General features: G+C 35.6%; 2 protein-coding genes across 2 annotated transcripts in view; both read right to left on the bottom strand.

Moving 5' to 3' along the window:
* Positions 1-3,432, bottom strand: part of LOC113229759 (beta-secretase 1-like) — a 25,389-nt gene extending 21,957 nt beyond the window's left edge. Inside the window, exons 1-3 of the mRNA XM_026463442.1 lie at positions 3,405-3,432; positions 1,592-1,820; positions 1,302-1,325 (exon numbers count right to left, since the gene is read on the bottom strand). Of these exons, the coding sequence (XP_026319227.1) occupies positions 1,302-1,325; positions 1,592-1,820; positions 3,405-3,432 (281 nt within the window). The remainder of the gene's footprint in view (positions 1-1,301; positions 1,326-1,591; positions 1,821-3,404) is intronic.
* Positions 3,433-26,223: 22,791 nt separating this feature from the next.
* Positions 26,224-37,823, bottom strand: LOC113229485 (juvenile hormone-binding protein-like). The gene is made up of 5 exons (XM_026463087.1): positions 37,717-37,823; positions 32,411-32,633; positions 30,993-31,117; positions 29,720-29,869; positions 26,224-28,541 (listed from the first exon to the last, which is right to left on the bottom strand). The coding sequence occupies exons 1-5, from the start codon at positions 37,769-37,771 to the stop codon at positions 28,378-28,380; spliced, it is 717 nt and encodes a 238-aa protein (XP_026318872.1). The 5' UTR covers positions 37,772-37,823; the 3' UTR covers positions 26,224-28,377.
* Between the last annotated feature and the right edge of the window lie 19,736 nt (positions 37,824-57,559).

The following is a 57,559-nucleotide window of genomic DNA, read 5'->3' as shown; positions in this document are numbered from 1 at the left end:
GATTTTTTGTAATTGTTTGATCTTTGTATTAATAATTACATAATATTGTTTCAAAATGTTGTATTATTCAATCAACTCACACGATAATGCTGAAAATTAATCAGTAAATCGTTTACCGATGTATTAATCAACGCTAGAGATATTAATGGCTAAAGTCAGTGATGGAGGGATGCTACGTTCCTTTTTAACAAATCTATAATTAATATGTAGCTCGTGTGGAGCCATTACGTTTGTGCCATAAATAATATTTATGGATTCTGCCCGAACAAACAAGTATTGCCGTTTCTTTCTAACTCCTGGTATCTCTGTCAATTTTCGACGAATCCAATGAATCGAATGGAGCCACAGGCAAAGCTAATATCAAATAACGTCACCAACTCTAAACACAAATCGAAGTAAATAGTCAGTGTGCCTCCTCATTCTACTTATTTCAACAACATTTCGGTACCTCAGGTACACATTGTGTAGATGTACCCAATATGTTCTCGTACTTAATTAGAATTTAGAGATATGACATAGTGGCACACCCTTACGTGACTTGAATCTTAACATTTCTCTTAGTATTCCGTCTTTGAAGCCTAATTAGACAAGTTGATATATTATATAAATCTCACGTCTGAAATAATTGGATACACAATCTTGGGGGTGTACAAATTAAGAGAATATTACTGGGCTTAGGTTAGGTTCTCAGGTTCCCTTTACGAGTTAAGAAGACGAATGATGTCAAATATCGTAGAGACGGGTGTATAAGTACCTGGTGATTAAAAGTGTTTTTGTTCCTAAACTACAAAGATACGTAATGTAATCAAACAGTACTAAATCATCTTCTGTAACTTACCTTAACAGTGAAGGAAAGCATTGTGAAACGATCTGAATGTCGGAGAATATACTCACTTTCTGATAAATTACCACTGGCGTCTATTAACAAAGGAGATTGAAGGAAAGTCCATTTATAGCGTATTGATTAAACATTACGTAGACAATAAAAGATAATACCCGACTTAATTAAGTACATCCAGCTAGGTTCCAATGGTCTCTGCCCACATCACTCATTTATGTTTGTGACTTTCTGACGTTCATAACCTATTATAAAAAAATGGCATAAAAATAGATCTAACCCAGAATGCTAATTGTTAGCCATTAAATAATATTAATAGTGGCTGTAGTGGTGTGCCACGCGGGCCCTATGCGGATTAGTAACTTTCCACGCATAATTTAACTGCTTAGTTTGTCATAAGTTTCTATGGGAAATGAAACTATTTTTCCGGATTTATGTTTCTATGTTAATGTTAAAAACTTACCTGGTGGAAAGTGTGGACCGCAGCCTATAGACAATTCCGTTACTAAAATTTTATACTTAATTATCGCATGTGTTGTCTCTGTAGGAGTTTGTTTTTGGTCTCAGTAGATAAACATCAACAGATTAAGTAAGTAAGATTAGAAAGATTGAGACATATCTTTACTACTATAGCGCTAGCGAGAAAATTGCTTCATCTCTTGTGAATTTTGTCTATTTGCGCTAATGCTGAGCCTCGTGAAGGAGTGGTCAAGTATCACAAAATAACGCATGAAACTAAAGTATCAAACCTACTTTCGATCAGCCAGTTTGGTCCATCTAGCGCCAGTAACGTTGACCCTCCGCATAAGCAGTGACATCTGTTCATTAGGCATTGAAACCGCAACGCTGTGTATAATGAACGGGTCTACAGGTGTCATGCCAAGGTAGCCAGAGTCCATGAGGTAGAAGAATGTCCTAAAACCTCTGCGGAGGCAGTCTATGTTATCCGCTCGGCATGGTGGAAACGGGAGGGGGGTTGTTGCTGAAATTGATAAGGAAATCTTTTATAAGTGGTAAATTTATATCATCTAGATCGGTGCTATAAGGATATTAAGGCGTATACACTTGTTTTTTCTCTGCTATAATGATGTACCATCATTTTACCCACACCAAACTATATATATTAGTAATTAGAGATGGGAAAAACTGCTTATTTTTATAAATGTTTAAACGTTGTAGCTTTTTAAAAAAAGTGTGCTTTTTAGATGCCTTTTAGTTTGAAACTTAAAAAATCGTTTAGAAAGACGTTTAAGCGCATAGACTTTTATGTTAAAAAAAGGCTTGTGACGTTGTGTTGATAACGAAAAGCAGGAGTAAAAAGTAAAAGTAACTGTAAAAAATGAAATTGTTGAGTATCGAATTTATTTTAAAAAGCAAACTTTTTATGTGCTTTTCGTTTAAACGCACACCACTATTTGCAACACTAATTACATTTTCATGCGTTAAATGAATTGTTTATTCTGTCCTTTCAAAAAATTATTAATAACAACATTTCCAACGTTTGTTGACAATAATATGACTATCATTAAAGTTTACGATGTATTATTACATAATGAAGTACAGTCTACAATACTTGGAAGAAAAAATGTTTTCAGCTAATACGTCAGAGCAATTCTCTGTACTATTAGGCCTCTTGAAAAATATGTCAAAGCGATTGAATCGGTCAGGGAGCCTAAATCAAATGACGAAATCCAATGTTTTCTGGGAATTGTAAATTACATGGGAAAATGGACCCCGAACTTGGCGACCATGATATCAATCATTTTCCAATTCGTGAATTTCTAAGATTTAAGCTTCCCAAACATGCCGACAGTGTTCAATATTAGAAAGATTAACAAGCAGCCGCGTGCAGAGTTAAAACAGAGCTTAAGTAACCTTCGCACATTAGATTTCTAAGGGTCGTAGTCCAGAACTCTACTCAATGCTCAAGTCAGGACTTGAGTATGATTTCAAGCACTGGAAATACGACCCTAATAGGAGCAAGGATTTGATTATGATTTCTAGTGCTTTGAATTAGACTCAAATCCTGACTTGAGCATTGAGTAGAGTTCTAGAATAGGACCCTCAGAGTCGTATTCCAGAACTCCACTCAGCAATTTCTAAATTAAAATGTATTCATCTATAGCCAGGGCTGGTAGCTGCAAAGGTATCTAACAGGGTGACGAAATACTTAAGATCTCTTATAGACGGCGCTACGGCGAAAAAGTCGTTGAAAAAACTTAATTCAAAGACACGACAACAAACACACAGAAAAACTCGTGAGGTCCCCTGGTTCGTTCCGTGGTTTAGTTGGTATAGCGTCTGGCACGGTATTGCGTCGGCGTCGGTTCGAATCCGGCCGGATCGAGGGAATTTTTTCTGAGTGTTCGATCTTTGTATTAATAATTATAACTAGTGGCGTAATTTCACATAAAAATAATTGAATATTAATTCAATAAAAATTTAAATGTACTCGCGCAAGTTTTCGCTCCTTTTCCTATTATTGTCACTATTGTTACTGTTTTGATTGATAGTGGTGCGTTGTTTTGTAATAAACTGTAAGCAAATTAACTTTGGTCTTACTTACACTTTGATAGCACCCACCTGAACTCCATTGGTACAGTCCGCTACACCTTCAGATACTATTCCAAGCCATAACCAAAACCATGCACGAACGAACGTTGGGTATTATACGATGGCAGGCATATAACTAATGGTTCATCACCCTGGTAGAAATAATATAGCCGATTCGCTGCTTACGCAAAATACGAAATTCCATCCATATGAGGACGAATACTATATTAATAAATAAGATTGTAGAAAATACTAGACCGTGGCCATGTCCATGGAGGATTACTAAATTTGAAAATGATGACGATATTCAATTAGTGAAGATGGGTCTTTTCCGAATTAATCGGACCCCCAAAATAAATAACTATAAACTTTATGAACATGCGCTCTGGGTGCATGACCAGCAGGTCGATTCAGAACCTTACGATGACTCTTTTGTCGACCGATTCGATTAGAAATCGTACGATTTCTTTTCATTTTTATTCACAATAACCGAATCGAACGTCAAACTGCAAACTGTCGTATTCGAAACCGAACCAAAATGACAGTGCACTCGTACGATTACTCGTACTTCCCGACCGGCAATGGATAACGTTTGTATCCTTATTAACTTACTCAGAACACAGTTATCGAATGAAAGTTACCGAACGTATTATTGTTTACAAAGCAAAAATGTAATATGGATTTTTATTGTTATTTTAAATAAAAACTGGATTTTGTTCAATTTTATTAATTTATTTTAATGCGAGACTAATGCGTTCCTATATTTTAAGCCTTTAAAGGCTTAAAAATGTATATAAAATGATTTCATTTTTCTTATAATCTATATTTGCCGACTAACTCCGTAAACGTTGTTGGATAATGATATCGTATTCGAATCCGAATTGAACGTTTTAACTCGGAATGTTCTGAATAGCTCGGAAAGCGTCTTTCGATTCAAGAACGATATCCAATCGAACGATTCGGTTAAGATATCGAAGAGTTCTGAATCGGGGTCCTGATCCCGCTACGGAGTAACAAAATAGTTATTTCTATCGAGTTGCTCCAACAAGTGCTCGCTTTGGCACATGAGGGCCATCTTTGGCATCGTTGCTATGAAGGGTAGACTGTATCAAAGTATGTATAATATGCGCGATTTAAATCCGGAACAAAATATTTTAGTTTGTGTTTATTAGACTATGATAATTAAAATATAATAATTATAAAAGTTAAGTAAAACATACATATTAAAATTTATTGCGAGAAAAAACTGTGGTGTACGTAGAGAAGAAAGGCGCTCTGCAGCCAGCCCGCTCTCGCCATAGATATCGGGGTGAATGGACGTATCATATGCGCACGTTAACACCAAACTCAGGTACCTATGTTGTTTTATTGAGTCATCCTTGTACAAAGTGGTGTAAACGTTAATTTCGACTCGTCCGTAGAACAAAGATATATTACTATTTGCAAAACTACTAGTTCTCAGGACATTAGTACATATTCGTTCGTTCTTCTTCGTCGTGGATGTCAGATCGACTGTTGTTTGATTTTATGTTTCCGAAACGAAATAGATACCTATCTATCTTTTCGCTATGTAATCACAACGGACTCTGTTCTTCGGATGAGTCGATATGTTTTGGGAATTTTAGTTGTTTACTATGATTAGTACGTGATTAGTAATGTACATTTTATATTTTACGTAGCACCTGAATGCCACTGACTTTTTTTTATGATATCAACCGACGACAACGGGATGAACAAGTCGTGCGACTGGCAGTATAGTGCCACTCAGAGCTTTAAACCACAAAGATTTGAAGAGCACTGTCACTGCGCTCGTCACCCTGCGACATAAAGTTAACTAGTTTCATGTGCCAGTAATTTCACCAGTACCCTTACAGTTCCAAACGGAAACGCAGTAACGCTTACATTACTGCTTGGAGGCATAAATAGGTAAGTTTAATTCTTTTACAAAAAGTTCTACTGTTACTACAGCACAAAATAACATACAAAATACATCAAGACAAAGGGATAAAACACAAAATAATTGTAACTTTTTTATAAAAAAACGGACCTCAAAAGTTTGTGGGATTACATGTATGTGCCAAGTTGTATTGAATACGGGAAAGTGCGCGAAACCGGCCACCCTTAGAGATGGGATATTTTCTTCAAATTTAAATGGGATTAATACTGCGGTACCATCTTTCCAACAAAAAAGGATCATCGAAATCGGTTCACAAAGTAATTGCGTAACATACCTACAAACAAACAAAATAACAGTCGAATGGAGAACCTCCTCCTTTTTTTGAAGCCGATTGTTTTATTATGTATTAGCAAATAACAACACTCCGTTTTAAAAAGCAGATTTACCTCTACAGAATTTGTTATAATAGGTACATCTCATTACTTATGCTGTGAAACGTGGTTGTCCTTTACGTATCGTTTGTTTTACATGCAACAATTGTTATACTGTTTTTTGGCTGCAATTTGCGCATTTCATTCAATATTAGCGCCAAAGTTAAGGGTTGATTATATTGACTCTATTTAGCAGAAAATAGACAGGCCTGCGTTTTAGTGGCATTGAAATTGGCCAGATTGTCATCTCCCCACGGAGAGACGAGACTTAAGGTCAAGTTCGTCCGCTCCAGCATGGCCTCTCTCAACGAACGGATAACTACTCTGCTGTCTTTGGCGCTGGACAGATATCTCTCCGTAACAGTGCTCTCATTTGCATATCCAACAATACCTGGGACTAGCAGGTCATTGATTTATAGCAGGAAAAGATTCGTAGAGAGGAACTCCGGCATCGATAGCCATCAAGTCAAATGAGCAGCCAGCAATGACAATAAATAAAAGGTACGTATTTGTGGCATACATTTACATTACAAAACTTGGTAAAGTTTTTTCTATTTTAATTTCGATACAGCATAATTATAACTTACATAATAATTAATAAAGGTACCTTAAAGTTCAATTATCGTGAAGCTATTTGGAGCTAAGGCTACATAAAAAATAGAATGAAAGTAACTTAATGAAAAAAATATACCTAGATAAGAAATATGTAAATTTATACATTATTATTATGGTTGAGTAGAAAAATGCTTTGACATTTCGAAAATTAAAGTTTCAGAGAAAATTATTTTGTTCGTGACATCTTAGGAAATTGATGGAATAAACTTGTTTGCCTCCTTTGTTTAAATACCAATTTCTTGCAGTACTTGCAAGAAATTTGTAAGTTTGTAAATTTGTAAGAAATGTATAATAATATAAATAAAATAATAAATGTATATATAATAAGTATAGTATAGTATTAGTAAGTATACTATACTTACTATTTTGGGGGTTGACGTTGCTCGCTTCCGTAGGTTTACCCTCGAGACCCCCGTGACCCCTGGGTGGTGCTAAAGAGCAACAACTACTGGTGGTAGGCTCCGGCCGTGGCTAGTTACCACCCTCCCGACGCAGTCGAGTCGCCAAATGGTTCTAACCGTGTTCCCACTCGTGTTCGGGAGTTGCCATTAGGAGGTCGGGTCTGAACAGTTGCCTTGCGTCTGACGACGAGTTGTAGCTGCTTATACTGCCACACTGAGCACTCGGTTCTGGAGGCTAGCGGGATTCGAAGCACGGTGCAGCGCTGGCCGACCGTGGGAAGTTGGGGGCCCAAGTTGGCCACCCGTGAAGGGGTGCCCCGCCACCCAACGAAAAATCCTGGAATGCTCCACTTTGACAGTTGGCGACCGGAAGGGAGGACCAGGTGGCTATCTCCTCGGGGGGGTTCGGGCGTCCCCGCGGTCTCCAAGCCGATTGTACCCTCGTGTGGCAGTGTGAGCATGCTGCTTGGTTGAACACGACGCAGTGCCTCGTTCAACTGCCTTCCTCCTGCCTATTCTTTTTTTTTAATAATAATAATTCATTTATTCGCTTCAAATAGGGTAGGGTACATTACACATGTTGATGGTGAAAATTAAATCAGAACTTAAACCTTTTCGGCCTTCTAAAATAAAAGCATGCAAATACAAAAATAATACATTGGTGGATTGAGATTCGATTTTAAGACAATAATTAGGCAACAAATTGATAAATTTAAGATAATTGATTTATTTGATATGTCAGAATCGTGTTTGTCATAATAATAATAATAATAATAATAATATTTTTTTTTAATGATGGGAAAAATGTATGCATCAATTAATTATTCTTTATGATTCATGAATTCGTCAATAGAGTAAAACAAATGATCAAAGAGCTACATGCGCAATTTCTTTTTAAAATTAGTTAATGGTAGAGGCTTAATGCGATCTGGTATACGATTAAAAATTTTTCCACACATTACATACGAGTTATTTAGAAAACGTTTCATTTTGGGTATTGCATTTAGTACGACTTTATTGGGCTTCCTTAGGCTTCTGAATGTTACGTCCTTCGCTATTAAGAATTTCGATAGATTTCGTTTCACGAATATACCAACTTCGAAAATGTACAGGCATGGGAGGGGCAATACTCTTAGTGTTTTAAAGTGAGGACGACATGAGACATACGGTGCTACATTGCTTATGGCACGTATACATCGCTTTTGAGCAATAAAAACCTTCGCAAAATCTGTTCCGTTGCCCCAAATTACGATACCGTATCTGAGTACAGACTCAACATACGCAAAATAGGCAGTCATGGCTGTGCATTTATTCGTTACTTTTGACAATTCGTAAAGAGCAAACGCAAACCTATTTATTTTAGCACATACTTTGTCCGCTTGATCCCTCCAATTCATATTTTTGTCTATAATTAATCCTAGCAATGTCACATTGGTTTCGTTTCGCAAGATTTGTCCTTTATAATCCATGTCAATTGTCTGTGTTCGTAAGTTATTAAAATTCATTATATTAGTTTTAGTTAAATTAATTTGAAGATTATGTTTTTGTAGGTAGTCAATTAGTGATGTCATTGTTTTTTTCAATTCGTTTTTATGATATTTTTTTTAATTATATGATATTCGTTTTTATGATTTATTCACTTCTCAAAACAACATGACAAGTCATAAGAAAGGAAAAAACTTTACACAACGGTTGCAGGTCCTCCCACTAAATGTGCACTTCACTAACATCAGAGGTCTGCACTGAAATCTCGATTCGGTCCACTGCCATCTTGAAACCGACAAACTGCAGCTGCTGTCCCTTACAGAGACGCAGATCAGATGTCCGACTGACGCAGCGTACCTCAGCTTCCCCGGGTATACTCTGGAGTACAGGTTCGTACCTCGTGCCGGAGTCTGTGTATACGTTCGCGATGACATCTGTATCAAGCGTCTCAAAAACCTTGAGGCACCGAGTTTTTCTGTTTTATGGCTTCTGGTTGATATAGGAGTTCCACAAATAGTGTACTGCAACGGACCCCAAGCTCGTCCATGGTTTAACGCCGATTGTAGTTGTGCTGAAGCACGTAAACAGTCCGCGTACCAAGCTTAGGCAGATACTCGTTTACGCAAAGCTTCGAGTACTCGAAATTTGAAGAAAGCTGTTAATAAGGCCGCCAAGAAGTGCAAAAGTTACGCAGGGCCAAGTTCGACCATGTGCGCCGTATAGGGGCCAAGCTTGCCTCTTATCCAGCAGGCAGCAAATCGTTTTGGTCCCTGGCCAAAGTGGTCGAATCTAATTTTTCGCCCATCTCTGCCACTTCTGCTGAGGCCGGATGGCTCGTTGGCTCATACTGCGGAAGAGAAGGCGAATGTTTTTGCCTCACTCTTTGCAGAGAGTTCGCGCCTGGATGCCGCAGAGAACCTAGCATCTACTTTACCTCAGGCTGGCTGCACTATGGCGCCAGTTCGCATACGCCAAAAAGAGGTACTTAGAACTCTGCGAAATCTAGACATGAAAAAAGCTAGCGGGCCTGATGGAATTCCAGAAACAGTCCTGCGTAACTGTGCGCCTGAGTTGTCTCCTGTTCTTACACGTCTGTACCGCCTCTCAATTGAGACTGGTTTAGTTCCCAGGGCGTGGAAGCTTGCAAACGTGCAACCTGTACCGAAAAAAGGAAGCAGAGCTGACTCTGTCAACTATAGACCTATCTCAGCCACTTCCATACTCTGCAAGAATATCCGCTCACACGATGCGCTCCTCCTACCGCAAAATGGCGGCTATTTGGTTTCGCAAATTAGAAAAGCATTCAGTTTAAATACAAGTTTTTATAAATAAAAATTATTATTCTGCATTGCTAAATAAATACCCTCCGTACTACCAACAAAAACATCTCTAATAAAATGCAGTAATACACCGCAAATCCTGCATTTAAAAAGCACTAATGAAATTTTTTTGGATAAATATGATAATATTCCGTTTGAGTGGTTCTAACTTTTACCATGAAATTACTCCTTAAAGAATAGTTTATAAACATTTATATTCATAGTAAACTTAAAAAACGCTACTTACGGTATGTTTTCAATAAATAAATACCGAAATCACCAGCCCAAACAATAACACACACGATTGTCGTGACGTATTTTTGAAGTTGTTTATTTTTTTAAATGACAGACCCAGGCATTAAAAACTTTATGGTTTGCTAGAGTAGTTACCGAAGTAGCGATTAATATTAGTTCTTTTACCTGTTATAACTTCGATATCCGATAAATCGGTATAAAATCATCACCGGCACCTCTAGGTGTGGTATGCGTCTACGGCTGCATGTATCGCGTGAGCGGGTAAGTAACACGTACTCAACAACCGTCTCCTGTCGTACCTTGAAGACAACGACCTTCTCAATGATCGCCAGTACGGATTCCGACGAGGGCGATCTACTGGGGATCTTCTTATGTATGCCTGTCACATATGGAGCGAGGCTATATAACAGCAAGGCGAAGCACTTGCAGTGTCTTTGGACATTTCTAAAACCTTTGACAGGGCCTGACACGCAAGCCTTTTAAGCTTCCCTCTTATGGGCTTCCCACTGACCTTTGCAATTGGATCTCGGATTTCTTGAGTGAACTTTCGATTGGAGTGGTCTTAGAAAGCTACACTTCCGAACATATGGCGATAGATAGCCGGAGTTCCTCAGGTCATATGAATGATATGTTAATTCCAGGTACCATTACGTATGCTGATGACAGCACAGTTGTAGATAGGTACTTGACCAATGCAAGGGTCAGTGGAGAGGAAATCCAGTCTTGTCGAGAGTCCATGGTTAGCCGTCTGGATGTGACACACCAGGCAGTCTACGATTGGGGCGATACCAATCTTGTCAAATTTAACGCTACCAAAACTAAGGCGTGTCTATTCTCCACAAAACGGAGTCCCTTCGAGCTGACTCCGACTTTTCGTGATATATCCATACCGATAGCCACTGCCTCCAGCTACTTGGAATGGACCTGAAGCAAGGAAGCTTGGCATCCTTTCCAGGGAGAGGCGTTATTTTACACCGGGACAGTTGCTTCAGCTGTACCAAGCACAAGTATGGAGTACTGCTGCCACCTTTGCGATGGCTCTGCTACATATCAACTGGCCACTATGGATTCAATTGACAATCGTGGCAAGATACTTATTGATGACTCGGAATTAGTGAAGGCGAAGCTGCAAAACCTTGAACACCGCCATAAAGTTGCCTGCTTGTCGGTATTTTACCGGATATATCACGGAGAGCGTGTGATAGAATTACACGAATTAATTCCGCCTTCCCCTTTCCATCACCGGGGGACTAGGCGTAGGCTTGGGTTCCACCCCTATGTTGCGGATATTACAAAGTTTCGCACGAAGCGTTACGCTTCCACGTTTATATGGCGAACGGCTATGGAGTGGAATTCCCTGCCTGCAGACTTCTTCCCTGAACGTTATAACTTGGGCCTTTTCAAGGCGAGAGTGGATAGGCATTATTTAGGTGTGCATGCTCCATTGTCGACCTCGTCGTCACTTTCCATCAGGTGAGATGGAGGTCAAATGTGCACTTATATTTTATAAAGAAATACTTTACTTTATAGTTTATGCTACTATTATGTACGTATATAGTCTTTTATTTATGATGTTACTATGAAGCTCTATGAACCAAAGAGCGGTTACACACGGTGACTTTTAGCAGCGATACCGCGATTTATAGGCGGTTGCGATGATGCAAACGCGCGACTAGATTATGTATGTTGAATCATCAAAAACGCGCATCGCGTTTGCATCGCGACCGTATCGTTGCTTAATCGACGCAACCTCAAATGGCTTTGGTAGATTCCGCATGACAGTGAATGTGTTGAATCAATCACATTGGAAAAAATATATAGTAAAATGAAGGATGTTATATGGTGTGAAAACACGATTCCTAAAAATTTTCACGAAGAGACAAACTTACGTCGGAATTTTATAAGAAAACCGATGTATTCAATAGGTACTTTACATATATCAATGGTTTTTTTAATATCAACTTAGCTAAATGGAACACGTATAGTATACTCGTATTTTTCAAATGGATTTAATTTCATTTTTTTTTTAAATCAATCTGAAATAAAGCCAGTGTTCCTGTCACTCGTTCCAAGCGAAATTACTGAGCTGAGACAGTCTCGATTCTTAAGTTGCGCGTGTGTGTAAATGTAAAGCATTAGCTACTGCATCGCCACTGAATCGCTGCACATGAGTTGCTAAAAGCTACCGTGCTCTAATGTACAGCATATTAGGTAAGAAGGGTTGTTTTTCGATAGTAGGCTTCTTAAATAGAAGGGAGTATTATAAGACATAAATAAAATGGTAGTTCCACTATAAATCACGTTTAATGAGAGTGAGAGTAAGGGTTAGATCCTATTTGTAAGCATGCGTAGATAATAAACTGAGTTTTGTTTGGGGTATAGTCAGGACATTGCATTATATAAAAAAGGCGATAGCCTATCAAACACATGTTTAATATGGACACGGGGCCAATGTATACTCATGGTCAAGTATATTTATACTTCTTTTATTTAAAATAGAAAAAAATGTAAACAAAATAGAACCAGTGACCGTAACCCCTTTTCTTTGATAAAAAATTAAGGTAAAAATATTATGACAATTGACTACAAACTCTAATAAATTTATTTATTGATCATTGGCTAGAACGCTATCAGCTAAAAATATAACAAAGAATGAAGAAACTGAAATTATGATTAATCTAATTTACATTAAATCGTGTCTTAAGTATGCCCACAAAAACCTGCCATTTTTTTAAATTTTTAAATTTTTTTTATTAAAGTCTCCTGTTTCTTTAAGTTTTTTTTGGTGCAAATCTTTGAAATAGATTAAGTACGTAATTTAAAAAAATCTAGAGAATATTACCAGTAAAAGAAAACGTAATAATTACGTAAAGTAGAATGTGATTGAGAATTTTGTTTTAAGATATTTAAAGAACGAACGATTTCCTAATATTGTCTATTTCTTACTAAAAATAGGAAAGAGATAACGCTATGTGAACTATGTAATGCCATCTCTTTCTTTTTTGACTTTTAATGTTTAAGTACTTAATGTTATTTACATTCAGAGAATTGTAACTGCCAAAAAAAAGAAAAGTGTGTAATAATGAAATCTATTATAATCTCAGTACAGAGTACTAAAAAAACCGACCTCAAAAGTATGTCGAATTACATCTATTTGCCAAGTTTTATTGGAATCGGTTACCGGAAAGTGCGCAAACCCGGATTCATCCCCTAGTTCGCCACTATGCGGAACTTGACACAGGAGATAATAAAAATCGGTTCTCTCTACTCAAAGTACATTGAGAGAGAAAAACGCCTTGAATTGGATAATAGCAAAATCAACCATTAAAATAATTGCTCCTTACAATGAAATTTAGGCGCTATTTATAAAAGTGAATCTTCATGCGTGAACAGCTACCCTTAGAGGTGGATGATTTTCTTCAAAATGAAATGGGACCACTATGGAGGTACCCTCTTTCCAACAAAAAAAAGAACCATCAAAATCGGTTCACAAATGCGTTATCGCGTAACACACATACAAAAAAACGTACAGTCGAATTGAGAACCTCCTCCTTTTTTTGAAGTCGGGTAAAAATTAAGTTGTTTTCAATTATTTCTCTTCATCTTCATGAAGAAAAATAAATAAAATAAGCTGAGTCTTGATTGTCACGTTGTGAATTCGGAATTATAGTCTAGTGTCAACTGTTGGTGTCGCCAAGGAGCATATAGATGTCGCTGTCATAATTTGACGAAATAAACATCGCGTATTTTTATTTAACGAGAAATTATTTACTATGTACTGTTAAATAAAAAAATAAACAAAATATCGAAGAGGTATATGTAAATAAATAAGTTCAACTAAACCTTTAATCATTACAAATCAATGATGAGACAATAAAACTGAAAATAATATTCTTTCCATTGCTCCGTGTGACTTTTTAAGATTGCTAAATTTGACATAAGAACAATATTAGTTTGATGTTAAAGTCGCGTCATAGTACGTAGTACGCGTAGTAATATATATATATATATGTATATATTGCAAATTTAATTTTTACCTAATTTTGTTTTAATTGACTGGAATATTTAATGAATCAGTGTTGTAAGGCCTATGGTTTAGCAGTACAGCTCCTTGTGAAAAAATTCGTCCAGGATGGCACTGCCACGTTACCTATTTCTGCTCCAATCAGTAAGCATTGCTGTATTCAGGTTTTGAAGGGGAATGGTGCTGGTGAAATTATAGGCACATGGGACTTGTCAAGTTATGTCTCAGGGTGACGGGCGCAGTGGCAGTGCCCCTGAGATCTTCGCGATTAAATGCTCGGAGTGACAGTGACAACTGTTATGGACAGGCGTGTAGCTTACTATCAGGCGCACGACAAAAAAATCACTAGGTTGATGCATGGGTGCAACGATAAAAACAATTTATTTTAATTTTGCGCGGTTTCCTTGCTGTCGGTCAATACGTGTCTGAATCATAGCTCCTGATGTAGTGAATCGTTTTCTATCTATGAAAGCTGCGTCATTCCACGTGATTTCATAGTAAACACTTCTCGTAACCGCTATTACCGCTTTAGGACCTTCAGTTCTCAACTCTACATATCTACGGAGTTTGAAATGACCCCAGTCGTGAAAATTTGATGATGTCCAGCACGGGATGATCCGGATGTAGAAACCACCAATTTGCACAGTTTTAATGAAATTAAAATTCAGTTAGAGATTTGTTTTCTTATTTTTGTCATTATTTAGCCATACCTGAGGCATTTGTTTAATAATCCGCATAACTTTGTAATTAGCGGTTCAAATCAGAAAATGAAGTATTTCTCGATTTTGAAAGTTATTTTATATTATTACATTTTTTAACCATGCACATACATTTATTTTGTTTCTGTTTTTGCGTTGTGTTGTTTTTGTTTTTGTTGAGCTTACCGAAATATATTCTGTAGAAAACCGACAGACGAGCAACTTTGTGCCGGTGGGTTAAACTATGAAATTTAGATTCGAGCTTATCGTCGCCAATAAGTCTCTTAGCTGTGCGCTCAGTCGAATCAAGAGCCTCAAGTTGAAATTTTGAGTTTTATAATATTTTTTATTGATTCTTTTTAACGCATCATTATCAGACCGCATTGAAGTTATCGATAATTATTTAGTTCTTTATAATACTTTAGTTGGTACGTTTTAAAATACGTTCGTTCATTATCATTGACGGACTCGATATCCCAACGGTTTGCATTGTGGGCGCTGGTTGATGATGTGCCGGGTTCGATTCCCGGTCGGAGCAATTTGGGAAATTACATTTTCTAAATTAGTTTTGGTGTGGGTGTTCTGGGATGTGTGCTAGAGTCACTTCCGTTGCAATGGTACTCATAGTACATGAAATTCCTTAGTTTGAGACCAGACAATTGATGTGGATGTTTGGTATATTCAGTTTACCTACTCATTAGAAATGAAACTACTTTTCAGGATCTAAATAGTTTATTTTTCTTTATTTAAACAAACCGACATTTCAGGTTCTTGACAGGTCCCATGGTCACGGCGGACTATGGCGTACGCGACTTAGATCCGAAAAAACTTTTCCAATATGTCATCAATCGCGAAACATAAGAACATGATAAGTTTTCCTGTAAGCCACTGGTATTTTTACCAATCGACAAGAAAACCACAATATCTGAAATTCACCTTTCCAAGTCGGTGTGTTAATGCACACGAGAACCTTTTACGAGTTTTTCTTTGGCTTAATAATGTGCATATTTGACGTGACCCTTTTTAACGTGAGTGGAATATTAGATTTTTTCCACATACTTACGTTTAGAGCCTAAATACTAAAATGTCATGTCAATGTTGCCACCGTATAAAATTGCTTTCTTTAACAAGCTGTCTGTTATAATATTATCAGGATTATTAAATTTGTAAAATACTAAGTACCTCGCTGTATTCTAATACTAACGTCATAAACAACAACTTCCTGAGTTAATAATTCGGCACTTTTTACTTTAATAGAAAATTAAAAATATATTAAAAATAATAAGTGATAATTCGATTGAAAAACGCAGGAGCGCGAGTGTAGGTCATCGAGAAGGACGCTTGCATATTTGAACTTCTACTACGAGACACAGATCTAAAAAGTGTCAGACAATACAACAAAAACTAAAAAGTTTGTTTTATTTTTAATTATGTTTTTTAAAGTGAAGGAACAAGTTATTGTTTAGGATGTTACTAATATAATCCTGAGAGGTTGTTAGCATTTTACAAATAACCCTGTACATTATTCCTTCCGATAATGAAGTAATAACATTTGCCAGACAATTGCGCTCTTAAAGTTCTCTGATATTGGTCCTAAATAGTGCAATCTGTTGGGTAACCAAAGTTATCAATTGGTGGTCGAGTGATAATTAAGGCAGAGCCTATGCGATCATGTTTGTGTTCTGCCGTCAGTGTATAAAACACTACCAAACGTTCAAACGGAAATGTTTTCTGTGGCCGCTTGTAAAGCAATCTCGGGATACAGGCGTTGCGCAGTAGCTGTTTGTGTATCTGTTCTGTGTATATTTGGTATTGTGCATTTTTTTATTAATTTAATTTTTTTTATTATTGTTTGTTATTATTCAATTTGATTAGATTCACGTGTAAATGTTGTCTGTGTCAAATAATTAATAATAATAAATAATAAATAAATAATTTAATTTATTTGTCTGATGGTGTTAATAGTATATTGGTGAATTTTTTTTTTATTGCGATGATCTATTTCTATACATGCCATGGTAGAATATCAGCCAGGGCTATGTAATTAGCATAGTCCTCAAATGCTAATGACGACCTTTTTTACACGTTTTTTTTTGCTTATTTGTTTTACTTTTTATTCTATTATTATTATTATACTTTCCTTACCCATTTCTTTTCATTTATTTTTTTATTTATGAACGAATTATTTAATATTTTATAATTGTTTGTTTTTTATAATGTATTTTGCATGTGAAATAAATACGTTTTTATTATTTTTTTATTTTATATGTGCTTGTTTCATGCAATGTGTTGGTGTCAATCTGTGACGGCTTCAATGTTACGTAACACTAAAAATCAAGTTTAAACGGTTGCCTTAACAGCACAGCACATACGCTTTGTAGTTTTTATTATTTGTAATTATTCCTTTGTCTAAATACTTATTTACTTATTCTTATTCAAAATTTACGTGTACTGTGTTGTTTATTTAAAAGGAATAAAAGATTTTCTATTTCTATTTCTATGACAAAATTATGTTTTTTTTTAATTTTTATTCTTACTTAATTTCAGGACTTTAGTTTCAAAAAATATACCAGACGCATCAATTTACTTCAAAAATTAAATTTAGAGTTAAAATGTAATATTTTCGTATTATGGTTATTAAAAGTACAAATTCAAGTACCGACGATTTACCATGTCATTGTTATACAATATTTTTGCAAATTTTGATAAGGGTTCAGACAGAATCACTTGAAAGAAACTAATGTCGGAGCGATTCAATTTTAATGTAATCATTAATAATAAAGAGTCATAAAGCTAGAAATGCTTCTCTTTTGTACACAGACGAAAAATGTAGAGTTTATGTCTGATTTACAACAGGTAAATTTAATGTACCTCTAACTAACGTGAAAAAAAAAACACGAAAGTTACTGAGTTGTAATTTTCTAATAAAGCTTCTATCTATCGATTATCGGTCGAAACCCATCTACATAGAGTACCTCTATGCTTTAGGATAACATATATTACTAATCCTTCTTATAATATAAAATGATGATCATAATTTATCACCTAACATAGCCACTCGAAGGTCAAAGAACTCAAATGTAACAGGTTTTTGGAATGTACCATATTGTTTTTGCTATATTCAGATGACGTCAAGGCCATTTTAATGAACCGAGAGAACGATAAATATGTATACTATCCTACCAGCGTCAATTAATCAGATTATGATCATCCTTTTAATGATCTATGTTAGCAATATATTTTTAAAAATATTTTAGAGTTAGATTTTTGTCTATGGATCAACCATAGTTAAAAGTTCGCTTCTAATTCGCTTTCCGGCGTAGTAAATTTATATAACTAATGTTGAGATATTTATAGAAAATTAATACTCTCCTCATGGAGACTTTATTGAAGAATCTCCTTCACTTAAGCTTAACTTAAGTAGTCAAATAACTACTAACTTCTTTGATTTATAATTTACCGCAAGAAATCAAATCATACATTCAATAAATGTAACGATTGTCTCATTCAGCAGATTATATATATTACGACTTAGAATAATTATTCTAAGTATTACGAGAGTCATGCCAAAGGAAATTGCATTTAAAAAAATTATAACATTTATTCTTTGATGACCACTTCTTTAGACATCTCAAAGTTATGAGTAGCCCAGGCATTTTCTATGTTTCAAACAGCTTGCTTCTAATTTTTTCTTTGATTTGGAAAGGTACTAGGTTAGCGAATTATGGCAGGATAGATAAATTTGTTGAATGGAAATAGTCAAGTATTCTAGTAAAAGTATGCGAAGCGCCGTTATCGAGATGCTAGAGAAGGTGCACGAAACACGGGGCACGATATCGCCCCGTCTTGCAGAAATATGAGGCGACCATTTGTTCCTGTGTGCTTCGTGTGCAGCAACATTTCGTTAGAAGCGGCTAACCTGCAAAGCACCATACCGTGGATTATCGCCTTGTTTCAGGATCATAGTTATATAACCATGTTTCGACACCTGCCAGTGGCACAAACGTTTTTTTCTCGCCAGGGTCGAATTTATCTATCATAAATTTGAACAAATGTACGCTACGTTCTTTCTGCTCATCACTAAGTTTGTACTGAACCTATCTCGAATAACGCTTATGGAGAGACAGTTGTCCTTGAATTATATTCTACAATACTGCTGATCCAATGCCCAGTTGTTGGTCAAGCTTGCTTAAGGAATTCGTCGGTTTTCATTAATAATTCTTTCGACAGCTCGGACGTTTACTTGAATAACCGCGTTTGGCGGCCGACCTTCCTTTGCCTCATCTTAACAGTTTCCCCGTCCTCTTTTAAATTCAGCAAATCGATTGAAAACTGTAGCTCCTCAACAACCAGAATCACCAAAAGTTGTGGTTAAAATTTCAAAATATTCATGTGGCTTTAAACTTATTTGTATTCATAACAAAAAAAAACCAAAAAAAAAAAACACGAAAATCACGTTGAAGGAGCCAATTAGCCAATTTTGTGAACAAACTTACTCGCCAGATTATCTTCGAAAAATAAAATGCGATTTGAGAGGTATTCCATTTTCAAATTTGTTAGCAAATAACCTGCGTTTATGGCGGTGTATATCTTGCCAATATCAAACAAATGAATAAAGAGTATCTAATTTATTTTGGCATGACTCTCATATATGTATGCTCTCATACACAAGAGGAACATCTCCTTTTGTACATTAGATTTAAATTCAACTCTATGCTATCTATCGATAACAAGACCTAAAGAGTAAGTAAGTATTGCTGTATAAGTAAGTATAAGTGAGTAAGTATTGCTGACTTACATACTTATATATTTTTTCTTACTTCTGAGAATTAACAATGGAATCTGCAAAAAGCGCATGGTCGTTCATTGGCATTCAAGATTTAAAACGAGAGTGACAAGTTTTGTTCTAGCTGGTTTAATATTTCGTTGTACATGTAAATATTTTCAAAAATAAATATACAGTAATGTATTCATTTTTATTGTTCCTGTGGACTAGTCCATAGTACATTTTTGATATATGATTATCTGTCATAACTCACACATCTGCATTTTGGTTACTTTCGAGATATTGGCAGCTAAAGTTTTTTTTAACAATAATAATAATAGTCGACTGGTACATTACTGCCACTCCAGCCGTTTTGCACTGCCACTGGCGCACATTTGGTTCTTGCATGTATTATTTAACTTGTAAGTAGACTATAATTCAGCTTTTTTTTTGTAATACCAAGTGACGGAATGAACAAGTCGTGCGCCTGGTGGTAAGCGACACGCCTATCCATAACAGTTGCAGTGCCACTCAGAGCTTTAAATCGCAAAGATCTTGGGGGCACTGCCACTGTGCAATTCATCCGGAGACATAAGTTAACAAGTCCCAAGTGCCGGTAATTTCATTCTTCAACTCTTCCAAACCGGAACACACTAATGCTCACATTACTGCTTGGCGGCAGGTAAGGTAGCAGTACTTTCCTGGACGAACTCTTTCACAAGGAGCTGTAGGTACTACTGTTAACCTCAAGTAACCCATGCTCTCTCCGATTCAAGTAGTACTATTAATAACTTTTGTTTCTGGTAATAAAAGATTGTAACCGACTGTTCGGTTTAAATATAATACGTAAATTTTAAGTCATTTGTGGTGAGAGTGCCGACCAAATTTCTGTCGGCCTTCATGAAGGAAGAGTTTTGGCCGAAGGGTGTCATATATCGGCGAATCCGCGGCCGGTTATCTGACACCAGTTTGCCGCACACGTCGCCTACAAGTGCAATACGTGCACTTGTCGGCGACGTGTGGCACAATCTGGTGTAGATTAGTTGATTAGTTGATTATTGTCATATTAATATTGTATGTATATTAGTCCTTAAGATATATATTATACGGGTACTTTGACCTGAAAGAAATGTCTAAATAAAATTAAAATAAATAAAAGAAATGTGGGAGAATGTGTGAGAAATGTAGAAAAGAAAAAAAAGTTGTTCAGTTTTCTTTGAAAAGTGTTAATAACGTTGATTTTGTTTAACAACAAAACTGACACTAAATAAGATTTAAAAGAACTGATAGGGGTTTGTAGATCTAGTTTTGCTGATTCCAGATATGTTAATAGCTCAATTTCATTAAAAAGTAGATTACATTAGTTATGATGAGAGGGCGGTATTACTTTTATTTATTTATAGTCATGTTTTTCAAGTATGTAGTGTTCGTTTTGATTATGAGCGTGGCATAGGCTATAAAAATAATTAAAATAGTGATATAATAGAAATATTTTTGCAGTCGGGTTTTTGTTTTTTTTAAATATTTTTTTTATTCATTTCATAGGCGCCTCAACAGTTACTACAATATTTCATGTAGGTATTAATCCATTCCAAAAACTTAGTCTAATTGCGCAACTAATTATAGGTGAGCACCTCATGAAAAAAAAGTAATCAGTGTTTAAAAAAGTACCAAAAATAATTTTTAAACAAATAACTTAAGCACCATTTGTTTTAAAGTAGAATACACAACACGATTCAGACATTCGATAATAACCACTGCTATGTGCCCGAACCAAGAAAATTAAGAATTTTGTTTCTGAAACCTAGCAGTGAGTAAACGAAAATATTCGCATGTTTGGATTACTGGTTATAGGTTTCATAGCGTGATACGACTCTCTTTTTTTAAATTCTGTTCAGTGAATGAATGAGAATCGAAATTTTGGACGAAAATATTATGGTAATATTTATGAACTTATGTAACTGCTAATCTTTTTAAAAACATGTAACGGTTTTCAATAGCGAAAATGACAAAAGAATGATTAATGAACGAATTGTTTCCAGACCCTTTCTGATAATAACGGTCCAAGTAAGATAAAACAAATTGGTGCAGTAAGGATAAATTTGAACAAATGCCAATTAATCTGGTTTACATTGATGTTTGCCTTGCGCGTGGCAAGGCAAACATCTGTATCAATCTTAATAAATGAAAGGAAGCCAATGGTTTGCAAAATATATTGGTTTTTGTTTGATCGTGTTAAAGTTTTGTTTCTTAATTTATAGATGATTTATATATTATATTATACATAACAATTTTTTGATCCTTGTTCACTGTGTAATAATGCGAGCCTGTTTTAGAAAAATAATAAAATTTTTGTAAAATGTGTTTAACATTTTTTTTTATTCTCTTACAAATCAACTTAATGTAGCTTATGTGTTACCAATAAAGTAGCTTGGCACCTTGCTTCGACGATTTTTAAGTTTGCAATTTGGGCATCAAGTATTATTTGACAAACTCAAAATTTTTAAGAAACTTGTCTCACAAAAGTTTTGATAAAAAATAATGAAATATAAAATGTAGAGTTTGCGACGAGCTTTTGTCTAGTCTACTAGATACTTTTACTATTTCTACTACATTGAAACCACTATTAGGGGACAATATTATGTCTTTCACATAAAAAAAATACTAAACAATAATCGTACTTACTCATAAAATCGTTTCTGTTACTAAACTTCACATATTGAAATTGGCCTTCACAGAGCACGACCACACAGATAAATAAAACACAATCGCGTATCATCGCTTTGTGAACTAAATAAGTGAAAAAGCCTCTCTGTTGAGCTTCAACATTTTATACCGCTCTTCAAAAAATAAAAAAGTCAAGGTAAGGTGTGAGTGAACTCATGATTTGCGGGTTCCCTCCTTTTTATTCAAGTACGTATGTGTATTTTAACGCTGTTTGGACCCCAATATCGCAACCGATTATTACGGTAATCGTCATTAAAGTAGATTTCATCTTTTAAAGCTGTAATGAAAAAAAATAATTAAAATTTTAGTAACAGTAGAGCTCCTATTTCTGCCACCAATCAGTAATGCTTTTACACTCCCGGGCACATAATTCGAGCCACCTCGCATCAGTATTAAATGCCCTAAGCTTAAACAATGTTCGATTGATCAAGAACTATCCTACGCAATTTTGAAACTAGTATGTTAAAAAAGTCTTTTCCATAAGTCCTTGTTGGTAATTTGAACTTGCAAAATCGGGGGAAACTTTTTTCTTCGATGATAACACCAATTTTGTATTCTAACTCTTTAAGGCAAAAACGCGAGGTGGCTGGAATTACGTGTCCGGGAGTATATTACTGCGTTCCGGTTTTGAAGGTGCAATTACAGTCACATGTGACTTGTCGACTAATATCTGGGTGACGAGCGCAGTGGCGGTACCCATCTTTGCGATTTAAACCTCTGAAAGACACTGCAACTATTATGGGTAGGCGTGTTGCTTACCACCACGCGCACGACCGAGTGTGTATGTGTCCCGTCGCTTGATATCATAAAAAATACTGCACAAAGTTTTGTTTAGACAAGACGGTGGATAAATGCACATAATGTTTTGTTAAATTAGAATATCAAGGTACGATTAATACGTTACATTGACATTAAGAGCGTTCGCGCCCTACGTTCGATTCGATCAGTTACGAATCCAAGAAATGACGGTCCGAAATGTCACAGGTGTTCAAAGTGTCATTTTATCTCTAAGTACAAGCGATATTAGTATTTTCTCGGAATTGAATCGGACTTAGTGCACAAGCGACATCCGAAGTGGGTCCAAGTTTTCTAGATTTGTGTAGTTTCGTAATCGGAATAGACACTAAACGTATCTGCATATCGTCGCATTACTTTCTCAAACTCGTATCTTAAAGCACAAAGTTATACTGAAATGCAAAAAATGGATTGTATATACAAATTTTGCAGGCTGATTTCATATCACATTTCCTTCATATTTACACACTAGCTTTTACCTATTCTTAAAGTAATTCAATCCAAATTAACACTCTTGATAATAAGTTTAAAATAAATAGATCGTTTTGCCATCTCCCGAACAATCACTCCATAAAAGATACGAGTTTGAGAAAGTAAGGCATCGATATGCAAACGCGCTAAGCTGGGAATATGATTCTTAAACCTGCATTACATTTAGTATAAGCATATCAAGAGTAATGTCTTCAAAGAACATGCTTAAAATTTAAAAACGTAACTTCTAAGAGCGGTTACACACGGCGCTTTTTAGCGGCGACGCAAACGCGATGCAGTAGCGATGCAGTCGCTGATCGTCTATCTTTACCAGTCGCGCATTTGCATCGAGGCAATCGATAGTGTAGCGTTATAAATCGCAAGTGTAGCGTTGCAATCGCGCGTAAAAGTCGCCCTGTGTAAAGCATGTTTCTTTTATCACCATGATAGAAAAGAAAAACTTTGTTAAAAAAATAACAGTAACATATTTAAAAGACTCCTTAATATTGACGTAAAGCTACCACGAAAATCTCTAGATGATCAGTGACTTTTTTCATTGATTGTATCTCTTAGATAAATTCCGTACGATCCGTAGCGACAAATACTCTGAAGGCTCGATAAAACAAACTGGGTTTAATTCCTGTGGTTTTGAAATATGGAAACCTGAAAATTTAAAACCACAAACAAGCCACCAATTATTAGAGACAGTGTGACTGGTGATGCGAAATACGTAAAGCCCGTTCGTATAATTATTGCTACAGTCGGTTTTATCGTTTTGGAACGGGGGGAGGGCCCATGCGATTTATGGCAAATGGTACGAGTGCAAAAATGTTAAATTTATAAGCGGAAAATACGAAATTCCCATATATTTTTTTAAAAGTTACCGATGATAGAAAGATGTGGAATAAATTTAACATATTTTTCAAAAGTATTTTGAATGTAGCCTGTCAAAATAATAATATAGGTACGTAATTATTCAATCTAAACTGGTTATGAAGCATGCCTATAAAGGATGACTAATATTCTTTAATTTATAACTGTTACAAGGAACAACGTTCTCATTTGAAACTGGTTTGCCAACCAATGGTTACAATGATAGCCAAAAGATAACCATATCGTTTGTATGTTAATGTTAATGTCACATTAATGTTAAAAAATATACATAAAAAATAAACATTTTTGAAATCCACTACATCACATTAATTTTTATTTTTATAAAATGTAAGTGTGCATTTGACCTCCATCTCACCTGATGGATAATGACGATGAGGTCAATGATGGAGCTATCAACGATTAGGTGCGCATACCTAAATAATACCTATTAACTCAAAGTTACGTTAAAAATACCAAAGTATACAATTTATATGGAAAACAATTACTACAATATCAAGTACCTAAATTAGTAAATGAAGTACCTGTACAACACAAAACTGAGATTAATGAGTACATACAACGTTAAACATAATATAAAATAGTATTTTTTTTAATAACTAAAAGAGTAATAAAAAAAATTAAATTAAGAATGAAACAAAATACTTCCGTGTGTTACGCCCCAAAAATTTGTCTAACTCTGGAATGTGTGACGTATTGGTCCACTGTGAACGTTTGGTTTGGGTATGGTTTTTCTTACACTGTTAGCAGCCTAGATTTAAATTTTTCTTTTTGTACCTATTGCTTAATAAATAAATAAATAAATAAACTCTCGCCTTGAAGAGGCCCAAGTTATAAAGTTCAGGGAACAAGTCTGCAGGCAGGGAATTCCACTGTATAGCCAGTCGCAAGAGTGGAAGCGTAACACTTCGTTTGACTCCGTGGAATATCCACAATATGGGGGTGGAACCCAAGCCTAGGTACGTCTACTCCTACGGTGATAGAAAGGGGAATCCGGAATTAAATCGTAGAATTCCATTGTACAATGGGATTGCACGGTTTCTATTCCACTAATTCCATTGTACAATGGAATTGTACGATCCGTGATATACTCAGTAGCAATTGATACGCAGGCAATTTTACGGCGGTGTTCAAGGTTCTGAAGCTTGGCCTCCTAAATTTACTCTACTATAACCCACTTGGAACGCTTCCAAGGTGGAACAACTGAATCCAAGGTGGTCAGTTGGTATTTAGCAGAGCCATCCCATAGGTGGCAGCAGTACCACCACTCCAGACACGACCGGACTGGTGCTTGATACAACTGAAGCAACTGTCCCGGTGTGAAGTAACGCCTCACCTTGGAAAGAATGCCTAGCTCCCTGGCTGCATTTTTGACCATGGATTCAATGTAAACGTATTTAACTGACTCCGTAGCCGAACGGTTACTATGCGACAGTGGTCCCAGGTTCTCCCAGGCCGGGAGAAATATTTGTATGGCCCTCAGATTATTTGTAATCTGACTGAGGTATGGCTTACATTTATTTCTCTCGTGAGTTTGGGTGTAATTTATTGTTGTCAATGCTTGGCACCCGCGACACAGGGTTTCCCTAGTGCGGGGCTATGTTGAGTGTGTGTGTATACGCGTTAATGTATTAAACAGAAAAAAGTCACTCGAGGATAGAAACATTTCTCTTGTCTCACTACAACATATCGAGCGCGGGCGCGGGACGGCCGCACTCTTTCGCGCTCGGTTTGTTGTTGTCCATATAAATACATGGAATTCGACCCGACAAGCGCCCGACCCGCACCCGCTCTGTGTGTTTCACGCTTAATAACTGATACTCTCGAGAAATAATTTTTAGACTATTATTATTATTATTATTACATATTTATTATTTTTACACTTACAATAAATGTTAAAATCATTAACATAATATAGTAATTAATGATAAATATAAATAGTAATCATTAATAAATAGCTTTTCAGTTTCTTTTCAAACCATATGATATTTAATTGTGTATTCTATAATGTAGTCATACAAACCCATAGTGGCAAACAGGTTTTAGAGAATGCAAATTGTAAAAAAAAATTGTGTGGGTGTGAAACACTGTAATAACATTCGATTAATAAGATAGGTATAGTCACCACAAAAAGTGTTTACTGTTAATATCGCACTGCTATTACAATAGAGTCGTAACTCAAAATATGTGAAATTCTAGATTATACTATATCTGAACGTAAAATTTCAATCTCTGCACATCAATACAATCGTCGGTAGAATATTGTTAGTAACAATTAAAATATATCTATTTAACTCAAAATGAGACAAACCTTTTTCCCATTATTTTTGAATATATTTGGCAAGTAGGAAATTTAGATGTCTGTAATAAACTGTAACCTATGCATAAATTTTAATAATCTTTCACGGGAAGTGAGTAATTCGTTTTTCATCGATTCTGCAAAAGTACATTTCTTGAGTTAAAAAAAGGTTATTTGTTTCTTTATTTTTTATTCACAAAATTCGACGAGCATAACATTAGGAAATAAATATGGCTGTTTACAAAAACAGAAAATGACCAAAAAACAAAGTTGGCATAGTGTTCATTGGAGTTGCTAAACTTTATATTAGTTGTAAAGGAATGAAACCAAGTAAATATTCTTCTGTTTCTATCTTTACCTGTCTAAATGTTTGCTCTCATTGACCTAACACCCTGCATTTATAAGCAAATGCGGCATCTGCTTTACAAAAAGTCAAAATAAGTTTTTGATAAAAATCAACAGACCTTTTTTTAGCGTAACAGCTACAGTAAAATATTTATTTAGAGTTGTTGGAGTATATTTTTCTAAATACAAAGTAGCTGCCGTGTCGGACTGCCACGCGAGGTACCAGTTTCGATTTCCGGGGCGGGAAAAATATTTATATGGCCTACATTTTCTTTGGATGTAATTTGTGGTAGTTTATGTGTGTCCATCGCACCCCCGACACAGGGTTTCCCTAGTACGGGGCTATGTTGAGTATGCGCGTTATTATTATTATTATGTAGTTTTAATTTACAGAGGTGGAGGATGGAACAATAGACGTGAAGTGTGTTGTTTTCATAATCCTGTGAAGTATTGTCAAGTGACTGAGAAACGCATCTAGTCTTGCGCACATTAATCAGAATACAGCAAAACGAACAGCCAGTCATTTTATTTACATTGAAAGTAATGTAAATAAATCATGATATGCACAACATTGACTTAATTCCCATGCAGCAATTGTGCTATTTTCTCAAACACCATCTATTGACAGAATATGGAACTTATGTAGAAACCAAAAAGATAAATCAGGATAGCCCGTTTGCAGAACTCTTACTTAATGAAAAAATACACTAAATACAATTTTTTCATATTTGTAAAATGTTTGCCCAAATGTATGTGCCTATCTAAATAGGTACATACATTTTGGGTAAGCCAAGTGCTTTTAGTCCTAAATAAACTTCTTCAACATTTACTGTAAGTAAATGACACAGGAATAATAATACAAATTAAAGTAGGTAAAGTCACATTGGGGTCAATGTCCTATCCAATAAAAAAAAAGGTACAGTTCCTACAGTTCATACATTAGCATCCCTAGTATAAGTTTGGTTATTTAACGTTTTTAAAAGGCACTTTAAATAGTATTTTTCAAATGCAAGTTTTTAAATTATAATAATCGCATTTGACCTCCACCTCACCTGATGAAAAGTACCGATGAGGTCGACGAGCATGCACACCTGAACATGCCATTAGGATGTTCTGTAAAAACCTTCAAAACAGAAATAAAATGTTTCAAAATCGTTATTGAAATTTTTTGTGCTAAATTGTAATATCAAAGGCTTAGTCAAATAATCTTTATTCAAGCAAATTACAATTGAAATTGTCATATTGAATAAACTCAGATTGCACTGATAAGAATGAATAAGAAATTCTAATTTTATCATTTCCAGTATATTTTTTAATTTCAAACATCATAGATCGAGACTTTTGTCATCATTATTGTCCTTAGAGGATGTAGTTTAAGTTATTGTCACAACAAACATAGACAAATATCCATTTTCACCAACTTTGAAAAAATATAAAAGGTTTGTTTCTATAAAATACAGTTTCGTTATAAAAGCTGAGTTTAATAATTTGATTGAAAACGTTTGTGTTAGAGCAAAGTTGCTAAAATTCTGAGTTGCTATTTGTTTCATTTCAGGGGACACTTTAATTTAAACATTGGTAAAGAAAGCAGTTTTTGGATACAGCTTGGCGATGGTCCTGAGATTGTGTATAACCACAGCAAAAGCTGTCTTCAGTATATCGCAGGCGTTTCTTTTTTTTATATTCTCAACATCTGCACGATTTTCATCGTAGATTTTCTTCGCGTGTCGATCTGTAACATAATATTAATTCTTAGAAATGGAATCGAAACATAAAGTGGTCATCCTGTCAGAGACAATGTATGGGTCGATACGATTGGCACAAACTATAGAAGCTAACGAAGAGAAGTGTTATTGCTCTTTTGATTTTGATAATATCCCTGGATATTCGTTTCAATAAATGAACTTCGAGTTTACTCATTCGTTCAGACAGAAAACTGACAATGTTGTAGTGTTCATTTTTTTTGTCTAAGCGTCTGTAACAGATCGAGTTCTTAGGTTTTCGTGTTTGTTACATATAGGAAATGAAACTATTTTTCAAACAAATCTTACCTAGGTTTGTTTGAAAAAACAAATATACGCGAATTCAATCCGGAAAAATAGTTTCGTTTCCTACGTCTGTAACAGAATTTTAATTCTTACAAATTGCTGTTGTTGGTTTCAGGTCGCAAAGAATCGCAATGTTACAAAGAGTTGCAACACTCAAACAAACCTTTATAAGCTTAAGAGTGTCTAGTAAGTAATTATTGTAATATGAGTAAATAAATAATAGTCATTGTGTATTAAGAGCGGTAAATAAGAAGTTGCCAACGAGATTACGTTAGAAGCCCGAAGCCGAAGGCTGAGGGCTATAATGACTCGAGTTTTGTAATTTTTACCGCCCGTGCTACAAACAATGTTTTTCATCACATTTGCGAGGAAACAGATAAGATAATTTATTTCTTGTCTGAATAAATAGCGCTTCACAACACAACATTTACGGATTTCGAAAATGGCTGTTATTTTAACAGATTGCCAGCTGTTCTTCTATAGATAATAAATACAACTCGCACTAAAATGTTATAAAAGGCACAGATGCATGCAGCCACAATGTATTAGATATAAATTAAATAATTTCAAAATTCTAAAAATACTGCAGAATATTAATTCACAATATAAATTTAGTAAAATATAGTTAAATTGCAAATGTTTAGTTTTTTATACTACTTCAACTTTATGCGAAATATACGTTCAGATTTTTCGAGCATAAAAACTTTTGGCTTAATGTTGACGTAAAAAATCCCATGAAAATGCCCGTGGACATAATTTCGCACATCGGCTTCGCCTGTATACTGTATATCATGACATTGCTTACGAGTAAGTGTAATGAAAATAAAAGTAAGTATTTTGAGATATAATGAAATTATATTACCGTTTACAATCCCGTTCGTAATTTCTTCGCTGGCTACAGCATCCAAATCTTTAATATCACAGGTAATGGTCTCTGGTCCGACTTCGAAATGTTCCACACCCTTGTCATTAGCCTTTACTTCGTAATTGTAGACTGCTGTTAATGCCGCCTCTGGAAAGTTGAAAAATTATATTAAAACTCTTTTGTAATCTTGAAGTCTTTTAAAGTTACACTTATCAATTGCATTTCCAATTATTACCAGTGCAGTTCAAATCAGTTTCATTGTAACGATTTGGTGGAAATATATTGAAACTAATTATGGAAGCTGTAGCAAGTACATTATTACAAGGACCTGATCCGTACGCAATTGCTAAACGAGTATGAGTTACAAGGAAGAGTCGCAGGTAAATATTCTGTTTCTGTCGAGGATTATATATATAATAAAACAAAACACGTATGTACTTCGCTGAAAAATAAGCTGACGACTTGGCTGTGTGTATGTGGCATGTTTCTACAGGCAGTTCGAGGTTGTTTGCAATCGTCAAATATTTAAAATTGTAACGTATTGGTAATATTACATTATTGCAGAGACCGGGAAGTAAAGAATTGCCGGATGAGTATGACTTATTTTGTTTTGTACGAGTCCGATAAACACTATTCCCGCCGAGGTGTATAATATAGTGCTTTTCTCAAACAATGCGAGGAAATAATAAAAACAAAAGTTTTCCATGATAATTGCTCTTCTAAATAGAACGTTTACTTACTTTCGCGAAAAAAATATAAAGAATACAAAAACAATAGGTATCACAAGAAAGAGCTTCAAAGTACTTTCGTTTATTATACCCCCTTTTTATGTGTGGCGGCGCGGGTATATTCGTTCACCACAGTTATTTTTGATATGAAAGTGATGAGTAATTTCAAAAGGATTTCGCGAACTATGCAAAGTCAAAGTCTTCAATCAAAAACAATCTTTGTTTCATAGCTAAGAAAATTTCACTGGAAATAGTTATTATAGTATTGATTAAACTCTACAAGCAAGTAATTTGTTTTTAATCTTGTGGCAGAATCAATTCTTTTCTAATTTAAATAAATAAATACACTACATCACATGCGTTGCTCTGATTCCAAAGTAAGTAGTTAAAGCACTTACGTTATGGAAATCTTAAAAGCCTACGGTACCATAAACGCCCTGAATTCCTGCATAAGGAAATAAATATATAAATAAGAAATCAATATTTATTGGAAAACTGGTAGCATTATTTATATACCAATTCATCGAATGGTTCTAACTTACTTCCGGTAGCGGAGTATGTTCCAGAATATATTTTCTTTGTTTTCTCGAATTCTAATTCGACATTGGAAGCAATATTTACGTCTACATTGACGGACAGTACCACAGACTTGGCAGCTGTATCCATCCTGTGAAATTGTAAAGTATTTACTGAATACATGTATGTATATTTAGTATATATTACTTACACGTCAAAGGGGAGACGTAAGCTTCGTTACAACTTCTACAAAAATAATCCGTGGAACCGCAAAAATTTGTTCTCATCCATTTTTTGTGAAAATTTGTTCAGAAATACATATTGTTTCTAATTTTTAAATTATTATAATTAAGAGAAATATGTAAGAATGCATTCGGAAGTCCTACTTATAGAAAGAACGGTCAGTCATACTTAACACTACTTCAACAAAACACATGATCGACAGGTCACTTGTCCGACAGAACACTGCTTTGACAACACAATCATTCGGCAGGTCACTACAGCGATAGAAAACAACTTCGAAAACACATGTATTCGACAAGTCACTATTCCGACAAAACTTGAAATATTTCATATAAATATTTGCTGTACTGAGAGACTACTTGTGGACCACCTCACTCTTGAGCGGAATATCTCATATATATAAATACGATGGAGAAATAATTAATAACTTATTAAGAAGTCATTTGTCGATTTCATATTCTGTCGGTGTAGTGACATATCGAAAGTTTGTGTTGTCGAAGCAGAGTTTTGTCGGACTAGCGACCTCTCGAACATGTGTTTTGTCGAAGTAGTGTTCCGTTGAATTAATGTGCAGTCGAAGTACTATCGAGTCGAAATAGTGCTTGTCGAAATTATGTATGACACTCAAAGAACGTAATGGTAAAATAAATCATAAGCATCATAATTTAATAATAGTAAGATAATTTCAAAAGAGTAAGTTTTAACTAGTATCTAAACTTAGGGAATAGAAATAAATTCAGGAATAAAACAAATCCGTAACTTGGATTAGTTGTTTATGATATTAGTAATATAGTCAATTCCATAACAGTTTCATTTCCAATGTCTTATAATCGCCACATTCGAAAGGTGCTTTTCCACCAGCAAGGTGAGATGAGGAATGAAAAAAAAAGATGGCTTCATTATAAAAGTTTTAAAATTTCATTTTTACATCAAAAGTAATAATAATCTATGAGACATGTTACTCAGCCGCGTGTTTATCGTTAGACGAACTGAATATCTCTGAATTTTCACTATTCACAATCCACAACGACTACGCGAAATCGCGCGAGCTGTTAATGGTAATTTTTGGTGAAAATAGGCCGGCGAGATTTCAATTCACGTGCTCGCCTCGTATTGTCTCGCATCGCCGTTGGAAAACCATCTTAAGGACTCGATATAACACTATTAATAGTAACGTAACGTTATACAGTCAAACACTTACTTGAAATCCGATATTTTCTGTTTCCTGAGACCGGTAACGTTAGCATTCTTGAAATGTACCATAAGATCAGCCATTCCTTTCGAACAGACCATATCTATAATAATAGGATCAATTGCCTTAATGTCCAAATCGGGAATACCCGAAGCTACGCGATCTAGAAACTTCTCGGTGGTCTCACTGAGGCATTGAATGTCTTCTACTGGACATGGCTTGATAAGGGAATCTGAAATGAGCAATAAAAAGGTTTCATAATCAATTTATATTTCTCGCATTATAGAAAGAAATAAGAAAGTACATATCTTGTTTTGTTTGAGTTTTTGTAAAACGACTTTAATCATTGTTCTTAAGTAATTAATAGATTCAGGCGTTGCTTTGCGGAAGTCTATGTGTATAAAAATGCAAGTAAATTAATTTGCAACTTCGCGAACCAGTGAAGGTTAAATCGTGCAAAATAGCTGCGTTTCTGTTGAATATTTTTTCAAGCAGTTCATTTTCCCATCCTCCCTCCGCATAAAATTAATAAAATAAATAACAGAAGCGCAACTAAAATCACAAACCACCACCATAAATATACCCTAAGTATACCTTAAGTAGTAGGTTCACTCCACTCCACTCCACTGGGTTCGTGGAGTAGCAAATTAATTTACTTCCATTTTTATTAACATTGTTCCTAAGACTGTTAATTTGGAACTGACTCCTTAAGGCTCTATTGGCACAGACTCTCTTAATTGGTCTTTTCAATAGGTTTGAAATTCTCCTGCGTCTCGGTATGTGAATGTCGCATGTTGAATCTGTATTTGCAAAAACAACACGCCACTACCGTTGGTGAAAAAGCCGGATTAGTAATTTAGCCCATTTCGTCCCGAAAATCATTCAATTTTTACAATTTTTAGAGGATTCTGTTTCACAATTAAAACGGTTTAATCTTGATAAGGGTCCTAACATCTTGCTTAGCAGGTGAAAATGATAGAGATTTCATTCTTGTTAAGTCAAATGAAACAAAAAGTTCAGAAAAAAAGTGACTTTATAGTCGCTATAAATTTTTATAAATTTCATTTAAACTAATTTATATAATGAAATATTACAATAATCAAAAATAATTTTGGACAATATAAAGCATCTCTGTTTTAACTCTCGTTTCATTATTATTTTGTAGCACTAATTAGGCCATTGCCTTTAGTGCTTCAAGAGTAATAAATTAAACAATATGAAAATGTGAAAATTCGAAACTTATTTTGCGTATTCCCAAAAAATAAAAATATGTTAATAATATATAAAAATATGGTAATAAATATCGAGGTTCTAGTGGGTATGCTTGAAACGGTCTTCATTCAGACGTACCGCATGTGTTCCGCTCGCAGCAAGCCCTCAACATACAAAAACACTATGATTTTTGGTTATACAACATGTAAAACGGTTACGGTTACAGCTCTCTAGTGAGTATCCGGCTTTACAAGTGCGCGTTGACGAGCGCTTTGAGAGCATAGGGTTGTCATGAGTTTGCCGTACTACCGTTCACATGAGCGCGCGCTCAACGCCCGAGAAGTACGTGCCATATGCTACACAAAAACCCAATATTCGCTGAACATACTCTGATGCCACAAGATTGTGCTTTACTATATTTGGTGTTTAATGTGTGTATTTTTGTTTATTTATTTCTACCGTGTGGTCTTTATAACATGTTTGTCAAAATAGCTACTATTCTAATTATAATTTTCATAACGTTCCTCTTTCTTTCTGTCACAGCGTATTAATTTATTTTCTCTTAAAATCATTTTAATAATATGTTTACACATACGGTGGTATGTTGAAATCACTATTGAACTTTATAATAATTTGTTAAATTCTTCTGTTTAAACAAGTTTGTGTAATCGCCCCTCTTTCGCGTCGGTATACATAATATAAAATTGGTGTGTGACAAATAACAAAGCTTATCATTAATAAGGGCTATAAGCAGTAATCAAGTTGTTTTGAAGTCATTTTCTGTTATCATAACAGCGCAATAGTCGTCATTCGTAAATTTTCCTGTTTTTTTTTCTCTTTGTTAATTGTAGTTTGCGACACTGACAGTATTGCAAATATCTTATCGTCTATTAATTCAGGTAATAACTTGATACTTTGTTCGTGTTTAAAACCACTGCGGTTTGTTATTGTCTATGTTATTATAATATTTTAAATATCTTTATGTACTTGGTACTTGGTGTAACGGGCTGGTGTCCGCAACTCGACGTCAAGGCGCCTATTTTTTATCTTTATGTATTTTGGTGCTCAGCTTGCTTTAAATGTTTTTCACAGATGGTCAACAACTGCAGGAATTGTGTATAATCATTCGTCAATTTACTTTCTTGAAGTTTCCTTTTCTTTTGTTGCCTGTTTTTGTTGTTTTTGATTAGATTTTTTTGCGTATCTGTTCTTTTCACAAATAAATTAACTTTTTATGTTCATTTTTTTCTAATTCATATTCAGGGCCTCTCATTTGCACTGGAACTTCTTCATTTTATTAAACAATCGCTACTATAGAGTTTCCAGTTATATTGTATTACTATACAACAACGCTTTCAGGATGCTAATGGGGCTGCTGCTATGTTCGCGTATCGCGGTGGGCGCTCCAAGGGACTCTCTACGGAGAGTCCACGTGGATGCGCGTAGGTTGTTGCGGCGGAGCCTACCAACAGATCCGCCGCGGGGGCTGGGGGAGCGTCCTCTGAACTTCACAGTTGAGGGGATATTGTCCCCATGGCCCTTGGGTAGCGGACTCGGGGGAGTTCCTCGGGCGAGCCTTACATTTGGAGTCGGGAGACCGTTGTGTATCCCTTCTCGGGGAGAGGTTGCGCTGGGCGGGGCCAGTCGCTGGTGAAGGCGCGGACGAGCGATAGCGTACCCGTGCCTCTACCTGCAGCGGAGAGGAGGAACACCCCGGGGGCTTGGTGAGGTCGGGTTGCTCCCCTTCAGGGTTCAGCCCAGTCCCACATAACCCCGGCTCTGCCCCCGCAGGGCCGAGGTTATTGTAAGCAGATTCCCTCGGGTAATAAAAAAGGCGCACACGGATATCGTCTATGCCATTCTTCCTAATAGCGCCGCCCCCATTATGCATGCGCGCAACAGCGCTAATAGCATCCTGTCCGTTGTTGCTAACAGGCTGGACTGTAGTATAGCCGAGGTATTTATCTGTCTAGTATTAGGTTTTTTTGAATTGTGTTGCACTAACTAATGTTAGTTAGAAAAATACACATACTATATGCGTATGATCTGAAATAAACGATTCTGTTACTAAATGCAAATTTGTTGTTTAAATTTGTAGATAATTATATCGCGCAATTTGTAGGTAGGTCAGTATATGAACAAAAGTTCAAAGTCAATAAAGTTAACTCACTGCCAACGACGTAATTTTATTATAATTTATTTACCTATACACTGTATAATGTTCTTTTATTGTCACTGTAGCGGCCTATATCAATAGGTTCGGGTTGGTGCTATCAACGAGTGAGCCAGACCAAAGTAAATGTACTTACAGGTTATTAATTTATTACAATACGTATAGCTATCAATCCAAAAACAGAAACGTCATTAAAGAAAAGGCGCCAAAAACAATCACATTTAAATTTGGAATTGAAATATAAAACTAAACTTAAAAAGACTATATAAGAAACATACAAAAGAGATTTGTAGCGACTGCTGCGTTTCGCTAACAGTCACATTTATGTTGATCAACTCATCTTATGTTTTGATGATAATTTAAACGCATGGTTCTTAATGAACAGTATTTTTTTTAAATAACAATACTACCGGTTGGTAGTGTATGTTATAATCCTGTATTTATAGAGCTGTTTACTATGTATATGTACTGCCGTTAGAATGGTGAACTTATAAAAAAGTTATTGATGTTGTTTCCATAGATGTAGTTAGCTTAGAAACGCATTTAGATCTAATAATAATAACGCACACACTCATAGCCCCCACATTAGGGAGACCCTCTATCGCGAGTGCCATGGACATAGACATAGACAACCACAAATTACACCCAACCTCACGAGATAAATAAATGTAGGTCATACAAATATTTCTTCCCGCCCGGGTATCGAACCCGGAACCTCTGCGTGGCAGTCCAGCATGCAGCAGCATTAACCGTTCGGTCGCGGAGGCAATTTATAAATTGATTTCTGAGGTTTCTTTTATTTGTCTTTTCAAAATGTAAAGCTCACAAATAGAGATAAGATTGTCCCAAATGACGCTGAAATGCTTATTGGGAAAATTTTGTACCGATAAACTTTGCATTATAACAACATAAACAATAATAAATAAATAAATAAATAACGCACACTCCCAACATAGCCCCGCACTAGGGAAACCCTGTGTCGCGGGTGCCATGGACACACACATAGACAACCACAAATTACACCCAAACTCACGAGAGAAATAAATGTAAGCCATATAAACATTTCTCCCGGCCCGGGAATCGAACCTGGGACCTCTGTGTGGCATTCCGGCATGGTAACCGTTCGGCCACGGATGCAATAATTATACACTTTACCAATTGGAATTCCTATTTTCTATATTAATTACCTTTTTGGCAGTTTTTTACTAACTTCCACACGTTTTAAATCTGATGGAAATGTTTCAATAAAATCTTTCTTCCACCATATATTTTTCTTGTAATGGAAATTTTCATTGCTGCCTACTGCTGCTTTACTTGTTGGATAGTTGTATTTTTGTTTGTATTTTGTATTCATTGACTTAAATATTCTTGTAGCTTGTGATAGAGTAGTTTTTTCCCACAGGAATGTGAGCTTGACTCCTATCAATACTCTGATTAATCAATAAATATTATATAACATCACATACGTTACTCTGATCTCAAAATAAGTAATTAATGCACTAGTGTTTTGGAAATTAACCTTATTTATTTCTGCCGCCAAGCAATAATGTTAGCGTTACCTACTGGATTCCAGTTATGAAGGGTAAGGGTGCTGGTGAAATTACAGGCACATGGGACTTATCAACTTATGCCTCAGGGTGACGGGCGCAGTGGCACTGCCCCCAGTCCTTGCGATTTAAAGCCTTGAGTGGCATTTACGAGAGAAATAAAAGTAGGCCATTTAAATATTTCTCCCGGCCTAGTCTAGCATGGTAACCGTTCGCCACGGAGGCAGTTTTGATAAATGTCTCAAAGTTGTGAGAAGTACTGATATAATAATACAAGCTGTAGAAGGAGACACCTATCTATGAGTTTTGTTTAATACACTACTTTCTCTTATTTGTCTCCAAGAGGTAGAAATTAAACATATTGAACATGATTCAATACAAACCTTCCGAAAATGCACACTGCACTAAGAAAAGCAATGATATCACTTTAATTAACATTTTAATATATTTTATGCTTTATTAATATCCCAGCAAAGAGCCCAAGTTGACTAAATAATCATAATTGTCTTTGAACTTTATATACTAGCGAGATGACACTATTTGCCTTGGGTCAGATAAAGATGGGTTGGGAGAAATATGAATACTGGGTATCCACCGGGTAACAAATCCACGGTTAGTTGACGCAACCGATAACGCCTTTGCTACTTTATACATTTGTTGCAATGAGTATGTTTTTTTTTTACACATAAAAATCATAAAAAACATGTTTTAATGCAATGTAACATAAACTATGTCGATGTATGTATAGGCAATGAGTATTTTTAAACGACTTTAAAAAAAGGAGGAAGTTCTCAATTCGCGTGTATTCTTTTATGTGTATGTTACGCTATTACTGTGACATTTGTGAACTTATTCCCTCCCCCTTCCCTCCCTTCCCTCCCTCCGATCCCTTTTTTTGTTGCAAAAGGGGGTACCTCAGGTCATATCCCCTTCTCGATGAGAAATACTTCCACACCTCCGACAGATTTCTCTATTGCGGCATATACTTGTTCTGAAGCTCCTTGTCAATGTCTCAGTATTTCCAGAACTGATTGTATTAAATATCTGGGTGAACACATTGATGAGGCATTAAATTGGCATAGACATATTGACAATATTTTGCTTGCGTGTTAGAAAGCTAATATTTATAATGAAAAAACTCCGAGACTCAGCTGAGCGAAACACGCTACTTATGGTTTATCAGGCCCTCTGGAAATCAGTAATAACATACTGCATATCAGATGGATTTCATCCACTTTCCGTTAACCGATTTCAATAAATCTTGGTAAACAGATTTGGTTTCACTCACTTTTGAAGTCGATTGTTTTTTATAAAAAAGTTATAATATAGAGATATTGCATACATACAATTAAAGAAAGGAATATATATGCAGGGGTTTATAACTAAGGTATTTACTTATAAGTTACTTTTTCGAAAAAAAGTCACTAAAATCTGGAATTAAGACAAAACCCACTTATACTATACGATAACGATTTTAGGACAAAATGTTTAGTTTTAGTATTGTGTCATTTTTTGACCGTACACGTTGAGCTACGTTGTATGTACATGAACGTACCCGGCTTTATGATTCCCGATAAAGACAAATGTAAAGCAGTTTTATTTACTCACAAATTTGTAATAATAATAAAATAGATAAGCTATTGACAACTCTCAAGAAAAACATACATAGTCTATATATGATTAACCACAGTGATCCGACATGACTGTGATGAAGCATAAAGACCATCAACAGGTTGTTGTGTATAATATTATTTAATAATATAACATTCCAAGGTATAATTGATATGTTACGAATTGATATCTTCAAAAGATGAAAACATATACCAGCCACAGTTCACACAGGACAGACCAGTATTAGTATATAGCCAAGTCAACGCTTAAGTCGGCACAAGAATAGCAGACAAAAAGAGCATGTTGCTACTCACTTTGTGTCATCGCAGATGAAGACAATACAGCTCGCAATCCAGGAACGGCAGACAGTGAGCATGCTGCTACTCATATTGCATCATCGTAGATGAGTACAATATAGTCCAAAAACCAGGAACAGCAGATGGAGTGAGCGTGACGCTACTCATATAGTATCATCGTAGACGAGTTAGTACAATATAGTCAGCAAAACCAAGAACAGCAGACAGAGTGAGCTTGTCGCTACTCAGGTTGCATTATAGTAGGTGAACATAATATAGTTCGCAAAATTAGTAAGCCCATACAAACAAGTGTACTGGCAACTCTAACTAAGAACATTATTTAACGTACCACATCTCGGTCTTTAACGAGAATGGGTAACTAACAGGAGCAATAAAAACAGGAACCTTTGGACAATAAAAGTATTTATGATACTTTATTGTAATTTGTAGATGTAAATATTGTTAATAGTATCATAGCTCCATTCACATGACACCACTGTTTCATTTAAACTCAAGTATAAATACATAGAGTACACCGGGTATGTATTAAATAGATAACAGCATACCTAAAGGGTTTGATATACACATAGGTAGCTAATTGATACAAGGTGAGAAGTAATATCCTATTGATATAGACTAGTTACAAAGGATTTATGTAACTAGAGAAGTAGGGTGACAGAGGATAAGGGAAGAAGAATAGGCCGACCTCATACCCTGCCTAAATCACCTAAATCAGAATTCTTATTACACCTTGAATAACACGAGTAAGAAAGGAATCGAATTAATTATTAAGATCATAATATATCATAGGTGATAATTTAGCATTTTTAAATACTATTTCCTAAACGTTAAGCCTTGGTAACTTATCTAAGTTGGGTTAGTGACTGGTGAACACTAGCTTAGTGTTCACCAAGCACTGAGAGCCAATTTCATATTAGCCAACAGAAGCCTAAGTTAAACACTAACTATTCGAGCCACGGGGCTAATTATCTCAGTAACAACTTATACACTCGAGGTCCTAGATCTTCTCGGGAAAGGTGATACCTCACACACAAACGAGATATTCAAAGATATCAAGGCATGAGTCTGACAGGAGCGATGGAAGGAACACAGGTGAATCCAACATCATCGCTGACAACAAAGTATCGTATTCCACAAAGGCTTTTGATTGACAAACGAGGTCTCATAATTTTATGATATGTATGCCAAGGTATGAGCCTAAAATATCTAATTCAGTTGAATTTAATTGATTATCTAAATCCATTCTTCAAATGTCCACTACTTCAACAAAGAAGACCGGAATTAAACACACAATATAATGTATTCATATTTTTAATGAGTAATCATACCTCACCTTAGATAGTCTAAACCATTGCTGATATAATTATCAAAGGCTACAATATGTAAAGGTCGACCGTGCTCTGACTATGGTCAGTATAGTGGGCTCCTTAACTATTTGTCGTAGTGAAAATAAATTTAAAAAATTGGTTCAATATGTATGATACCTGTCAGTCGTATTCATAAAGTCGATATTAAAATCACCTAAGATTATTAATCGATCATAGTTTCCAAAAGACGAGCCTGTGTCAGTCAGTGAGTCGAAAAACAAGTCGACATCCAACCACGGCGGATGGTAGGCTGTGCCAATAATTATCCTGGCCCCACATACAACAGACGAAAGCCACATTTGTACAACACGGAGTGAGATAGGGTGAGGCACGGTTCTCGCAGCAATACCTCGATCTGAAATCCGAATCGAATGTGAAATCCTACGCCGCCTCCGCGCGACCATAAATTTAGTCGACCCATTTTATTTGTAGTTAAACTTTTACCGGAAACACATTCCACATGCGGTAAGTACGTAGAGCACGTTGTCTAGGTACTTACACAACGTGAAGAAAAAGGATAAAACACCGATCGCATGGACACCCGAAGCTGAGGCAGCGTTCCATGAATGTAAATGTCAGTTACAAAACGCAGTCACGTTGTCATACCCGAGCGCTGACGCTGACTTATCGCTGATGACCGACGCGTCAAATACCTGCGTAGGGGCAGTTCTACAACAACTAGTCAAAGGTACGTGGAAACCCCTAGGTTATTTTTCTAAGCGTCTTTCTATGACTCAACAAAGGTATAGCACCTATGATAGGGAGTTACTCGCCAATTACATGGCTATTAAACATTTTAGGAAGCTGATCGAAGGTAGACCATTGATTATCTTCACAGACCATCGCCCTTTAGTTCACGCATTGTCTAAGGTAAGCACTGATTCAGAGACAGCACGCAGAACCCACCAATTGTTATTTATTAGCGAATTTTCAAATAACATCAGGTACATCAACGGTGAGGACAACGTAGTCGCCGACGCCTTATCACGCGTCGCGACAATTTCCTGTCACACGACTACCGACTACGAGCAACTAGCTGAGTCGCAGAAATCTGATGACTACATTGTGCGCGCCGGACAATGTCGGTAAAAACAAAGTTGACATGAAATACATATTTTTGCCTATTTACAATGTAAACATTTTATGCGAAATGTCGACAACAAACGCGAAACCTTATTTACCCAAGTCTTTTAGACGCGTGGCTTTCGACATTATTCATAATATTAGCCACTCAGGTATAAGGGCCACACGCAAGATGATCATCAAAAAATTCTTTTGGCCTTCCATGAAATCCGACATTAGTAAATGGGCAAAAACATGTGTTAATTGCTAACGGGCAAAGGTGAATAAGCACATCATTTCAGAGTACGAGAGTTTCCAGTAAGCCGGCCGCTTAGAAAACGTCCACGTCGACATAGTTGGGCCACCACTGCCGATAACAGAGGACAGTTACAGGTATTGTGTTACTGTTGTTCATAGAGGCATGCGCTGGTCCGAAGCCTTCCCAATAAAGGACATTATAGTCGAGACGGTCGCCAAAGTAATCTACGAAGGTTGGATAACGCGGTAAAAACCGATTGAGGCAACTCGCGAAAATCGTAAGTGGTTTGTACATCCCGACTTACCGACGTGCAGCCACGTTTTCGTTCGTGATGACTCTGTTCGAAAACCTTTGAAAACACCATATGACGGTCCATACCAGGTAGTCAAAAAGGGTTCAAAAGTTTTGCAAATACAGATGCAAAACCGTAAAGCCAATATCTCAATAGACAGGCTAAAACCCGCCTATTTGTTAAATGAATCGGACATTTGCGTAACACCATGTATAGATCATGCGAATAAAAATGTACGGGGCCGAGACGACGGCAAGGGCGCGCTGATAAAATCGCGCAGTTTTATGTAGGGCATTAGAATAAGCAGTTTAGGTAAGTACAAAGTTTCAGTTAAATAGTAGTAGTAGTAGTAGTTAGTTCGGACAGCCACGGCGGTACACGCAGAGCAGCAATACCAGAATCTCTAACGCCCAGGTAGTCTGGATACCCACAAAGAGTCTGGCTAATGAGGCCTATGTTAAATGCTGTACCAGGGTCATAAGATTGCACTAGGCGTCATATCCAGGCCAGGAATTGTATTGAACACATTGAACGTGTTTACGTAAGCACAGAACACTTCATTAACATCTTCAAGTTGCTAGCAAAATAGAAATTGCAGGTGATATGCCGGAGCAACATGATGATGAGGATGGTGCTAATGTTGTAGCGCAAGCTGGCTCATCTATCAATAGTAGCCAAGATGAGCTACTTGCGTGACAGGGCCGTGCCAAATTGTTTAGTGAATAAATTGTAATGTAGAAAATGAAAAAGAATTATAAATATAAAAATGTAATATTATAATTTCTTACATCAGGGTCATTTTGTTATTATTTAACAAATACACCTTCAACTTTTTCAAATTAGTGTTTAGGTACATACAATATTATACTATTTATTTTTCTTAAGAAATAATATGGTAAACTGTATACAATAAGTTTTCACAAAATATAATAATTATTCCCTTGGTATTATCATATATAATATCTATTATATGAAGTTTGTCATAAATGAATTACCCACTTCATACACCAGTTTATTTCCAGTAGTTCCATGTACTCAGTTCCACAACTACCTACTTACTAGATATTACTATACAAAGTTAAAGTGGGTCTGCGCAAGCATAACATTCTACTACAGCAATTAGGTGTCATTGCTCAATAATTAGTTTGCTTCAAGTTGAACTTCCTTGTTTGATGATGATGGTCTCTGAAAAAATAAAGATTTTAGTGTTGACTAAAGGGTTTGCGACAAAGAATTTAGATTTTGATCTAGATTAAAATGTGCTGCAGTAATGATCACAGAAATTATGAAAAAAGGATTGAATAGGAACAAATTTACTTTTAAAAATGTTTTGTTCTAAAACTATGATAAACTGGTAATGCCAGAAAGATAGAACATGCAGAAGGGTCACAATGTCTATGTCACAGACAACATAAATACTAGTAATAGACTGGTTAGCGGGCGGGGTCCGCGTTACCTAGCTTATCACCAGACGGGCATATGAGTGTCAACAGCGCGTCAGTCGTCGTTCAAATGTGATACATGATTATTTTGTGGAAAAAGTAGAATTGTGCCATTACATCATGTAGCATAAGAAGCCAAAGTTTAAAAAATACTCCGGGAGTGATTTCATTCCATCGGTAAGTACTAAAACTCTGTATTTTCTAATATTTTGAACAATACAATACTATAATGTCGAAACAAAACTATTTCTTGCAACTCGGTACTGACAATATACATTGGTTGCTAGCCACCGCCGCCGTCAAAAGAACAATTCGAATGACACTCAATGAATTGCTTGCACTAGTGTCGTATTACCAAGTACCAAGTATAGTACCAAGTGTACTGGGTCCGCGTGTTGTAGTCAAATTATTGATACGTAGAAACTCTGTATTTAGAAACCCGGTTTTGGTTTAGTTCAAATTTTTTTTTATTATAGCGGTACCAATGTGTAAACATAAATTGTTTACAGGTATTTAAAAGCTAACAATTTTGATTACTTAGATTACTTAAATGTTCGGTCCCAATACTCGCATTTAAAAAAAATTTCAATTTAAGTAGAAACGGTGTATTAATGGAATAATCTCAGTACCTACAGAGTACTAAAAAACCGACCTCAACAGAACGTGGAATTTCGTGTATTTGCTAAGTTTTATTGAAATATCCCCTAGTTCGCACGTAGTTGACACTGGAGATAATAAAAATCGGTTCTCAGTACTCAAAGTATATTGAGAGAAAAACGCCTTGAATTGGAGAAATAGCAAAATCAACCATTAAAGTAATTGCTCCTAAAGTAATTTAGGCTCTAAATTTAAAAACGAATCTTCATGCGTGAACAGCCACCCTTCGAGGTGGATGATTTTCTTCAAAACGAAATGGGACCACTATGGAAGTACTCCCTTTCCAACAAAAAAAGAATCATGAAAATCGGTTCACAAATACCGGAGTTATCGCGTAACATACATACAAAAAAAAGAAAAGAACATACAGTCGAATAGAGAGCCCCTCCTTTTTTGAAGTCGGTTAAAAAAGGAAATATAGATAGAAGAGGTACAGTGTCGATAATTTTACAATCCACGTAAGTTCGTGGAGTATCAAATGAAGACTTTATGAGATTGGAGATTTTCTTTCCCATAGCCGCTACATGATTCCTATTGCTAATTTATACGTCACCTTCGTCCGCTTGAGTTCTTAGTTATTCTCAAAGGCATGATTTACATTTGCAGTTTTTGTATTGATTTTTTTAGTTTACCGCCGGATCCTTTTAAAAGGTCAAATGGGCTGAAGCAACAGGCAGTAAAAGCTGGGTACCTACTAAATGTAGCACCATTTGCTATAAGCATTTCATGAAATCACATTAAATTATGTACATATGAAAAACAACCGAAAAATTCATTAAGAAATAAATCATTTTTAAGACATGAAACTCAGAGTCGCATTCACAAAATATAGACCACATCTAAATGTAAAAACATTTCTGAAGCATTGTCAGTTATTTTTCGTCAAGTTTTCAGGAAACAAACGATTCGCTTCTTCGCCTTTGGAAATAAGTATCTTCATTTTCTCGACAAGCTCGTCGACGCTATAGGTGTAGTAATGTTCAGTCAGTTCAGAAAGAGGTAATTGTTGAACAAATATATCATATTTCAGGGAGAATAAAGATTTTTATGATGACCGTGTTTTAATATTTCAACTCTTCCAGTGATCGGATTGACTTGAAATCTAGTTGGTTAATGAAAGTACGATGACAGTATAATAAATCATTAATACTGTGATTGTAGCATGTAGCTATGTATAGGTACGCACACGCCTGCGTAGGTTATATCAATTAATATTTCGTGTAGTAAAACCTTATGCGTATTTGGTAACAAATGTGTGCGTGTAAAAGGCAGCTACGCTAGTTCTCCAAGAAAATGCTTTAAATGCCGTTTCCAAATACTCCGTGGTTAACCCTAATTATAGCAAGTATAAAGCAATGCCTTCAATATTCCGCTAGTTATGAAACATAATGTCGATATCAATTAAATGTCACATCCCTATCTGTAGATTGTCAACTTTTTGCTTTTGTTCCAAAAAGTTTGTGTTCATAGGATTCTTAGCTTTTATGTGACTAGTAATAATAAAACCTTATTAGTTCCAAACAAGTTTCAATTTTTTTTACCAAATGTTTTTTATTATTGTTTATTTTCGTTTGATAATTTTTAACCAATAAAAATTATGTTATCTTAGTGCTAATGTAAGATTACGTTTTCAAATGTGTGCATGTGGCGACACCGGTTTTTACACAAATGTTGCGTGGTCTATATAGCACTAACACTGAATATTTGCTCCTGGGGGCCTACCATAACCTTTCCAAAAACAATCTTATTTCAATGTAAGCTAATTTCAACATTACTTATGTTCATACCAAGACAAACCTGTCAACCGAGTAATGTATTATTACAAAAGTGATTGAAAGAACGAATGATTTCCCAATATTGTCTATCCCTTACTAAAATAGGAAAGAGATAACGCTATGTGAACTATATAATGCCATCTCTTTCTTTTTTGATGTTCCGAATCATCTTATCGTAGTATAATGTTTAAGTACTTAATGTTATTTACATTCAGAGAATTTTGATTGTTAAGAAAATAAAAGTATGTAATAATAAAATCAATTAAAATTACGTTGTTTTCAATAATTATTCCGCATTGTCGTGAAGAAAAATAAATAAAACAAGCTGAGTCTTGATAGTCACGTTGTGAATTCGGAACTACAGTCTAGTGTGAATTGTTATTTTCGCTAAGGAGCATATAGATGGCGCTGTTATAATTTTACGAAATAAACATCGCGTATTTTTATTTAACGAAAAATTATTTACTTTGTGCTATTAAATAAAAAATAAACAAAATATTGAACAGATCTATGCAAATAAATAAGTTCAACTTAACTTTTAATCATTACAAATCAATATTAAGATAATAAAACTAAAAATAATATTGTTTCCATTGCATCCGTGTCCAACTATTTTAAGATTGCTAGATTTGACATGACGAAGAGCAATATTACTTTTATGTTAAAGTCACATCATACTACGAACTGAGTGAATGATTAGTCACAAAGCTGCCAATAAAACATTACAATAAGCTTACGAGTACTTTAAGCGCGTTATGGTACGAAATGTCAATGTAAGGTTAAAGTATTATTGTTTTAAGAGGTTGTGGTAGGCCCCCTGGATACCAGCTTGACCCACTACGGCCGACCAATACCCCTAAAATGGCAACTACCTTCTGTTCCAAAGTAGTTAAAATTTATCAGCTGCCACTAGCCTGCCTGCCATTTGGGCCACCACCAATATCCTCAGCATGTCGCCGAATGGCCATATACTTTTTTTGGTTTTTGTTTTCCAGTCCTAAATTAATGCACTTAGTTAAAAGCGTTCATGATAGTGATAAAAAGTATTCCTAATATACGAAAGTTGTGAAATCAAGGAGGTGGGTTAGGTTAGTTACTTTTCCCATTTATCGGGTGACTTTTCTACACCGCCACAGCCGATCACTTCTCAAGCGACCTTGAGCTCCCAGCTGGGGTTTTAAGAGGTCGCCGTGCCTGTAATATAAACGGTCATAATTTTTTTGCTTAGATTGTACTATATCAAGTCATTGTTTACGTTACATCAGCTTCAAGTGGTAATTGCATTTTAATAAGTTTGGATGGAAAAAATATGATTCCTATATTGAGGTATCTTTCCATAAATTCGTCAAGAGCTGAGACTTGCTCCGGACTGGCTCGCAGCTTCGGTTCCATTGCTAAAAAGTCACAATAAACTTTGCAAAGATTTCTATCTTACATGAATTATGTGTGACAAAGCTATATCATAAAAGAGCTAAATATAATGTTTCTGTAGATACTTACTACTTTAAAATATGTAAATTAATAGTTGGGATCATTTTTCGCTTTCAAAAGTAAGTACTATATTTCCACTTCAATCCCGCGCGTTTCGCTATGAACGACGACCACTTTTCAAATTCAAAGTGACGTTTGTCGACGAAACCATAGACAATATTTTGATTTTTATCGAATTATCGAATAGAATGAAGGTTCGTCAGGCTCTTGTAACTTTGGCGACCTATCTATTGTCGTTTACGTTTAATCATTACCGATTGTGGAAATGGAATGGATTGGAAGCGTTTGCCATCACTTGTCTACGACTTCCGATCACAAAATAGTCTCTACATATTTAGGTGTTTGTGCCATCTAGCTGTAACCACAAGTCGGTTCTACAAATATCTAAAAAACTCAATAATTAAAAAATAAATAAAACTTTTAATTTCAAATAAATACAGAATTAACATAATAATTATTACTTAGTTCGATCATTACAGTAATCAACAGAACTCGACGTTTCAATACTTACGTTAGTAATAGAAAAATAAACTTAATACGTACATAAATATTTATAAGAAAGGTCAAACATAAAAGTGTTAATTAAGCATTATGTGTATGTATTTCTCTGTGCATATATGTGTGTACGTGTGCGTGCATTAATAATTACGTTTATGTGTTTTTGTGCAAAACCAAATTACTTATTTTACAAATTATTTTTTTGACAAATTCATTTAGTATAATAAGCGAGATCGACAAGTTGTATTATTTATTATGTAAATTAATACCATTTGATGTAGAAGACAGAGTAGTGAAATGGTAAATTTTTTCAGGTCTTATTTTGTTCGTCTTCTTAGGATGCGCCGGCAACCAGATTAGGCGCACAATGTCATATCTGTACCTGTTGTTTCATGTTCTTATTTGTTATTTAGAGGGAAAGATTGAAACAGTTTGAAAGTTGATTTCGTGTGCCATTTTGGCTTATTGCAGAGATTCCATAAAATTATTTTTATCATTTACTTGCATCGTGTACCTATAATAATAACGAATGAATAAATGAATTGAATTTACGAGACTGAAAATAGTTTGTTGTCTCTATTATTTGTCTATAATAAATAATAAGCGTAGATTTTTCCATGCGCCTTAAGGTCAGTGAAAAGGTTATCGCATGTTTATGCTATATTTTAACTTAGGTCGAAAAAAATGTTAATAATTTAATTAACGATTTTAAGTTTGCAAAACTCTTTCAGTGTGTTTATGTCATTAGTTTTTCCTTTTTTTTCTAAGTATAGGTTATACGAGTATTTAGCTTGTAGAGAGTGTTAAGACAGTAAATTGCCCAACCTCCTAGCCGAATGGATGAGGACTTCGCATATCTTTGATTTTTTTATCTTTACGATATGGAGGTTTTTATATAATTAATACGTTTTATATACCGAAATACGCATTGTACGGAATTTTTGTCAACAAAGAGAAATTCGTAACAAGCAAATTTGATAACATAGTGAGACGGAACGCCCATTTATATTTTAAAAAATCCTTGGGATTCTGGGTGTGGGCAGAATAAAGTTTACCTCCAATATAGAAAAGCTTAATTTAGTTGGATTTCAAACCACAAACCGATTCCTCCAGTGAAAACTACGCCAATTTAATTTTTTGGTCATTTTCTGTTAGTTTTATAAAGATTTTTAATATTTATTTTATTATTATTATGTTCTCCGAATTTTGTGAAAAAAAAAAGAAACAAAAACAAAATAAAAACAGAACACAAAGAACAGGTACAAAAATTTAGTTGACGTAGTGTTCAACTGCCTTCGTTGTCAAACGGTTACCATGCCGCAGCTCTACAATTTTAAGAATTCACAAATTGGCAATGAAACTATTTTTCCCGATTTAAATCGCGTTTATTTGTTTTTTCAAACAAACCGACGTTCGGGCCCTTAATAGGTTCCATGGTGACGGTTGTCATTGAAACGTCGGTTTGTTTGAACAAATCTACGCGATTTAAATGCGGAAAAATAGTTTCATTTCCTATGTGTAACAATCGCGAAAACCTAAGACTCGATAGATAATTCACAAATTCTTCTTGTCATGATTACAAAACTTTCATGGCGTAGTTTCGCTCCGTATTAAATAAACCTCTGTCAAAGTCTATTACGAATAGCGGAAAATGGATGGTTTAAGATAAATAAAAATAAAAATTAAATGATTTTGACTTACTGCTCTAGCCGTGTGGATTCCAGTGAACTTCTTCTTTGTTTCCTCATATTTTATCTCCACATCGGAAGTTATGTTCACGTCCACGGTGACTATAAATGCGGTTGACTTTACAACTGTGACCATTCTGTCAAAATTAAAAATATTGATTTGTAACATTGAAAATGTTTTGTAGAAGGTAGTAAAAAGCAGGAGGTTCGGTACTTAATTAATAGAAGTAAATCCATATTTAATGGTGTTTGAAGTAAAAATTAAATGAAAAATATTAAAATTTGCTACAATAAAAACACTATGTATTAAAAGACGGACGTTAGCATTATCTTTCTCTTTTACGCAGAGATTTTATGGATGTTAGCCCACTGGCACGGTTTTGATGACCATATAGGTTGTAGTACGAGCTTGCTGAGTCTATTCTCTCGTACGGTTTAAGCAGTTATTGGTGTACGTATACAATGAGTACATAATATTTGTACCTATGTATTCAATGTACGTTTATATATCTTATCTTGTACAAATTAAGCAACTATAAATAAGATATTTGAAATTGTTGGTTGACACACATATTAAGGAAAAATATGACAAAAATTATGTGAAACTATTCTCGATGTGTAATATACTGCCAGTTTACGAAAAATGGAAACTACTATTAATACTTTGGAGGAATGCAGAAAGGTTGATTTTGAAAATTCTGCTGAACAATTTTATATCACTAAACCTGGTAGCAATAAAAAATATATTGTACTTAGAACTCATTTAAATAAAGAGAAATCATTTGAGTCCAAACACACGGTAGCTGATTTATTTAGAGCAGTTGTTGAGGAGTTCCTCTCATCTGTCTGCCATTTCCATCATCAGATCAGCTTTATTACATCTATTGTATTTATTAAGATTTTTTGTGACATAACTCCACAAGTTTTGTTATGATTATGAATATAAAGGTCGACCACATAAAAAAATTTCGTCGGCCCGGTGGGAATTGAACCCACGTCCGTGCTGCACCATAGCATTGCTCTGTAACCACCACTCTGAGCCACGAGTCCAAGTATCGAGTCGTCGGCCGCCCCAGATTTAATGTTACAAACCCGAAGAAATTCGTCCTATGTGTTTTTGTTATAGAACTTTGTACTGACTTTTCGGCATTCGTCGCCGCTAGTGACATCTAGTGAGAGATTTTTAAATAACCTTCTCACCGCAGCCAGCTTTCTTGCAGTGCAGTATGGACGTGAGTCGACGAAATTTTTCTGTGATGAATTCATCCCCTAATGTAGCACCCTTAGCCAAGTAAGACTTAGAAGTGGAATATTCTCTTCAAAGTTGCATGAAATCAGTGTTGGGCGTTAATCAAGTAAATTTCAATCAGAAATAGAGGTGAGTTAGGGATGGGTTAGAAGGTGAGTTAGGGCGTGGTTTAGGGTGTGGGTTAGGGGGTGGGTTAGGGTGTGGGTTAGCCGCTCACGCGATGCACTCATCCTAACGCAAAATGGCGGCTAGTTGGTTTCGCAAATTAGAAAAGTATTCAGTTTAAATACAAGTTTTTATAAATAAAAATTATTATTCTGCATTGCTAAATAAATACCCTCCGTACTACAACAAAAACAACTCAAATAAAATGCAGTAATACATCACAAATCCTGCACTTAAAAAGCACTAATGAAATTTTTGGTGTACGTGGGTAAATATGATAATATTCCGTTTGAGTGGTTCTAACGTTTACCATGAAATTACTCCTTAAAGTATAGTTTATAAACATTATATTCAGGATAAACTTAAAAAACGCTACTTACGGTATGTTTTCAATAAATAAACACCGAAATCACCAGCCCAAACAAAACACACACGATTGTCGTGACGTATTTTTGAAGTTGTTTATTTTTTTTAAATGACAGACCCAGGCATTAAAAACTTTATGGTTAGCTAGAGTAGTTACCGAAGTAGCAATTAGTATTAGTTCTTTTACCTGTTATAACTTCGATATCCGATAAATCGGTATAAAATCATCACCGGCACCTCTAGGTGTGGTATGCATCTACGGCTGCATGTGAGCGGCTAAGGGGTGGGTTAAGGGGTGGGTTAGGGGGCCGGTTAAGGGGCCGGTTATGGGGCCTGTTTAGGGGCCGCTTAGGGGGTCGGTTAAGTGTTCGGTTAGGGGGCCAGTTAGGTGTTACCAGTTACCAGTTAGAGGTGGATTAGGGGTGGTTAAGGGGGTGGGTGAGGGGGTGGGTTAGGGGTTAGGTGGCGGGTTGGGTTAGAGGGTGAGTTAGTCGGTGGGTCAGGGGGTGAGTGACCTACCACCTAAGTCAACCCACCTACACACCCGCTCACCCACCTATTCACCCACCCACTCACCCGCTCACCCACCTACTCACCCACCCACTCAAACCCACTCACCCACCCACTACCCGACCACCTAACCGATCCCTAACCCACTCCCTAACCCACCCCTAATCCACCTCTAACCAACCCCCTACCCACCCCTAACCCACACCTAACCCACCCCTTAACGCACCACATAACCTACCCCTAACCCACCACCTAACCCACCCTCTAACCCACCCCCATATGCCCTATAAATTTATCATAATTGTCAGTTTTAATTGTTAATTGTTAATCAAAAACATTGATAAGAAAGAATGAAAAATAGAAAGATTGAAAATTGATTAATTGCTAATTGTAGATATACGCGATTAACGATTGTTAATCTCGTATGTATGGTTGTTGTAATTAATTAATTGTTAATTGCGGTTCTCGCAACTAACAATTGATCAATCGTTAATTGCTGTTTCGCAATTGACAATTAATTAATTGTCAATCTTTAATTGCCAGAACAATTAAATTTTGCCTAACACTGCGTGGAATCAGTACTGAGGACCACCTTACCAAACAAAAAATAATCATCGAAATGGGTTCACAAATGTCGGAGTAATCACGTAACATTCACGCAAAAAAAATCCTCCATTTTTGAAGTCGGTTAAAACGACTAATTAATCAATAGAACTCGGTCTGATACAGAGCTTTCTCTGTCTGACTGCCGAGGTGTGGAATTGCAATAGTGTGTAGAAATATTTTCCATTGCAACAATAAACCTGCGAATACAAAAAACCTCAGTCGGTGTCCCTGTTTAATAGGGTGGATGAATGATCCCGAATAAATCGTTTACTAGTGAGTCCCGGGCGAGTGTTTCTAATGAACGCTGCTTGTCTATCCGAGTCACGATCAAGTGGATTCCCGTAATGCCATATTAATTAGGTCCTATACATTAAGCATTAAGCCTTAAATTAATTTAATTTACTCGTACTTAATCCCGGTTTCTCTATTCCATCATTAACCCATTTATACTTTCTACTGTTGGGCACGGGTCTCCTCTCCAAGGACGGTTTAGGCCATAGTCCGCCACCCTGGCCCAAAGCAGTTTGGGAAGTTTTCCATTTGAAGCCGTGGTAGCCTAATGGTTTGACCTACTGTCTCTCAAGCAGAAGATCGTAGGTTCGTAGGATTATATGAGTAGGATTTATGTGCGAAATTTAATTCGAAATGTAGCTTTTCGGTGAAGGAAAATTTCGTGATGAAACCTGCACGTTGAAGAAGGTTCACTATCCTCGAAAAATGTGTTAAGTCCCCGCATTGGGTCAGTGTGGCGGTCTATGGCCTAAACCCTCGTCTGACAGGAGGCCCGTGCCCAGCAGTAGGACTTATAAAAGGCTTGATGACAGTTTATGATGATACATTTTCCGAGAGTTATAAACTTTTTTAGACGTGCAGGTTACATCGCCGAAAAGCACATGGTAAATTTAAAATTAAATTTTGCACATAAATTCCGAGAAACTCGGAGAAGCGAGGAGCGAGGAGTCAAACTATTATGGCTACCAAGGCGTTCTTTATTTCATTATCGTTTAAATTTACAAATGCGACCATTCGGATAGAAGGTTGCTTTTTAATATTGTTAATTGAAGCCACAGCAAGTCATGTATACTATTGTTTATTTTGTACCCGAAGTCCACAGTAGTCTAATGTTATTAATGTTTTATGCTATGCGCATGTATCAAAATAAAATCTTTGTTGAGTTCTGTACATCATCAATTCCACGGCATATTATATATTTATGTATACATATAATACAGAAGGATTTTTCTTATGATATCAATTAATAGGAAGAACAAATAGTGTGCCTGGTTGCGGAGCCATTCAAAGCTTTAAATCACAAAAATCTGAGGGGCACTGCCACAGCACCCGTTATCCTCGGACATAAAATTGACAACTCTTATTTGCCTGTAGTGTCACCAACACCTTTACCTTTCAAAACCGGAACGCAGCACTGCACACGCTACAGTTTGATGGCTTATATGGGTAATTACCCAATTGGGTACAGTGGCAGTATTTCCCTAGATGAACTCATTCATGTTTCGGATATAACAACAATCACTGATTGTAATTCAGCTTTTTATAGCAGGTTATTGTAATCCTTATAACTTCAACAAAAAAATGACCTAAAATAAATTCGAGTGTCTAAAAAAAGTTTAAAAAGAGTTAAAAACATGATAATTTAAATTTTCTTTACTCCGCTATGGTGTGAGGATATTTTCGCTTTCAATTTATTTAAATATAAGCCTTAATTGGTGTTAATGAAATTCGCCATTAACTTTCATAAGTTCATGCTTAGCAGCGAAAGTATCAAATTCGGTGAAATTACAGGGAGGACGTGGTCCTAGGCGGAATTAAATGTCGACCAAGATTGACGACTTGCGTATAAAGGATCTCTTCTCACCTACCTCTGTGATAGATTATCCTTAGATTTATCTGCCATCTTGACGGAACACTCGACTCTACTAAGCCATGCTGTCCCTTTCTTAATAACGCCCTTGAATAAATTTATAACTTATCTTTTTTTTTAATTGTGTTTTTCTTTGTGTTCGATCTTTGTGTTAAAACATATTGTTACAAACTAGTGGAGCAATTTCACAAAAATAAATGAATAACATGGTATCATAATTTTCATTACATTAAATGTTACAATTTATAAAGCGACATCTCTAGTCAACATCTGGTAGCTGCAAAGGTACTTTGACTGAAGAAATAACTTTCATAGATTTCTCACAGGTGGCGTTATGACAAAAAAGCCGATAAAACCAAAAACAAAGATCTTATAACAAATAAACGCACAGAAAATTTCGTTAGGTCTGCTGACTCGATCTCAAGATTTTGTATACATATTTGGATAAGTAGTATTTTGATGTATCTTTTTGGATTCTATTAAGTATTTTTTTGATGTTCTGTTTTTCTAAAGGGGCTGACATGTTCAATATTGATCAAAGTAGGGGAGAGCGAGGCTGAACGTTCCGATTTTCAAATAACTTGCAGTTTTATACTGAAAATGAAGGATTTTATTTCAAAATGTGGAAATATTGAACAAATGTTTATTGCTTTTTGTAATAATATAGTAACTTCTACTAATATCTCAATAGTATTTTTCATAGAGGCTTATTTTTGACAAATTTCGGAGCGGAACATTCAGCCCCGCTTTGGGGCGTGTTGTTCCGCCTTTGAGGCAAATTGTTCCGCCTAGATTATGACAGAATAACAAAGATTTTCTTAAATAAAACCATCTATTTTACAATTGTATGTGTATAATGTTTATATTAAGCACAGTTAACTTAAAAAAAAATAACTACATTCTTATTCATCAGTAATAATATTCATCGCTCATTTCTTCATCTGAATCGCAGTTGAGACACACATAAGTGACTCTATCATCTTGTCTGATTATTCGATATGAGCCCGTTTGTAGTTTGGCATCCTTAAAACAAAGAAAAATGGTCATAACAATTTTAAGTATGATTGCAGGTCAATTGGGGGAAGATGTTCCTAGGAACATATACGAAGCCTGACATACCGGCAAAGTAATAGAATCAATCAAAAAAATACTCGAATAATAAGCTACCTTACTAATGTCACTACAATTTAGAAAAGTTACGTATGAATCGGCCCATAATAAACAAAGACAGACCAAAAAATTTAAACAAGAAAAAATTTACTTACGTGATATTTTGACAGCTCCACGCACATAGCCACACGTCGTCGCCGGAGTAACTGAAATGGCTGCCGACAAGACGCATCACCTGACGCTTTAACGACGCGCTTCACATGTATTGATACATATTTTCCTCGCAAAGTTATTGCTGCGAGAACAACTTACCCCGGGAACTACCAGCCTCCCCTACTTGTAAAGTAATGCAAGGAAACTTATGAAAGTTAGTTGCTTGGTAATATAATAATAACTACTTAACTAATAATAGTTCATGCTTAAATTTTTTTTTTATAACGTGTAAAACGTTAAAAACAGTATTTTCATGCCGTAGGACATTTAATTGAGGTATAGTCTTTGTGTCACTGTTTGTACTTTGTTACGTGTTTTTGGTTGTCCTAACAATACTCAGAAACGTATAACTCGCTGGAGTTTTTCTTATTATATCGTGTATAATGTGGATAGGTCCTGATCTATGTATATTATACAGCATAATGACTAAATATAAATATTCATATTTATGTTTAGTCATTATAATTAAGTAAATACTTGTATAAATATTATATACCTATAATACAAAACATTGAACGACCGGAAAATTAAATACCTGATAGAGAAATAGGTAGAGACTAATGAAATTCATCCAGTTAGGCACTGGAAAGGTGTTGGCATTTGTGATGAATATGGCGATACCATAATACCGTCATTGTGCTATGCCTATTGAAAATAGATCTAATTGATCCCAGTACATTTCTTGAATTTTAAACCCGTAGAATAGACTTGTTAAGGCCAAACTTTGATAAGTGTAAGAAGACGTTCCTTCGTTAAAGATACTTAATTAATAGCCAGTAAAAACTAACCAAAAAACTATTTTAATCAATTCGCAACTTTAGTGCAATAAGGCCACACTAAAAAATGGCAACTTTCCCGGGGAAAGGTTTTATTTAGTTATTAGATTTGAGTTAGGTATTAGATTCCACGAAAATAGGAGATTTCACGTATACCTACATAATTTGTTTCGCGTAGTTGGTATTATTTTTATGACATTCACGTGACAAAAGCACTTTTGACATAATATGTTCCACATATTATTACCATACCAAAGGTACAAACTGGTTTTAATCTGTGATCAAAGTTTGCATTATACGGCATATAGTTAGGTATCTATAATTCTTTTATTATGATACCAGAAAGTACATATTGTATAATACATTGGTCGTTAGACTGGTCATTGCCTAGGTTTTTAATTGCACTCCAATAGATATTTGGGCCATATTACAATGTCCATTCCAACTGTGCTCTGGTGTCTCTCTAACTATTCTTCTGCAACGATCCTACTTTATTACGAAATATATGTGAAAAAATGCACTACACATAATTTTCAAACAAAATTTCAATTACAAAACATATCTTATCATATAAAACGTATCTTTTTTTTGGTGGTAAGCGATACGCCTGTCCGTAACAGTTGCATTGCCACTCATAGCTTGAAATCACAAAGATCTGAGGGGCTTTACCACTGCGCCCGTCACCTGGAGACATAAGTAGACAAGTCACATGTGCCAGTAATTTCACCAGCACCGTTAACTCTTCGAAACCGTAATGCAGCAATGCTGACATTACTGCTTGATGGCAGAAATAGGTAAGGTGGCAGTACTTCCCTGGACTACACTGGCTACTAATCTTCATGGAATTTGCGAATGACTATTTGTCGTAATGAGAATATCCTCAAAGCATT

Source organism: Hyposmocoma kahamanoa, unplaced genomic scaffold (genome assembly GCF_003589595.1).
Source record: "Hyposmocoma kahamanoa isolate Upper Pololo Valley unplaced genomic scaffold, ASM358959v1 62, whole genome shotgun sequence".
Taxonomy (NCBI): domain Eukaryota; kingdom Metazoa; phylum Arthropoda; class Insecta; order Lepidoptera; family Cosmopterigidae; genus Hyposmocoma; species Hyposmocoma kahamanoa.
This window is presented reverse-complemented; position numbering and strand designations above follow the sequence as displayed.

What these genes read in the sequence shown, in the direction of transcription:
- LOC113229485 (XM_026463087.1), bottom strand. Translation starts at nt 37,771, where the DNA reads ATGTTAATTAAAGTGATATCATTGCTTTTCTTAGTGCAGTGTGCATTT. An exon ending in GCAGTGTGCATTTTCGGAAG is followed by an intron (nt 32,634 to 37,716) that starts GTTTGTATTGAA and finishes TGCTCATTTCAG; the next exon opens with ATTCCCTTATCAAGCCATGT. An exon ending in AACATACTCCGCTACCGGAA is followed by an intron (nt 29,870 to 30,992) that starts GTAAGTTAGAAC and finishes TCAACTTTCCAG; the next exon opens with AGGCGGCATTAACAGCAGTC.